This window comes from Tursiops truncatus, chromosome 16, assembly GCF_011762595.2.
Source record: "Tursiops truncatus isolate mTurTru1 chromosome 16, mTurTru1.mat.Y, whole genome shotgun sequence".
Lineage (NCBI taxonomy): Eukaryota > Metazoa > Chordata > Mammalia > Artiodactyla > Delphinidae > Tursiops > Tursiops truncatus.
Window position 1 is genome coordinate 19,707,932 of NC_047049.1, and position 71,147 is coordinate 19,779,078.

Consider the following 71,147-nt stretch of genomic DNA (forward strand, 5'->3'; position numbering starts at 1 on the left):
CATTCTTTTTTTTTTGGCTCCATAAATTTGGGGAAATGAAGCAGACGGTCTGCTGCTTTACAAGGCGCCACATCTTTTAGTTCTTTTATACTTTTTCTACAGGGTCTAATTTAGCTTGTCTAAATGCTGACTGAATAACAACTAGAACTCTAAGCTCTTGCAGGCAGCATAACTTACTTGTGATACAGGTGTATCAGGGGTTCACCAAGGTCAAAGCAAGAGGTGCAGATCGCTTTTAAAAATGTGGTCACTTTCGGGGCTTCCCTGGTGGCGTAGTGGTTGAGAGTCTGCCTGCCGATGCAGGGGACACGGGTTCGTGCCCCGGTCCGGGAGGATCCCACATGCCGCGGAGCAGCTGGGCCCGTGAGCCATGGCCGCTGAGCCTGCGCGTCCGGAGCCTGCGCGTCCGGAGCCTGTGCTCCGCAACCGGAGAGGCCACAACAGTGAGAGGCCTGCGTACCGCAAAAAATAAATAAATAAAAATGTGGTCACTTTCATTTAGCAAATATTTCTGAAGTGCTGACTGTTCTGGGAGCTGTTCTAAGCACCAGGTCATAACAATGAACAAGAGAGCGACCATCCCTACCCTTGAGTACTGCACATTCTGGGGACATTCACTGATGCAGAAAATATGTAATGAGAACTTACTGCATGTCAGGTATTGTTCATCATTAAACAACACAGATACCATTCCTGCACTGATGGCTATGGTGTGTGTGTGTGTGTGTGTGTGTGTGTGTGTGTGTGTGTAAAGTAGGGGGCAGAATACAATACATATAAATACATTTTTTAAATCATGTTAAATGATAATAAGTGCTACAGAAAAAAACTGAGCAGGTTAAGGGGGATTAGGAATGTTGGGGGTGGTTTACAATTTTAAATAGGGTGGTCAGGGTAGGTCTGTTGAGAAGGTGATACTTGAGCAAAGATTAGAAGGCAAGAGGAGGGAAAGGTGAGGAAGGGACCCTGGATTTGGGGGGAAGAGCAAGTCCAAGGGCCCTGGGGCATGAGTGTGCCTGGCTTTTTCAAGGAAAGCAAGGAGGTCAGATTCACTGGAGCAGAGCGATCAGTGTGAGAACAGCAGGAAATGGTTAGGGGCAAATCAAGCAGAGATTTTAGCCTGAGTGAAATGAGGAACCATCAGAAAGTGCTAAGCAGAGCAGGGACAAGATCTCAGACTTCAAAGGACTGAGCTGGCTGCTGTGTTTAGACTAGACTGTGCAGGTGCCCCTGGCATTAGGGAAGCCTGAGTAATCAATCCCAAGGGTGAGAAGGTAGTGACGCAGACCTAGAGGGGGAACAGGTGTGGGTAGTGAGGAGCGGTTGGATTAGGGATCTGTTTTGAAGACATGGCCGACACGATTTTCTGACAGACTGGACGTGGGGTGTAAAAGAGGCAGGGATGACTCCAGGATCTAGCCACTGATTGTTTGGTGGAGCACAGTTTTGTTTTGGTGCATTGGGCCAGGAGTGCCGTTCGGACATTGTAAGTCTGAGGAGCCTATTGGCTATCCAAGTGGAGTGTGCAGCGGGATTTCGCCTGTATAAGTGATCTGGGGGATATAGTAAAGCTTCAGGAAGTGAGGTCGTGCTGAGGTACTTCCAGAACCGGCCACGTCCTCCTAAAAGCTAGAACATCCCTGAAGGGCAGCTCATCGCGCCGCAGCCCCTTCAGCCGACAAAGCCCTTCTTTTTCCTCCTTGGGGAATGGCGAGAAGAATGAACAGAACTGACGCGCCGCGGCACAGCCTCCACCCTCTCGCTCGCCGCAAGGAAAGACGCGATGCGGGTTGGGATGGGAACGCAGACGGGTCCCGGGGGGTGGGGCGGTCTGGAGGGCGGGTGGGCGGGTGCCTGAGGGTGGGCGGGGCCGCGGCACGGGCGTACGTCACAGAGGCGGGCGAAGCCGGCCTCCTTTCCTCTCGCAGGTCCACGGGAGATCAGCTGGTCTGCGCTGCTGTGACGTGGGCCGGGGTACGTCACCACCGAATGGCAGCCTCCAGAAAGGCACCGCGAGTAAGGTGAGGGCACTCTGCCGCGGAGCCGGTGTCCGGGCAGCGCGCGCCACCCCCGGCCCCGAGCGCGCATGTTGCACTCTGGAGGGCAGGGACGAGCGGGTGAGGAGCGGTGGGCTGCCCACCGCAGTCGGGCGCCGGCCGGGGCTGACCGGAGCCCCGCGAGCGAGGCCACGGGGAGGGAGCCATGCAGCCGGGCAAGTTCCGGTTCGTTTCCGGCGGGGTCGCGGGCATCCCCGGGCAGCCCGAGCCGGGTCCCCGGACAAGTGTGTGTGCGGAGCTGCGGCGCTCGGCCTGAGGGGGCGGTGGCCATGGCAGCCCCCTCCCCGGCCCGGCCAGAGGCCCCGCTGTGGCAGGAAGTTGACCCCTCCTGGCCCCTCCCGGGGTTCGGGGAGGCGGGCGAGCCCGTGCCCTCGCCCCTCTACCCTGGGAATCTAATTCTCAAATTACAGTATGACAGTATGACACCTTCAGTTCGTCTTCCTGATCTGTCACCGCCACTAGGATCGGCAGCCGCGGCCCTTCCCACCTAGATGGTTTCAGAGGCTGTGTACGGGAATACTTGGGCATAATCTCCAGGAAAATCCCACCAGTAACCTGCCCTGGGTTCTCCCTGGATTCAGGGAGGTGAGAAGGATAATCCTCTGGTTTCACATTAAACGGCTTTCAGCCTGTGCTTCCGCCACAACCAGGGTATACTTAACCAGAGCAGCTGACAAAATGGGAGACTGAGAGATACGTTGAGATGTCACAAAGGCCAGAAGCCAAACTCCCTGGCAATCCACACGGGATCAGCTGTCCTCTGAACAGTTGCAACTTGAATGAAGAGGCTGGACAGCATGACCAGACTCACTTGCTGAACACAGACCATGGCTTGTGCTTGTGTTTGTGAGTGGACAGATCCCAAGCTGACCTTAACTTGGACTTGGCCTTGCCACAGCGTGTTGGGGATGAGTAGAGGACCTGCCCGCTCGGTGGAAGGGTGTCTGATGTGCGGCTAACCTGCATGGGGAAGGAGCTGCCTATGTGTTAAGTGCTGGAAGTGGGGTCAGGCAAGTGGATAATGAGTTCTCTTTCTAGAAACTTAGAGGCCGAGAAGTAGCCTTTGAGGACCAAGTTGGTCTTTGCTGGATTCATAGAATCACAACATTTTAAGGGTAGAAGGGTCTTTCAGTATCAGCTGAGAGAGCCTCCTTACCTCACACAAGAGGCAATTGAGAGGCTGAGAGAAGGGAGGCCATTTGCCCCAGGCACCTCCCCTAATGGCAGAATTTGAGTGCCATTCAGTGTAAACATGACTTAGTTTAGGTGATGGAAACTAAACTCAAATGGACTTAGGTAAGGGGGTGAGCTGGCTTCTAGTGCAGCTGAGTCCACGAGACCACACTGGCATCAGACTTGGCTTCTCTCTTACACCTCTTGGCTCTGATTTCTTCAGTGTTGGCTTCATTCTCAGGCAGACTTTCTCCTTTGGCAGGTTATGACAGTTCTAGTCTGACAACCCCCGCAGAAATAGAGCCCTTTTACCCAATGGTTGGAGCAGAAATTCCAGATCTGATCCTCGCTGGACTGATTTGATCCTAATGTCCATCCCAGAACCGATCATTGTGATTTGGAGGGGTGGATTGAGCAGGTCTGGGTCCCAGTACTTGGTGGGTAAATGGGTGAGGCTCATTCCAGCTCTGTGGACTGAAAGTGGAGAAGAGACGTTCTCAGAAAGAAAACCTAGGTGCTCTGATCAAAAGAAGGAGGGTTGGATTCTGGGTAGGCAAAATAACATTGCCCACTTCTTCATCCTAGAACTTGTTCCATTCTCCCCTTGTCTCACCTCACAGGGCATGATTGAGCATTTTGGTCCTTGTTTTGCCCCATCCTGAATGATATACATGTATAATTCTCATCATGGACTGGGGGAAGGGTGAGGGTAACAACACTGCAGGGAGTTCTTTAAAAAGAGAGAGGGAGAAAAATGTGCCATAACCATCTTATAAAAAGATTGAACAGGAAGTTCTCTGCATGCTTCTTTCTTCTTACCCATCTCATGACACATCATGACACTGAGAAGGTGTAGACTGAAGAAGTCCTGGGCAGGAGAAGAGCACTGAGCTGGTGGTTGGCAGGCCTGGACTCCAGTTCTAGCTGTGTCATCCTATAGCCCCGAGGCCTTGAGCAAATTGTGTGATCTCTGTTTCTCAGTTTCTTTCTAGAGGGGGGAGCTGAGCTGGATCATCCCTGAGGTATATTCTAGCTCTAACATTTAATGATAGCCTTGCTTTGACTGAGAGTCTGAGAATGTGTCTGTCCAAGTAAGTGAAGGGTAGATGGATCTTGGACTCTACAGAGACCAGGGTATGACAGGAGCATGACCATTTTAATGTTTAGCTGCTTTGTGGCTCCTTTGATCCTTACAGGCAGGTTGAGGTGGTGATGCTGACAGAGAGAGCTTAAACTCAAGTTCTCTGTGAGCATCAGCTGTCAGACCTGATTTCTGGTCTTGGCTTTGCAGCTCCTGATGTGTATGGCCTGTGGCAAGTTATCTTTGTTTCTTCTCTTGTGAAGTGAATGAATAGGGCTACTTCTGAATAACCTCCCTCCAGCTCTCTTGTCCTGTGTCTGAACCAGTCACTGGCACCAGTTAAATTTGAATAGAGAAATTGACTTCCTTGTTTCACCATCTTGTAAATGTGCCTATGAAGTCAAGGGAGATCAGGTGAGAATGTGACTTGTATCGCTGTCCGAGAAAAGGTTTCTTACTTTGTAAAATATAACAGCTTTATTGAGATATAATTCATGTACCACACAATTCACCTATTAAAAAGTACAATTAAGTGGTTTTGAGAATATTCCCAGAGTTGTACAACCATTACCACGGTCAATTTTTAGAACATTTTAATCCTCCACAGAAGAAACCCTGTACACATTGCAGTCACTCCTCATTTCCCCAGCTCCACCGCTGCCCTAGGCAACCATTAATCTACTTTCTGTCTCTATGGATTTGCCCATTCTGGACACTGAATATGGAATCAAACAATATATGGTCTAATTTGACTGGCTTTTTTCACTTAGCATAAAATGTTTTCCAGGTTTACTGTGATGTAACATGTATCAGTAATTATTCCTTTTTATTGCCAAATAATATTCCATTGTGTGTTGAGACCACTTTTATTTATCCGTCAATTGATGGATGTTTGGGTTGTTTCTACTTTTTGGCCATTATGAATAATGCTGCTATGAACATTTGTGTGTAAGCTTTTTTTTTTTTCCATTTTGGGCATTTTAACATGGAGACAAAAGTGGTAACAATAGCAAAGCAAAAAAAAATAATAAAAAAGACCAATATTTAACTTTCCCATCACCCAAGTCTCACACTGAAGTTCTATTCCCGTGTCCCCCATAAGCACCACTGAACTAAAAAATCTATTTTAAAGCACCCAAACCAGTCCAGACCCTCTCGAAACCAAGAGCCCCAGCCAGAGCTGTCATCTCTCTTGGGTCCAAGCGAGAGGAGGGTTCCGGGAAAGGCACCTCATAACTCACGCAGCGCAACGCCGGGGACGGGTTTGGGCACAGGGCACTTGGTGGGGAACCGGGGTGGCAGTCACAGCCTCTGTGCTGACACGCAGGGAAGAGGACTTCTTCTGTGATCCCAACTATTTGGTTACACAGCCAAGCAAAGGTGACTAGAGAGTTGGGTTAGCGGAACAGGAACCCGGGCCTCAGAAACAGACCAGGCCGCTTCCAGCAGGATCCAGTGGGGGGAAGGGGGTTGGAATACAGACAGAAGCACAAAGGTGATAAAGGCTGATTGTGTGTAAGCTTTTATGTGGACTTAGTTTTCTTCGGTATGCACTTAGGAGTGGAATTGCTGGGTCATAGGCTAACTCTGTATTTAATCTTTTCAGGAATGCTAGACAATTTTCCAAAGCTATTATACCATTTTACATTCCCACCAGCAATGTCTGGGTGTTCCAATTTTTCCACATCCTTGCCCATACTTGTTACTGTCTGTTTTTTGTTTGTTTGTTTGTTTGTTTTTAATTATAATCTTCCTAGTGGATGTGAAGTGGTATCTCATTGTGGTTTTGATTTGTATTTCCCTAATGAATGATATGTTGAAAATCTTTTCATGTGATTATTGGCCATTTGTATATCTTCTTAGGAGAAATATCTATTAAAGCCTTTGACCATTTAAAAATTGTAGTATTTGTCTTTTTATTTTTGAGTTGTAATAGTTATATACTCTGGATACTAGAATCTTATCATATATATGAGTTGCAAATATTTTCTTATTTTATGGGTTGTCTTTTCACTTTCTTTATGGTATCCTTTGAAGCATAAAAGTCTTTAATTTAGTGAAGTCCAGTCTATTTATTTTTGTTTTGGGGCATGTGCTTTTGGTGTCATATCTAAGAAATCATTGCCTAATTCAAGGTCAGGCAGATTTATGCTTGTGTTTTCTTCTAAAAAAACATTTATGTCTGTGTGATCCATTTTGAGTTAAGTTTTGTATATAGTGTGAGGGTAGATGGTCAGCTTGGTTCTTTTACATGTGAATATCCAGGTGTCCCATCATCATTTGTTGAAGAGACTATAGTTTTCTCCATTGAATGGTACCCTTGTAAAAAATTGGCAGTAAATGTGACGGTTTATTTCTGAATTCCATTTCATTGATCTATAAGTCTATCCTTTGGCCAGTACCACACTGTCTTGATTACTGTAGGTTTATTAGTTTTGAAATCAGGAAGGGTGAATCCTTCAACTTTGTTCTTTTTCATGATTGTTTTGGTTATTCTGGATTCCTTGCATTTCCGTATGAATTTAGGATCTGCTTGTAAATTTCTACATAGAAGCCAGCCAGAATTGGATAGGAATTGCATTGAATCTGTAAATTATTTGGGGGAGTATTGCCATTTTAACAATATTGTCTTCCAACCCATGAACATGGAAAGTCTTTCCATTTATTTAGTTCTTCTTTAATTTCTTTCAAAATGCTTTGTAGTTTTCAGAGTATAGGTTTTTTACCTCTTTTGTTAAATTTATTCCTAGGTATTTATTGGTTTGATGCTGTCATAAATGAACTCTTCTTAATTTCATTTTTGCATTGTCCATTGCAAGTATGTAGAAATACAACAGATTTTTGTATATTGATTTAATATACTGCATTCTTCTTCTTCTTCTTCTTTTTTTGGCCACGTTACATGACATGCAGGATCTTAGTTCCCCAACCAGGGATCGAACCCGTGCCCCTGCAGTGGAAGCGTGGAGTCCTAACCACTGGACCACCAGGGAATGCCCTGTATCCTGCATTCTTGATGAGCTTGTTTGCTAGTTCTGATTTTTTGTGTGGATTCTTTAGGATTTTCTATATTGAAGATAATGCCATTTGCAGTAGAGATAGTTTTACTTCTTTTTTGCTAATCTGGATGGCTTTTGTTTTAGTTTCTTGCCTTATTGCCCTGGATAGGACCTCCAGCACAATCTTGACTAGAGGTAGCAAGAGTGGACATCCCTATTTTGTTCCTGATCTTAGGGAGAAAGCATTCAGCCTTTTGACATTAAGGTTGATGTTAGCCATGGCTTTTGTAGTATTCTTGATCAGACTGAGGAACTTCTCCTTTTCTAGTTTGTTGAGTACTTTCATCATGAAGGGGTGTTGGATTTTGTCAAATGCTTTTTCTGTGTTTATTGAGATGATGATGTAGTTTTTGTTCTTTATTCTATTGACATTGTGTATTACATTAATTTTTATATGTTGAACCAATCTTGAATACCTGGGATAAATTCCACTTGGTGATGGTGTGTGATCCTTTTATATCTTACTGGATTCAGTTTGCTAGTATTTTGTTGAGGATATTTGCATTTATATTTATAAGAAATATTTAGGTACCTTACTTTTTAATGAAAGAATATACGGTTCCCCCAGTAAAGGATACCTCATTCTGTCCAAGGAAATTAAAGTAGCAGCCATCTAAGAGCAGGCCTGGAGTGACTGGTGAAAATGTCTGGCTGTGTGGTGGTCTAAGCACATACAAGTGTGGTAAAATTAAAACTATTTTTAAGTTCATAGCTGAATAAAATCTAAAACCCTTTCTATAGCCAACAACAGGCTCCTTGTTGCCTCTGATCTTGTCTCCTAACCACTTACCTCCCTGTCCTCCAACACACACATCAATACCACACTGGCCTCCTTGCTTTCCTTCAGGTATACCATGCGTTAGGGCCCTTGCACTTGCTGTTCCCCTTTTCTGGAGTGTTCTTCCCCTAGACATCCACATGGCTTCATCCCTCACTTTTTTTTAGGTCTCTGCTAAAATGTCATCTGTTAGTAAAGAGGCCTTGCCTGGCAACCCCATCTAAAATAACCTTTCCTCTTACCTCTCTGACAGTCTTCCCCTTGCCCTGCTTGACTTTTTTTCATAGAACACATACTCACTGCCTGTTAGACTGTTTTCTTGTGTCTGTTGCCTTTCCTCCTATATCCTCCCCTTCTAGGATCCTCCTGCTTTCCCCTGTCCCACCATGTAAACCTCTTGAGGTCAGAGATGTTCTCTGTTTTGTTCACTGTTGTGTCTAGAATAGGGCCTGGATTATAGAAGATTTTCAGTAATTCGGTAAATATTTGTTGACTGAATGGGCTTGAAAGAAAGAGAAATCCTCAGGTGCCAGAAATGTAGGGGAGCTTAAAGCCTGCATGGCATCTGGTAAACAGAGCCTTGAGGGATTATACATGCTGTAGGCCTTCATAGTTGGGGTCCACGGCACCAGACTATCCTTGTATGAGGATAGGATACTTGTATGTAAATCTCCTTGCTGAGAAGTTAAAGTGAAAATTAATCTCAGAAGCAAACAGTAGTGACAGCAGTGCTTGTACAATCCAGGATATATACATATCCTGAGGGATTATACACGCTGTAGGCCTTTGTAGTTGGGGTCCATGGCACCAGACTATCCTTGTATGAGGACAGGGTACTTGTATGTAAATCTCCTTGCTAAGAAGTTAAAGTGAAAATTAATCTCAGAAGCAAACAACAGTGACAGTAGTGCTTGTACAATCCAGGATACGTCTCATTCTCATAGATAAAATAGTCTGTGAGTCTATAAGAAAAAGAATGACCCACCAAGAGGGAGCCAGCAGACCGAGCAAACCTGAGAATTACTATTCCAAGACCTTCTAGTGGAGGGTCTGAAATGAATTTTAAAATAAGGGCCCCAAATAATTAAAGCTAAGAGAAGGAATAGAAACCATAGTGAAGGAATATGACACCATGAAGAAAGGACAGGCAAATTTGAAAAATAACCAAATAGAGCTGTACATGTGAAAAATATAGTCATTGCAAATAAAATATTTTTAGACTAGTTAAACAGGAGATTAGACATAGCTGAAGAGAAATCATGAATTAGAGATTGAGACTGAGAAGGTTTACCTGCCAATGGTCTTGTTGTATCTGCAAGTTTTATCTGAAACTTATTTCATCACTGATACTGGGGTGAGAGTTCTTCTGACTCACGAAGGAAAACGGCTAAGTCAAGTTGATGTTCCTCTCTGACTAAGCCTTGCCACGTTTACTAAGGTCAAAGTCTGCAATATCCTGTTCTTTCTCTTCCTTAGGGCAAACTACCAGGATTTTCAGCTGAAAAATCTAAGAATAATTGAACCTAACGAGGCGACACACTCAGGAGACCCAGGTGTAGAAACAGGTAATAATTTTATCTGTTACTGAGATGGAACATCTCAAAAGGATTTTGGGTTCCCTCACCCCAACACCAAGTTGGGAGAGAAGAGAGGGTAAGGGATTAATAATTGATCATGCGTGGGGATGAAGGGATATATATCTGGAAATTAAAAACCATTTTGTCTTTTGGTTTCCCGGGTTGTTGGTTATTGTTTTTATGTGTGTGTGTGCGTATAGCTATTTTTCAGTAGAAAGTTAGAGTTATGGTTTTTGCATTTCCTGTTCTTGGGATGGTGGTGATGGTGGTGGTAGTGGTAGAGACAGGTTGTTATTGAAAAAGTCCTATTCTGATTTTTCTAATTTCTAATGTAATCCTTTATTGACCACCTTAGAGATTAGCTTTCAGTTTTCATCATAAGACTATGAAATAAGAAAAGTTTATGGTGTATTATTGTGCTTTATAAATTGAATGGGCATTCAGGAAAATCTTTTTGGGAAAATTTTCTGGAACCGTATCCTCTTCCCAGGACTGGTTAGTTATATTATTGGGTTGCCAGAAACCTGAATTCTGAAAAGTGGTGTATTTCTATATTTCTGGCCCATGTAAACTGGTGCTTTTCTGTGGGCTACCCAGGAGAACTATAGTGTTTCCTTCTAGTTGACTGAAAAAATCAATCCCGTGAAGCACATTAGAAACCATAACGGATCTTTCTTTGGAAGGTCAATGCTGCAGCTACATCCAATTTTAGGTCCTTTTTCTTTAAAAATGTAGATGTACCCAACACATTTGGGGCCGTGTTAGGAGGGAGGAGAGGAAGGAATGGGAAAAAGAGGAAGCAGGAAAGGGAAAAGTGATAGAATAATTGAATTTAGAGTTTGAAGAGAACTTACCTTTCTTTTTATTACATATGAAGAAATAGAGGTTCAGGGAGCTTCAGTTGTCTGAGGTTGTAAATCCCAGCTGGAAACTGGAAAGCTTCAGTTGTGTGAGGTTGTAAATCCCAGCTGGAAACTGGAGCCCACTTGTTTCGATTCCTTTGGTCTTAGAATGCTTTAAGAGAGCCTCTGTTATGTCCCCTAGATAATATGATCTAATAGAGCGTGGGCTTGGTGATTGGCTAGAGCTGGGGTCCTGGTCCTGATGACCCAGCTGATTTGGGCAAGGATTTAACTCCTGTTTATTTATCTGTAAAATGGGAATAGTGAAATCTCCCTGGGGGGGATTATTGTGAGAATTAACCACTAATGTATGTAAAGCCCTTGGCCCTTGCTCAGCAGTGGGACAGAGAAACAAACCACCATCTCTAAAGCTATGGATGCTGGAAAAGCAGCTTGGCATCTGTACAAATGTTAAGATGCTGAAATTGGAGTAAACTAGTCCCTTCTCTTCTTATAACAAGGCATGGAGGAATCCCAGCTGGTGCTTCAGATTCAGATTCAAATAATATTTCTTGAGCTTCTACAATGTATCAGATGCTGTGCATGGAGCTTTCACACATGCTGTCATGTTAAATTCTCCTAGCCACCCAGTGAGGTAAATAGGGTGTGCTCTTCATGTACTTCCAAGCAGTGAAAAGTCTTTTGTTTGTGATAAAGGCTGAAGGTTTAGGAGCTTATGTCTAAAAGCAGACCCACATATGCAAGAGACTTTCAAATGAGTCATTCTTTTTAAAGCATGATTTAAAAATGCCTGGCAATGTATGGGCTAATTTTACATCATGGCCTAGGTTTGTTGTTCTTGGCTCCCCGCTTCCCTGCACACCCTGATTAGCTCTTGGCTGCTTCTAACATTTCTGAAAAGTAATGGGATATGGAATGAGCAGATGCTATTATACAGCATCTTCTAGGATCCTAGCTTTCTTTCACTGAAGATTCATTACTGTTATGCTGAGTCTGAAAAGATCATAGACACAAAGTTGTGATATTCATTCAGCCATCTTTGAGTGAGTGTATGCATATGTTAGGTGCTTGGCTAGATACGTGGATTCAGAGATGAAGATGACATGGTCTCTGCCTTAAGGAGAAGCAATATATACACCTAATGCACCATTTATCACGTTGCTTTCACAGTTAGTTAATTGTGTATCTACCTCTAGTAATTGCAAACACAACATTTACTATATGCCAGGCCCTGTTTCTAAGTGCTTTGTATATAGTAGCCCATTTAATCCTCATAAAAATTACCCTATGAGGATCACCAGCCATAATTTTCACCTCCGCCATCTTGACTCATTTCAACTGCTGCCACCTCAGTGGCTGGGTCTTATAATTATACCTGCTCTGTCTCCTCCTCAGCTCTAGCTGCTCACCCATTCAGTCACTTTTAAGGCCTGTTGGCCTGTGGCCACCTCTCCCTCAGCCACCTTTGCCCATTGTATCCTCCTCCTTGATAGGTGCTTCCACTGCCACAGCCCATTCGTTGCCTCAGCCACTGCCCCTTATCACATCGTTTTTTTTTTAACATCTTTATTGGGGTATAATTGCTTTACGATGGTGTGTTAGTTTCTGCTTTATAACAAAGTGAATCAGTTATACATATACATATGTTCCCATATCTCTTCCTTCTTGCATCTCCCTCCCTCCCACCCTCCCTATCCCACCCCTCCAGGTGGTCAGAAAGCACTGAGCTGATATCCCTGTGCTATGCGGCTGCTTCCCACCCCTTATCACATCTTATCTGTTAGTTGTGGTATTGGGAGTTCTTTCATTGGGTCTGATATAGGTGACAAGTGGCTGCATCAGACTCAGGACACCGACCAAATATGAAGGGCATGAAGGATGAGGAAGGAAGGCGCAGGGGAGATGTTAATAGTGGTGAGGGGGGCAGGTGGCATTGTGGAGGGAAGTGTGAAGATGCCACTGTAGTGGAGTGAAACTGAGGATGCTGGTGATTCTGGGGAGGCCAGTCAAGAGGAGGAATGTAATGATGAGGCAAGAGATGGTGATGAAGTTCAGAATGTGGTGTTGAGGAGGACGGTTGTGGTGACCAGGAAGCAGAGGATGTCTTTGACCGGCTCCATTTTGCCTTTGATGGTTTTCAGTTTGTAATTGAGGATTTTGTGCTTGCCGTTAGTTCTGTTGACTTCACTGATGAAGTCAGTAACAAAATATCGATCCATACTACAGTCAGTGCTATAAACACCCAGTCAGTGCCATCAAAATCTGTTAAGTCAGGATGTGCCCAAATAGAAGCCCAATTCTATGAGGAAATTAATGATCTTGAAAGAAAATATACTGGCTGCTGTCATATAGTTGCTTTTTAAAATTCCAGATGCTCAGGCTGTACTCCAGACTAATTAAATAAGTTCCCCAGGTAGTTCTTATGTGCAGCCAAGGTTGGAATACTGCTCCAAAGGATGTCTACGTTTTTGCTTGACTTTTAAAAATGTTAAACTGCTCAGAAATATGGTTCGGAAACACAGATTTATTCTGAAGCTCCTGAAAGACGTCATAATAAAGTTTTCAGATGCTGGCAAGCTTATGAGGTCATAATAGGCTTCATTTTGAACCCAATGGAGGTATTGACATATAAATTTAGGTCAGATTAGATACTTCTGATCCCTCTTTTTCAAGTACATGAGAAATTATAGGCTCAGTAGGTCAGACAAAAGGAAAGGATGTCCCTCTGAAAAGTATTCAGAAGCATCTGTAATGCAGGGATCATGGACATGTTTGAGTCATGAATAGGACCATTTCCATTGTCTCTCTCTTTGAGTACTTCTGTCTTTTGGAGACTTCTGAGTGGGAGCCCTGAGGCCAGCAGCTGAAGCTGCCCTTGCAGATTATGAATAAAATGGGGCACTTTTTCAGTGAGTCCCAAGAGTAGTAGTATGGTACCTCGTAGGGGAATCTGTTGGAGATAACCATAAAGACTGAGGCTTTTATAGCCTAAGGTGCTGGTGATGATGGAGAAGCAGCAGATAAAAATGCTAAAGAAAAAAACCAAAAAAAGGATCTATACCTAGCAGAGTACAAGCCACAGTGAGCCAGGGTGTAAATTCTTGAGGATAACCTGTAGTACAATAGCCTCAACGTAAATTACTTACAGCATTGTACATTAGGATGTTTTTGGTTAAGTCAGGTATTTTTTATTTGTTTAAAAAATGGGTTGGCAAAATCCAAAAGTCTGACAACACCAAATGGTGGCTAGGATGTGGACCAGCAGGAACTTGCATTCATTAATGGTGGGAATGCAAAATGGTACAACCACTTTAGAAGACATTTTGGTAGTTTCTTACAAAACCAAATATACTCTTACCATGTGATCCAGCAATCATGTGTCTTGGTATTTATCCAAAGGAATTGAAAACTTATGTCTACAGAAAAACCTGCAACATGGATGTTTTATTTTTATTCATAATCACCAAAACTTGGGAGCAACCAAGGTGTCCTTCAGTTTGTGAGTGAATAAACAAACTGTGGTACATCCAGACAATGGAATATTATTCAGCAATGAAAAGAGATGAACTATCAATCCATGAAGAGACATGGAGGAATCTTAAATGCATATTGCTAAGTGAAAGAAGCCTATCTGAAAAGGCTATATACTGTAAGATTACAACAATATGACTTTCTGGAAAAGGCAAAACTATGGAGACAGTAAAAAGATTAGTCATTCCAATGGATTGAGGGGAGGGGAAAGAAGGATGAATAGACTGAGCACAGAGGAGTTTTAGGGCAATGAAAACTATTAAACTATTAAATCATAATGATGGATACGTGTCATTATACATTTGTCAAAACCCATAGAGTATACAGCACCAACAGTGAACCCTAATGTAAACTGTGGACTTCGGGGGATCGTGATGTGTCAATATAGATCATCAGTTATAACAGATGTACCACTCTGGTACTTAACTAGTCATTGAGTGGCGTGGAGCAGTCTGGTTTTGGTACAAACTCTCCTGTTGTTGCAGACAGCAGAATGGCTCCAAAGGTAACTTCGGAGCTGCTTCGGCAGCTGAGACAAGCCATGAGGAACCTGGAGTATGTGACAGAACCAATCCAGGCCTACATCATCCCGTCGGGAGATGCCCACCAGGTACTGAGTGGAGATGGGCTGGTGATGGAACTCGTCAGCCCCTCGTTTCTTTTTATTCCTTTCCCTCAGCCCCAATGTGTTTGTAGGATTCAAGTTGTCAACTCACATCTAAGCATGTTCTCCAGGGCTAGGCACAGGGACCTGTGTCCAGTAGAGTCTCACTGAATGCTTATTGATGTGGCCCTGGCTTCCTTATTTCCAGTGTATATAGCTAGCTTTCAATAAATTGTGGAAGAATTAGGAGATAAACGAAGGGGCAGAAGTCTGGACCTCTCTGTTGCTGATGCACTTTACCCCATCTCCTTTGCCACACCATGTCCCCAGCAGAATTGTCTGTCCTGCCTCCCTTCTCCCCATCCAGACTGTCCTGTCCCACTGGCACAGCCAGAAGGGCAGCCAGAAATTCATCTTGGATCTCCACTCTAGCAGGTTTTAGGGATGATTCTGTGTATTACCCCCGTCATCCCCCCAGCCACTGCCTTTGGTGGAAGCATTTCAATAAGTGCCCTCTATATCTGAGAACACGAGTGATTTAATTATGGGAGAGTCGGGTTTAGAGAGGTGGAGACTGCATGTGATGGGGCTGAAAAGCAGAGGACGAAAGGATTCTAGGATTTACTTTTTTAGCTCATTGAGTCAGCAGGTGTTTGTATGCCTACACCATGGTCATGGTACTGCAGGGTTACAAAGACGAATTTAAGTTTGAATTCCTTCCCTCCCGTGTTTACGGTTTAGTAGAGACCTGAGATGGTATACAAAGTGCTATTCTTCCATAGAGTCATCTACACATATACTTTTTATAGCCTTTGTTTATGTGCACTGCCTTAGGTATGGTACATGACACAAAGATGAGAATGGTCCTGGTCTCAAGAAGCAGACAGTTTAGTGATGGAGTTAAGATACGCATACACGTGTCTATATTGCAAGGTGGAATGTGGATGTTCCATCAAGAAAATCTGGGCAGAGGGCTGTGGATGTTTGAGGGTAAGAGGGGAGGATGATGGAAGGCTTCATGGGCACGGGAGGCATGTGAACGTGGCCTTGAAGGACGCATAGAGTTGGGTAAATAGAGAAGGGGGAAGGGATTCTAGATAGAAGGATTAGTAGGAGCAAAGGCAGAGAAGCAGGGAAGCTTAGGGTGCTTTTCAGAAACAAGGTGGTAAGTTCCTCTGGCAAAAGCCTAAGGAAGTAAAAAGCAATAGTCAGAAATACTGGTGTTCTAGAATTCTTTAGTTGCAGGCAATAGAAACCACCTTGAAGTACTCTGAGCAATAAAAATGCTGCTTTATAAGGACTTAGGGGCAGGGCCACTGCACTGGCACAACTCCAGGTTGTGAATGGTACTCTCTGGAGTTGTGCCTCAGGTAGGATGTCCCGTGGAACCTGAGGGCAGGGTGCAGCTGGCCCCCTAGGAGGACTGGAATGGGAGGGGTTTCAGCTCTTGCTGCAGATAAGTTTCTTTCTGTCTCAGGCAACAAGGTAGATAGTGAATAGATGGCCACCCCACAATTTCTGCATATATATCTCTTTATCTGTTACTTTCAAGATACCAGATTGAACCAGAACCTTAATTCCAAATCCGGAGTCCTGGGTGAGAATTTGATCAGTGTAGTAGCTTGGTGTTTACCCTTGGTCACTGTGAGTGTGTAAGTACGTGTGTGTGCGTGTGTGTGTGTGTGTGTGCGCTCACATGTGAGATCACATGTGGCACTGACATGACTGATGAGGGTCTGCCATGATGGAGGGGGTGGCAGATAAGGGTATTACTGTTAGCTGAAGCTAAGTTCCCCAAAGAGGTCCACCCTAGCTGACCTCCTTTCTGCCCCTTCTCCAACGGTGGCAAACCATATGGTCGTGACAATATCAGGCCAGTGTTAACCTGGGGACAGCATCAAGATTGGACCCCTGCTTGGAGGCACAGGAGACTTCCTGGCCTCAGAAGCAAATGAAGGGCTGAAATGAATAACCAAAGGGATTGGATGATTTGAGGCGACAGCATGACATTCAGGATATTTTGATGTTTAGAACAGAGTTTCCCAAACCGTATTCTACAGCATTCCTGTTGTGTTTTGTAAGGTGTTCTGCAAAAAATGTAGTCAGGGGTCAAGAACATAGTGAAATGAGCGGAACAGTTCCTTTTTTTTTTATTGTGGTAAAAAAACTTAACATTTAACCATTTTTCACACCACTGTACAATGCATCAGTGTTAACTGTGTGCACATAATTGTACAGCAGATCTCTAGAACTTTTTCGTCTTACAAACCTGAAACTACAGCCACTGAACACCTCTCCCTGTCCCCGCCGACTTCCATCCTACTTTCTAAGAATTTGACCACCTTAGGTGCCTCATCTAAGTGGAATCATGCAGTATTGTCTTTTGGTAACTGGCTTAATTTCACTTAGTGTAATGTCCTCAAGGTTCATCCATGTTGTAGCTTATGACGGGATTTCCTCTTTTATAAGGCTAAATAATAATCCATTGTATGCACATACTACATTTTCTTTATTCATTTGTGTATGAACATTCAGGTTGCTTCCACCTCTTGGCTCTTGTGAATAATGCTGCACTGAACATGGATCTGTAAATGTCTCTTTGAGATCTTGTTCAATTCTTTTGGATATATACCTGAAGTGGGATTGCTGGATCCTATAGTAATTCTATTTTTAATTTTTTCAGGAACCTCCATACTGTTGCCCATGGTGGCCATGCCATTTTACATTTACCCCAACAGCGCGCAAGAATTCCAATTTCTTTACATCCTTGCCGGCACTTGTTATTTCTTTTTTTTGGTGGTGGTGTCCTAGTGGATATGAGGTAATATGTCGTGGTTTTGACTCATATTTCCCTGGTGATTAGTGATGTTGAGCATCCTTTCATGTGCTTGTTGGCCATTTGTGTATCTTCTTTGGAGAAGTGTCTATTCAAGTCCTTTGCCCATTTGAACAGTTTCTTAACTGTAGGATTCCTCAGGGCCTTTAATATATGAGTGTGTACTGTACAACTCTAAGGAACAGATGAAGTATTCAGCACTTTTCAGATTTAAATGTCCATGGAATTTCCATAGTCATCTCAGGAGTGGGGTAGGGACTCTGTTCCATGGAATTTCTTAGTCTGTTGACCTTCAGTAGCACTTTTTGTACCACAGTGGGTTTGAACTTGCTCCTTGAAGACGTGAGAGGAAGCGGAGGTGTAAAGAGGAGAGGCCCCTGAAGATGAGGGTTTGGCAAGTAGAAGTGGTTGAAGGGGTGAAGGGGGAGGTGGGAGAACAATGTGTAAGTGTAGGAGAAGCAGCAGATCAGGCCAGAAGGGGGCTGTTGGCACGTGAGAAAGCCGAGGTGGCCCTGTACTGTAGACGGGGGGAGGTAAGGAGAGACTGGTGGGGTTTAGGGTGGGGCTTTGGTAACAGAATTCTTCCATTCACCTCTGTTCTCTAGATGAACAAGATTCACCAGCTTCATAGGAACCAAAGTTTCATCTTGACTAAGGGCTGGATGAGTAGGTAGGGTAGCCAACATAGCTTGGGCCTGAGGAGGTGTAAGTAGCAGAGGAACTGGGCATCCCACCATTTAAGAAGGGCAGACCTTGTCCTTGTCCTCAAGGAGCTCCTTTTTTCTTCTCCTGCCTGGGTGCCTCTGATGGGCTCTTCCTTGCCTCCTGTCAGGCCCAGGCTTCAGCCTTTGGACTTGGGCCTCCTGTCACATGGATTCTCTGCTGGATTCAGCAGTGGTGTTTTTCATTCTCTGCCTTTCAGCTGATTGGATGCAGCCCATGTGTATCTGTGAGGGCGATCTTTATTGGGTCTACCAATTCAAATGTTAATCTTTTCCAGAAACAACCTCGCAGACACACCGAGAAATAATGTTTTACCAGCTGGCTATCTGGGAATCCCTTAGCAAGTCAAGTTGACACATAACCTTAACCCTCATAGCACTAGCACACTGTTTTCCGAAACTGGGTCTCTCCTTTGAAAGGGTCTCACAGGCTGTTGTGGAGCAGCAGCCAAACTCCTACTAGTTCTGCTTTATTTATGAACCTTCACCTCTAGGTGAGGCCTCATCGTATGGAAAGATTTGACCTGTGAGTATTACTTGCAGTAACCTTTGAAGGTTTCCAGTTAAGGGTGTGCTGGAAGCTTTGTAGTGTTGGTATTTAGGTTTCAGTTTTCTTTTGCCTGGAGTTAGGATAAAATCTGTGTTTACTGGTAGGGGACGTTCTTGTAGCCAAGCCAAGTTTATCTTGATGTTCTTGGTCCTGGGTGCTGTTCCTGAGCCAACTTTTTTTGGTATCATAATGCTGGTTTTTGGTCTAATACCCTGATTGATGTTTTAAAATTCTGTCTTTGACATTAGGTGTGACCTAATAGACCCAAAGCAATTTCCTATTCAGCTTTGGGAATGGCAGCGACTCTGGCCAAACCCCAGTGATGTTCCAGGCTTTCCCTCAGTGTTTCACCTCCTGCTAATGGATCTGGAATATCAGAATTGGATGGCTCCTCCCTAAATGAGGAAGTTGAAGCTCTAATCCTGGAAAAATGTGTTTTCCAGCAACATCCTGAAAACACAAAAAATTAAGCTTGCTTGATATGAGCTGGCGGCACTTTTATTGCAGAAGTGTCTATTTGTTTAGGCTTCACAAACATATTTTTGTACTCTTGCTGTCCTCTTCTCTCTCACTTCCCTCCCCACTACCCCCCCCCCCCCATTTTTCTTTTATAATCTTTGGTTATCATTTCTATTGCTGTAGCTTAGCCATCTGCCTTACAAGGCAGGGGAAGTTGTGTTTTGCTTGTCTGGTACATATTTCCTGACTACCATATCAGGGCTAAGTATTGGGACAAATGTAAAAGGCAAGCAGTTAGCATACAGGTAAGCGTATGGGCTCTAGAAACTGTCTGGGTTCAGGTGGCAGATTTGCCACTTAACTAGCTGCTTGACCTCAAGTAAGTTACCTCAAACTCCTAAGTGTCAGGTAAACTCTGCGTCTCAGTTTCCCCACCAGCAAAAATGGGACAGTGACATATCTATCTCTTAGGGCTGTTGTTAGGATCAAATGAGTTAATAGATATAAATGCTTAAAGCATGTCTGTCACCTAATAAGTCTCATTATATTAGCTGCTATTTCTGTTGTTGTTATTATTACTATTATAGAAATGAATGAGGGAAAATATTCCCTTAAAGAGGTTAAAGAGTAGATAGCCCCAGTCACAAATCTAACACAAAATGTGACTAGTAAATGTCATAGGAAAGAACTTAATCAGCACTGTCCAGTAGAAGTATATGAGGCACATATGTAGTTTTAACTATTCTAATAGCCATAGTAAAAAAAAAGTAAAAAGAAACAGTGAAATTATTTTTAATAATACATTTTATTTACCCCGGTATGTCCAAAATATTATCATTTCATCACATCATCAGTATAAAAAATCATTAGTGAGATAGTTTACATTTCTTTTTTTATACTGAGTCTTCAATTCCGGTATGTATTTCATTACAAAACATCTCAACTTGAATGTGGAATGTTTGTTGGAAATATTTGATCTGTATTTAGATTTCATAAAATTTACAGTTGAAAAAGTGGCCTTACATACCAAAGTTGTTCTAAACATACTTAAAAAGTTTTGTAATATCTGAGCCTTGAGCATCAGTTTTAAAATTTATATTTAAATTAGTTGAAATAAAATCAGACATTTAGTTTCTCAGTCACATTAGCCACATTTCAAGTGCTTGGTAGCTACATGTGTCTGGTGGCTACTCTAATGCTAAGCACAGATTTAAAGTGTGGACTGAACTCATAGGTGAGAGGGAATATTTTAAGCTGGCAGGGTCAAGGAAGGCTTCATGATGGAAATACATTTAAATTGGAATGTGAACAGATAGAATTTGGGTGCTTGTAGGTAGAGAGGTGCAAGAAATACCATGGGCAAATCCATGGAAGTAGGAGAACATGAATAATGATAACCCTAAAGAAGAAAGAATAATAGGGTCTGGTCAAGGCCACTCAGGAGCCACCAGAGTCAGGAGTTTAGGTTTCTGTTACACAGTAGGGACCCACTGAAGGTCTTTGAATAAGAGAGTGACACGATCAATCAACGGGAGCAGTGTTCAGTGTGGATTGGAGAAGGGAGACACTGGGAACTGAGAAGCCTGTTCCGAGGCCAGTGCAGGATCCCAGCGTCGGGGTACAGAGGGCCTGGACTTGGGTGCTGGTCTTAGGAGCAGAGAAGAAGGGAAGGATTTGGAGGAGAAGCGGTAGATAGATTGAGCGAGGACCTTGCAGGCAGATGACCGAGGGAACTGGGAAGTTTGGAAGCTGAGAGGGTTTGTGTTGCCATCCAAAGAAAGAAATGAGAAGCCCCACGTTCCTTGTTTCAGGTCCTGTGGAGAGGAGGGCCCTCGTTGGGATGACTGTTAAGTGGGACTCTGGGTCCTTGCCAGGACTGTGAGGACAGGAAGTGCTGGCTTTGTGTGTGACCTGCCGCAGGAGCCTCCTCAGTAATAGAGAGGCTGCTGTGCTCTGGGGCTCTTGTTCCTGTTTCATTTCAGGCTAGATTCAGTGTTGATGGAATTTCTCCTACGGTTGGGGAGGGGGAGGGTGTTAGAGAAATGAAGAGGAGTCTTGAATCTGTCCTTTGTGTACTTTCCAAAGCACAAATACACACACCCACACACTGTTGCATGTTGGAGACAACACGCACCCTGAATATGTAATTGTGCAAGGACTTGGCACTCCAGGGGTCTGCTCCTCTCTGCCCTTTTCGACTCTAAGGTTTTTTTCTTTTAAACTCAGAACAATGGTTGTAGTATTAATGAGTTTGGGCCCGGGGGGACTTTTGCAGCGAAGAAGTGTCCATTCTCTCTTGTAATCTGGGTGTTTTCTTGTACCTTCTAAGGCAAATGTTGGGATTTGCGGGCACGACTGGCTCCAAACCAGGGGAATCATTGGCTGGGGCCAGAACTGCGCTGGCCCCACCTTTGAGAATTCCGAACTCTTCATCCTCCCCTTCTGTGAGGCCCCTCGTCTGCTTTTGGGCTCGGCTTAGTCCACAGATCCCATCCTTGTGGGGGTGGCTTTGCTACCTTGAGCTTTTGGCTGTGTTTATGGTTCCTCCTTCTGGAAGACATGACTCCGATTTTCCGAAACTCTTTTTGATTCTACTCCCATTCCTCCAGGAGCTGGCTTCCTGTTTGTATTTCTTAAATAGGCTTTCTCCTGGGGTGGAGGTAGTGATTTTTATCCCGGAGTGATTTTATTCACCGTATTAATTAGAGTAACACTAGCTGTGGTAACACATCTCAAAGTTTCAGTGACTCTGTATTGCAGAGCCTTATTTCTTGTTCATGTAGCAGTCCAGAGTGGGTGTTCCTGGTTGGTGGGTGACTTTCTTCCACTAGGAAGAAGAGTGATTCAGGGATCCAGGCACTTTCCATCATGTGATGCCACCATTCCAGCTGGAGGAAGGGAAGGAGTATGGAGAGGGTGCGTCCATCTTTAACTGCCCTGACTCAGATATCACTTCCCACCCTCTTTCCGTTGGTGAGAACTAGTCATGTGATCCTGCCTAGATGCAAGGGGGCCTGGGAAATGAAGTCCTGGATGGGAAACCAACCGCTCTTCAGTGACTTTACAGTAAGGAAAGGGCGTGAATCTTTGGGCAGCTATCCATTTTTCCCACGTACCTTGACTTGGTTTCATTTAAGAGACAAGAAAGCCAGTAAGTGGGGGAGCCAGGCTTGAACATAGGTTTGATTCCTGCATGTAGGAGACATCTGTTATGTGGTTGATGAAGGTAGAGGTGAATGGGGGGCAGTTGCTTGGCAGTGTGGCAAAGGCATGGGCTTTTGAAAGTCAGACCTGAGATCAGATCTCGGCTCTGCCACTTAGAGCAGTGGTGTCTTGGTTCGGGCGGGGTGGGGGGGGGGTGGTAAGTAAGTAATTTACTTCTCTGAGCTGCTGATTCTTCTTCTTCTTTTTTTTCTTTAAATCTGTAAATGGGAAGGATGCTACCTTCCAGAGCTGCTGTTGGGGTTAGAATTAGGGGAAATGAAGATAGTTATTGGCAAGTAGTCAGGCTTAGCCAGTATTATTTGTTATCATCACCCAAGGTGGGGAGCATGGATGAATGCCATTGTGGATGGTTTGGTAAAATCCAGAGGTGTGGGAGATCTCTGAAAGCCGGCTGGGTCAGAAAGCGTTGTGGAAGAGGGCATGTTTGAGCTGGATTGTGAGACATGGCTGAGGCTTTTTTTTTTTTTTCTGTGGTTTACTGATATGCTTTATTTGGCTGTGTGTTATTTAAATTGTTTGAATTAGGTGCCAACGTTTAAAAATTGAGTGATCTCTCATGAACATACATATATTTAGCTTTTCCTGAAATACTGAAGGTTGGCAACACTTGGTTCATATTCCAGCATGACAGGAATCAGAGCTGAGTGGGAACTGCTCTCTCTAGAAGAGACAGCCTCTTGTCCTGCTTTACTCATTTCGTTTACCTGCCTGTACCCTAGGGCTTTTGAGTTTGAAACCCCAGTTGTAATCCCTTCTGGCCTTTCTCCTGTTGGATAAAGCATTAGTTTCCTGTTGCTGCTGTGACGAACTTAGTGGCTTACAACAACACAAATTTATTATCTTACAGTTCTGGAGGGCTGGAGTCTGCAGTGGTCAGCAGGGCTAAAGTGACTTCTGGAGGCTCTGGGGAGAATCCATTTCCTTGTCTTTTCCGGTTTCTAGAGGGCACCTGCATTTCTTGGCTTGTAGCCCTTTCTCTGTCTTCAAAGAGGTGGCTAAGGTCTTAACTATGGAGAAAGGTTCATCTCTCCTCCTGCTCTTCCTTTATTCTGCAAGTATTGGTTGCGGGCCTAGTGTGTGTCACCTGTGCCCTGTACAGGGACAGTGACAAACAAGACAGACAAACACCCTGATCTCATGGGACTTACATTCTGGGGGGCAGGACAATAACAGTGTAAAAGAGTCATTAAGAAGAGAAACATCTAGAAAAATGTACTGTACAGAGAGGTAGAAGAGGCTGAGTGGCTACTGTAGCTGGATAGTCTAGGCAAGCCTTTCTGGGGAGGTGACATCTGACCTGAAATATAATGATGGGAAGGAGCCTGCCATACCTTGACCAGAGGGAGACTTTTATAGGCACAGGAAAGCATGTGCAAAGGCCTTTAAGCAGGAATGAGATTGGCAAGCGCAAGGAGCAGAAAGCAGGCGGTGTGGCTGGAGCACTGTGAGTGGGAGGACTGTGGGCGGAGAGCAGGGCCGGACCAAGCTATGCCTTGGGGACTGGCCTGGGGTTTGGATTTTATCCTAAGTGTGATGGGAAGTCATTGGAGGATTTTAAGCGGGATGCTAACATGACACATACACATTTTGAAAAGCTCCCTCTGAGTGTGTGTGAAGAGTGGATTGTAGGGACAGTGGTCCAGGTAGAGATGAGGGAGGCTTGGACAGGGACATATTAGAGATGGAGATAAATGGACAGTTTTGGAGAAAAAAGCCAACGGCTGTGTTTCTTTGCGGCTTTTTCCTAGTATGCTAAGGCTTTGGCTTATTTTAGGCCTTTTGCTGTTCTCTAGGGAGAATGTTCCCGGGCTTTGCCAGCTTCATGGCTGGGGGAAGAGTGGGAGGCCCGGGCCCAGTGCTTGTCTGGGCTCTGCTTGGCCTGTTGGTGTGGAGGTGACAGCTTTGGTCAGTGATGTCTTTCTGGCGTGTTGACCACTTAGGTCATGTCTAGACATTCTTGCTCCACCCTCATCTCGATCCCAAACCAAACACATCCACCTGCTGTTAATTCCTTCTCCCTTTGGAGAAACTCTTCTCCTGCCTTTGCTGAGAGGCAGCTCCAGGTAACCCCTGGGGGGACGTGAGCCTCCGCCCGGGCTTCCCCAGGTAGGGGTGGGGCACTCCTCGAGAGCTGTGTCCCTGTGTGCCAGAGCCCAGCCAGGCCGAGCCCCTCACCTGCCTCCTCACTGTGCGTCGGGTGGGAGAGCACCCAGCCAGGCGGACCTCCTTGTTGGTCGAGAGTGCCCCCTCTGTATTTTCCTTGTTGTGTACTCTGAGTTTTAGCACAAGGTTTTTTTTGTTAACTGAGTTTTCCCAGCCTCTTAGCTGCTTTTTCACCCCTCAGGAGGAAGAGATTAATATTGTCTCTTCTGTTGCATATACGCAGCACTCCCAGGTTTCTGGTGAGTTGTTTTGAACATTCACTTACTGTTCCTCACAACAGAACTAGGAGAAGGGTAGGAACAGACTCTCCCATTTTGGCCTTTTTTTTTTCAGTCTTGCACTCACTAATTCCTGGGTCAGTAAACAAAGGAGGGCTCTGCAGTTCACAAATGATGCCGGAGGCCACTTCCTTTTATGTCCTTAGTGCTGTCTGGTCAATGTTCCCTTGTGTTTTCGGGATCAAACATTTGCTTGCCATTGCATTCAGCAATCTGAAATGACCCGTTGTAGAAATGAGGAACTGAGGCTGAAAGAGGTGAGGAGACTCGTTGCAGACCACATAGCTGGGCCTGCTAGAGGGCAGGTGCGACCCAGAGCTCTCAGAGCCCCTTCATCCTGCCATCATGATTCTTTCTGCTGACCCTTCCAGCACCTCTGTGGGTCATGGTCTTGTGACTGGTCTGAGGCTGCGATTGTGGCTGCCTTGGTGAAAGGGGCAGCTCTCATCCACGCGGCAGGACTAGAACCTGGGAGCCGTTTTCCCCTACATCATGTTGACTGTCCCAAAATGCCTTGGGGTCCAGCCAGCAGCCCCCTTCTCTATCCTAAGCATTCTTAACCCTGCCAAGTCCTTTAGCTCAGGAAAAACCTGCTAACAGGAGAAGGAGCAGTGGCTCTGGTCTCGAGTAGACCAGATCCTGGCCCTGCTATTGACGTGTTGGTTACTTAAAGATTCTGTGTTTGAACCTCAGTTTTCTCATTTGCTATTGGTCTTATCCTGGAGAGTTATTTTGAGGATGGGATGCGATGTGTTTTATGGGGGCAGCGTGGCATAGGGCTTCAGAGTTGAGGCTCTGAAACCGCCCAGGTTCAAGTCCTGCCTCTGCTACTTATTAGCTATGTGACTTTGGACAAGTTACTTGACTCTCTGTGCCTCACTGGCTATTACCAGAAGTTACACAATGTGGCCTCGTACCCTTTCCCCAGGAATGGGAACCTCTTACCTTCTTAGCCCTAATCCCATTCCATTCAGAGGCAAGGGATTATCGGCTGGGAAGGACCTGGATTTGAACATGATGTTTTATTTTGCTGAAGCCTCCTGGGTTAGAGGAAGCATTTCCCTTTGTTCCCTAACAGGAAGGGACAGGGTCTGCGTGGGAGAGATTGGTGACACTGCCTTGGATGGAGGATACAAACAGGAAGTTCAGAAATAAGCTGATATCTAAAGAGACTTAAGTTAGAGAATTATTGGCACATAAAACAGAAATTCGGGCTTTTGAGAAAAATAACAGATACCTAAATGTCAGTGGCAAGGAAGGGAGAAGGCTATTGGTTTGTTTTTTGAGTAAGATCTCAGTGAGGAAAGAGCAGTTTTGATCTGTTTCTCTTGACTTGCTTTGTTCTCCAGATGAAAAAATTGAGGTTAAAGGGAACAGCCCTTTAGCCCGTAATTAATTAGGGTCTTCTGTAGTGTGCACTAATTAAAAAAAAAATGTTCAGCTTGCCTTTTCAGCTAGATTGGCAGTTCCTTGAAGGCAGGTGCCCAGCTTTTGCCAGCTTTGCAGCCCTGCTGGGCTGAGCAGGAGTCGCATGTGACTGATCAAGGTCCAATTCCTTGTCCTTTTTGTTTTCCAGAGTGAGTACATTGCTCCCTGTGACTGTCGGCGGGCCTTTGTCTCTGGATTTGATGGCTCTGCAGGTGAGTTTCTAAATTCTCTTTGTTCTTTTGGTACTTTTGTTTACCTCTCAAAAATAACTAGAACCGGTTTCAGCCTGTGATACAGAACCAAAAAACAAACAAAAAAAAAAGCAAACCAGACGTCCCCATTGAGCCTCTGCAGAGGGGATGTGGTCCCAGCATCCCCAGCTCCTAAGCTTACATTTTAGTGTCTCTTTTCTCTATGCCTTTGCTTTTCAAATCTTAAAAAATGTTACTTAAAAAATATTTTTGAACTTTTTATTAACTGTAACATACATACAGAAAAGTGTATCAATTAACCTGAATACCCCGTGTAACTAGCACTAAAAATAAAAAGTGGGACACTAATAGCATCCCTTAAAACCCCCTCCTTAGCCTATTGGTCCTGTGTAATTGTCTAAGCGCTTCACTTTTGGTTTCTCTGTTTTCAGTTTCAGCTTAAATAACAAAGATGAATGTTGAGCTACATTGTTGCCCTGCCCTAACTTTCCCAAAGCTGTTGTGCCCTTGAGATTTAGGATGGGTTCCCCCCTTCAGACTCCCATCCTTCAAAGCTGCTAGACTCGGTGCAAACCCCTCTCCTCGCAGTTAGCGCACTGCTTCCGTTGATGTAAAAGGCACTTTAGAATTGGTTTTGGCTGACACCTCTGCTGAAAGCCCTGAGTTCTGTTGGGCCTGTGGGAACTGAGGGCAGATAGAGGTGGGAGGCATAAACTCCTGGCTGGTGACCAACTGCTGCATCACAATGAACACTGACAGCATCCAGGTGGTCTCTCTTGGGAAAGGTGAAACACCTCCTTTAGGGTGTCTGGTGGAGCAGATGGCTGTGATCACTGAGCAGATTCACTGCTGTCTTGTTAATTACGAGACCCTTGTGGCCACAGGTCCACAGACCTCTTTCTACTGACCTTGACTCATGCTGTACAAGTGGGGTCCTTTCTGTGCAGGGACCAATACCCAGGCTGACTCAGGACTATTTCTTTCGGAGCTTGGCCCACAGCTGTTTTTCAGTGGTATCATCTTCTCTTGCCTGGAGGTTCTCTTGGAGTTAAAGGCCCCGCTGCCCCACCAGAGGCCCCACCGGAGCGGTGGTGAGGCCACACGGGATCTGGTGCCCCTCACCGTGCTTGCCTGCCTGCTGCCGTTTTGTGCAGCTTCTAGGTGGTGGTCAGAAACTTTTCTCATCTCCTTGCTCCCCTGCTGTAGGCACAGCCATCGTCACAGAAGAACATGCGGCCATGTGGACTGATGGGCGCTACTTCCTCCAGGCTGCCAAGCAGATGGACAGCAACTGGACGCTCATGAAGATGGGTGCGTAGAGGCACAGCCATCTCAACTTCAGTTGGCCAGCTCTGGCAGGGGACCCTAGGGCTCCTCAGGGCTTCTGGATCTTACCCCTTTTATGGGGCCACGGGCCCCTTTTAGAATCCAAGGTGTCTTAGTCTGCTCAGGCTACCAAAACAAAATACCACAGACTGGGTGGCTTAAACAACAGAAATTTACTTTTTCATTTCTGCTGGCTGGAGGTCTGAAATCAGGGTGCTATTGTGGTCAGGTTCTGGTGAGAGCTCTCTTCCTGGCGTGCAGACAGCCTCCTTCTCACTGTATCCTTACATGGCTATCTCTCTCTGTTCCTCTGCTTAGAAGGCCACCAGTCCTCCTGGATTAGAATTCTACCTTATGACTTCATTTAACCTTAATTTCCTCCTAAACCTCCTGTCTCCAAATATAGTTACATTCAACGTATGAATTTTGAGGGGACACAGTCCAGTTCATGGCACAAGGAAAAGCAAGAAAATGACATGCTGATATACACATACCATTACGCGTTTAATTTTGGAAGATCCTGGTTCAGGATACTCATTTCAGTGAGGAGAAACTGAGGGCCAGAGAGGACAGTTGCTTTGCTGCAGCTCACATAGCTTGCTGTGCGTTTGATTCATGCACTGGGGCCTTTCCATTGCTCTTTGCTGCCTCACGATTCAAAGTGAGATAAAGGTAAGGGGCCATTGGCAACTGAAGCTAGGAAGCTCTCCCTCTGAGGATCCTGACTTGCTTCTGGCAGCTCAGCCATAGGGCAAGAGCATGGGTCTGGAACTTTCTTGGGCAAGTTGCTTCACCTTCCGTGCTTCAGCTTCCTCATATGTAAGGTGGAATAGTAATAGAAAGTACCACATAAAATGGTGAGGGTTAAAGAAATAGTATATGGGAAGCACAGAGCTCAGTGTTTATTGGATAATGATTGTGTGTGTGTGTGTGTGTGTGTGTACTCTTGTTTTTTCATTTAATTTTATGCTGTATTTTTCCTTGTCACTATAATAGTCTTTTGAAACATGATTTTAGTGGTTGTACAAAGGCCTCTGCCTTCTGAATTTTGAACTTGGACAATAGAAGGAGGGAAAAGGGGCTACCAGGGCTGAGTGAGGAAGAGAAGATGAGGCCAAATCCCTGGTATTTCTTGTTTGTAGTTGGAAGTAATGAGGAAATCAGGTTGTTACCAGACTCACGGTTCACGGAACAGAGGGCTGTTGACACTGAGTTGAGTTGAGTTGACTCCAAGATCCAAGCAGTTAGCCTACTGAGGTAGTGTGTGTGTGTGTGTGTGTGTGTGTGTGTGTGTGTGTGTGTGTGTGTGTGTGTGTGTGTGTGTGTGTGTGTGTGTGTGTGTGTGTTTCACACACTCTCCACATATATAAGTGTTGTTTGTCTTAGGGAAGGAGGAATTAGGAACGTTTTTATCCTGGCAGTGGATTTATTTTAAATTTCCGTTTCTCAAAAGTCTTTTTAAAAATATAGAAACATCAAAGCTACAGGTGGTTGTTGCCCCAGTTGTTCTCCCTCTTCTCTCTCTCTCTCTCTCTCTCTCTCTCTCTCTCTCTCTCTGTCACACACACACACACACACACACACACACAGGCACTTGGGGTTGTAGGGCTGTTATAAATGGATAGGCCACTAGACCTTTAAACTTTTTGATTACATGCCTCTGTTGATGGTATATGCGCCCAGTCCATCTGTATTTCAAATACAAGCAAAGATTTATATCTTATTTTTTAAGAAAAATTACCAGTGGAAGTCCTAATACTTTCTGCTTGTACCCCAGTGGATCATTCAGTGTGCCTCTGGGGTGTGGTCATCTCTCTTTGGGGCCTAAACTCCAGCTGTTAGATAAGTCAGCGCTTTGGGGGTCAGAGTGTCAGAGGAGCGAATACTGTCTGCCTGTCCTCTAAAACAGCCCCAGCGGATGAGTCCTTCTCCCTTCCAAGCCCCTCTCTAGTTTCTGCCCTAAGCCCACCTCCTTACTGTCTCTCCTGTGTAGGGAGATTCTGGTGGGTGTAGTTGGGGAGTGGTTCATCCCTGGGGTTTTGCCAAACATCTGTCTTCTAGGAGATGATATGACTTCATCCTGTGAAAGTTATACTAGGGGCATTAAAGAAACTTTGTTAGTAAGTGGCTTGTTTAGCGGTTTGAAAAAAATAGGAAAGAATCAAATAACAAAATAACAACTCAGTGCCAGCTTCTAGGCAGTTTTTTAGAACAGATTCATGAGCTCATTTCTTTTTTTTTTTTAATATTTATTTATTTGTTTGCTTTTTTTGGCTGCATTGGGTCTTAGTTGCAGCACGCGGGGTCTTAGTTGCGGCATGCGGGCTCTTTGTTGTGGCGTGCGGGCTTCTCTAGTTGTGCCGCTCAGGCTCCAAAGCATGTGGGCTCTGTAGTTTGTGGCACACAGTTTCTCTAGTTGAGGCATGTGGGCTTGGTGGTTGTGGCGCTTGGGCTTAGTTGGCTTGGTGGTTGAGGCACGTGGGATCTTAGTTCCCCGACCAGGGATCGAACCCACGTCCCCTGCGTTGGAAGGCGGATTCTTAACCACTGGACCACCAGGGAAGTCCCATGAGCTCATTTCTTTACAAACCTTTGAACTTCCCTTCTGTGGTTATGTGGTTATCAGTACTCTCTAGGGAGAATGGTAAAACAGTACTATTTCAGAATATGTGAACTCTTGCTCTTAATATTTTCTCAAAATGTTAGTTGTTTAGCAAAAATTTGATGAAAAAAGTATACATCTGAAACATACAAGATACTGGGTCGAATTAAAGAAAAACGGGGATATAAAAATAGCTTTAGTTCCTTTTTTGAAGCTTATTTGGTGTCCTGTGACTGTTTGCTCTTGGTAGTTGGGAAGCCCAGGGAGCCAGTTAAAGACACGATGTTGGGTTCCTCTGTGTCCCTCTTACAGTCTTTGGATACGTTTCTCTGCTGCCAGTCAGGCCTGGTTGTCTGGCGGGGGCCTTCACTCTGCAATGCTGCCCTACAGATATGGGGAGGGCACTGTGGTGTGTGTTCCCCTTACCTGGTGTGCGATGTAAGGGAGGCTTCCAGCTCTAGCCTTCACCATATCACCACCCACCCTCTCATCACCAGTAGTGGTAAAGTGACCGAAGGCTGATACAAGAGGATCTTCACGATGACACCATGTACCTGTATTGCAGCGATTCCTGGGATGCCTTTTTACCAGGGGTCTAATGAAAATCCTGTTTCCTTTTTTCTTCTGTCTCACCCATTCCTTATATACCATCTTACTTTATGTTTTCCTTTTATAGCATCTTACGCTTTTCATAGCCTTCCAGGATTAAGGGAAGTTCAGATTTTCCAAGTGCTGTCAATTCTCTTTGAAGAAGGTGCTTAATAAAGACCCTGCTATCATGATGTTGGTGAATTTCCTCCTTCTGGATAGGACAATGAGCTCGGGTCCCCTGGGAATTGTTTCTCATCAGTTCTTCCCTCTGTAGGTCTGAAGGACACACCAACTCAGGAAGACTGGCTGGTGAGCGTACTTCCTGAAGGATCCAGGGTTGGTGTGGACCCACTGATCATTCCTACAGGTGAGTAAGCATAGGCCCTTTCATCTTGGGTGAGGAAGTGAGTTCTAGAGGCCTCTCCATCCTCCCTGTTTGCTTGTGGGTTGTGGAACATTTTGGGGCTCAGCATGATTTGATGTCACAACAAAGGTCAAGGTGAGGAGAAGAGTTAGCACAGGGCCACGGGATAGCCTTTCAGAAGGTGCCAGGCTCTCAAAGCCCTGCTGCCTGGAAAGGGTGTTCAGTTCATAGCTAGACCACGTGTGTTTCTCCTCAGATTACTGGAAGAAGATGGCCAAGGTTCTGAGAAGTGCTGGCCACCACCTCATTCCCGTCAAGGAGAACCTTGTGGACAAGATCTGGACAGACCGGCCTGAGCGTCCGTGCAAGCCCCTCATCACACTGGGCCTGGATTACACAGGTCAGAACCACGGCTGTGCCCAGAAGGCCCCCGACCATCGGCCCCTTCACCTCAACGAAAGTCGTCTGAATCCAGGTCGAGCTTGAGCTGACTGGAGGATTTTGCCCCGCCCTGGCACGTGGGGCATTTGATGCAGCAGGAGTTCAGTTTGTTTCCACAGTTGCCACCTACTTGCCACCTACTTTGGCACAGTTTATTCTTGCAAAGCTCCTCTGGGCAGACCTGTGGGTGCTGCTGAGATGGCTTTTTTACCATTCAGTTGCTAACTGCCCCTCTAAAGTGTCTAATATTGGAAACAGACTACAGGTTTCTTTTCTTGTTTTGATTTAGTCACCTTGAGAGGTTTATTTCTTTATTTAAATTTTTTTCCTTCTCATATTTATTAATCCACAATCAGTGTCAATAGCTGATTGGGTTGTATACACACCCCAGCCTTAGCAGATTGTCTTTTGTTTTGTTTTGTTTTTTAAATTAATTTTTATTGGACTATAGTGAGCCTAGAGGTTTCTAGATTCCATTTCCTTTTCTTCTGTCAGCATTTGTATGTTTACCTTCCCAGGCGCCCTCCTTCTGTCTGTCCTCTGCTTTAGTAGCTTTGGGGTGTGGGTGGGTTTCTTTGGCTCGTGTGATAGTGGTGAGTGAGGAGCAAGTTCTGTGAACGTTTTGTGGGAGACGAAAGTGTGATTTATGGAAGAGTGAGGAGTGCAGAGGGAAAGGCCTGGGAGGTGGGGCTGCAGGGGAGGGAGACTTGCTGTAGAAACGGCAGAGGAGAGGTGGATGGGGGATGTCTGGAATGTAGGCACATTGCCCAGAGGGGTCCTGGGAAGAAAGCATTACAGCCCAGACTCTCAGTCAAGTTTTAAACAGCATTCCCCAGCTGGTCTTCAAAGCAGCGTTTAGTTGTGGGGACAGCCCCCAGCTTGCTTTCCTTGTGACACCCTCACCTGAGGGTATTACAGATTAGGGGGATGGGTCCAGTGAGTGGCCCAGGGTCAGCTCAGCATTTTCCATCAGCGTGTTTTGAGTTTTGTTCAACTGAAGCAGAGGCTCTGACCTATTGCTTATAGAAGGGGGGAGAGCAGGTGTGGCTGGTAAAACTTCTGTTCAGCAGACACATGAGTGCCTGCTGGGTACAGGACACTGCTAGGTGCTGGGCGAATAAGACAGATGCCTGCTGTGTTCACAGGTGGCTGCGCCCTGCGTTACATGTGCTGTTTCATGCTGGGTGGTGGTGGTGGTGGTAGTGATGGGGTGAGCTCCTCTAGGACCGCAGTTTCATCCTGGGGAGAGCAGGGAGGCCGTGGCTGTGTCTGACAGTGCAAGTGTGATTTGGAAGTGGTTGTCACACTGAGCCAGACTGTAGAGAATTCCTCGGTCTTAGCACTGAAGGGCAAGTCTCGTATCTCCAGGAATGTAGAGTGGTAGGTGATAGTCCCCTGACCTCTAAGACTCGGTGAGTTCTCTCTGCTGGGTAGTGTGTAATCAAAGCTCCCTGTACAGAAGTGTAACTAATTGCTGGTTTTTTGGTGTTTTTTAAAAAAATTATTTATTTTATTTTTGGCTGTGTTGGGTCTTCATTGCCTTGTGCAGGCTTTCTCTAGTTGCGGCAAGCGGGGGCTACTCTTCATTGTGGTGCGCAGGCTTCTCATTGCGGTGGCTTCTCTTGTTGCAGAGCACGGGGTCTAGGTGTGCAGGCTTCATTAGTTGTGGCACACGGGCTCAGTAGTTGTGGCTTGTGGGCTTAGTTGCTCCAAGGCATGTGGCATCCTCCCAGACCAGGGATCGAACCCATGTCCCCTGCATTGGCAGGTGGATTCTTAACCACTGTGCCACCAGGGAAGTCCCACTAATTGCTGGTTTAATTGTCTGTCTTTCCTTCTAGATTGTAAGCCCCATGAGCTCAAGGACTGCATGTAGCTCAGAGCTGTAACCACAGTGACCAGCATGGTACCTGCAGATATCTATGCCTGGGAAGTGTAGATGCTTCATAGACATTTGTTGGATGAACAAATGAATTACTTTTTCTTTGAGGTAGTCGGGGCTCTTGACAGTCAACTAGCTTAGAGTCACTTCTCATGTATGGGGCTTGAATCTGGGCCTCCTGTCTGCTCAGATAACATGCTCCCTGGGATATGGTGCTGGTTAAAAATGTTTGGAATGGGTTCTTTCACTTGGCTTCCGCAGGTCCCTGGGACCAGACCAGGGCTGGAGTCGCAAGTATGTTTGTTTCTTGCAGGCATCTCCTGGAAGGACAAAGTTGTAGATCTTCGGTTGAAAATGGCCGAGAGGAACGTCGTGTGGTTTGTGGTCACTGCCCTGGATGAGATTGCATGTGAGTGCTCTGGTTTCACTGTTGGGGTGTGTTACCCAGTCTCTGCATTGGTTCTCTGGGAATCTGTGTGTTCATGCAATTCAGCTTTCTGAGTGGCCAGGGAATAAGCAAAAGACTGTCACCAGTGGGGTATATGATATGCCGAGTAGGATGGAGAAGTAATTATAGGGAGTCGGGGAGGGGAATGTAGCTTGGTCTGGAGCTGTATTACAGCCAGGGGCTGATGTTAAATCTGTGATGATGTCCCTCTCTGGCCAGTCTACTCAGGACTTCACATCTCTAAGGAGGGACATTTCCAACAAACTTTTGGTGCCTGTCAACATTCGTGTGTCTCTATGGGTATAGAAGTAAGATCACAGGAGATATTTTTTTCTTTATCCTTTTCCTGTATATCCCCAAGTTCTTCACAATGAGGATGTTCTAGAAATATTTCTACTTCAGAAAACTCAGGAACTGAAAGTTCTTCAACAAGCCTTTTGGTACAATAGCAGTTTTTTAATCTTTAGACCTTAAACTATCCCCATGGAATTGTTCAGTGCCTTCTAGAACCTGAAGGAATCTTCTTAATATGTCTGCTATTTTCTGACTGGATTTGACCCAGGGTACCTGAGACAAGGCACTGCCTTATTCTTTGATTTTTCTCACTAGAGAAAGAAAGTTTACTGCACAGTATCCTAGCTCTCTAATTCCCAGTTCCAAACTTTGTCAAGAGTGTCAGTGATTTATATCCCTAATTAACTAAATAACTTTAACGTCGGAGAAAATAACATATAAAGCTAATTTCTCTCCTTTATTATTAAAAAGACACACATTTCCATTGCGGAAAACCTGGAAAGCGCAGAGGAAGTAGAAAGAAGAAAAAAAATCACCTATAATTTCCTTACACACAGAAAATCACAGTTAACATTCTGCACATTTGTAATTTTGTAGCTAGATTTTTTCCAGTGTATCGGGATACTCTAAGCATACATAAGCATAATTTTAAGTGAATATTAAATGTCTCATCATATGGTTGTATCATAATTTACTTAACCATTCCCCTACATACGCCCTTTGAGTAATTTCCAATGTTCTCGTGCTTTTGTTAACATCCATCAGAGTCCTGGTGCATCACAATCCATGTCTTAGTTTCTGGTAATTTTCTTCCAACTTCTGGTTGGCTTTAGAGGTGGTGTTATGGATTAGAGGGGGTGTGCATGGCAGGGCTTTGACCATTTTGCCATGTACCTGCCGGAAAGGTTGCACAGGCGTGTGTGAATACACCCCTCTCGCCACACCCTTGCCAGCCCCAGGTGCTGTCATTTAAAAAGAGTGCTAGTTTGGTCTGATAGGTAAAACATGTTGCCTCATTGCTTTACTTTGCGAGGCCATGATGTTAAAATAGAGGCAGTGCTTTTTACGCCAGGGTCTTCTCTGCACTCTGATCCTCAGGAGAGCAAGCATTAGGCAGCTGGAAGTCCTCGGACGGGAGCTGTGCTCTCTGCTGGTCCCTCTAAGTTTCTCCAACACGCAGTGACCTCACTAGACTCCCTGACACTGGCCAAGGCAGGTCCTCCACCCAGCCGTGGTTCCGGGTGGGCCGCAGGCTCGGGTTTCATTCGTGGGCTGGAGCCCTGCTGACTCACTGCTTTTGTTCCTCTGCCGGGAAGCCCCGCCTTCCTGGGGCTCTTGACCCTCGCACAGAGGGCCTCATCTGGCCTCCCTCATGGGTGGGTCTCAGTTTTTCTACTCTAGGTCGTTCCCCTCAGAAGGGAGCGAGTGCTTGGCTCCGTCCCCTGTATTTGGGAGTGCCGGAGTGTTTTTCTGTGGCACGTCAGGCCTGCTAGGCCTGGCAGGTCACCGCCAGGTGGACCATTTCAACTCTTGTCTGGAGGGCATTTGTTGGGTTTTCTGACTAATAACTCTTCCATCCCCTTCTTGGGATGGTGATGCGGTAGCGTAAGAAACAGTTCTGGTGCCATCATTTGGCGGATATGAGCAACTGCAGCTCAGAGGTGGGACCAGGAAGTGAGGCTCCCAGCTTCTCTGAGAGATGCCGCCCAGTCCTTCCCTAGCGAGTGGAAGCTCTTCCCTTGCTCTACAACCTACCCCTTAAACTCTCACTCAGGCAGGTGACAGGAACTTTTTTTTTTTCAGGGCTGTTCAATCTCCGAGGATCAGATGTGGAGCACAATCCAGTATTTTTCTCCTATGCAATCATAGGACTAGAGACCATCATGTGAGTGTTGGCCCCGCACCTGAAAGTCCTTCCCCACGCTCCTCGGAGCCCCAGTCGCCCCCTTCTGGCCCGGGCCCACCAGCCTCGGCCTGACGTGTGCTAGAATGCTGCTTTTCTCCTGCCCTTTCCCTTTCCTGCCTCTCTTCCTTCCCCTTCTTGTCTTCCTTAACAGTAGATAATTATTTATATCCTGCCTCTCTTTTAATCCTGAAAATGATTTGAAATCTCTGAAAGTCTCTGTAGTACTAGGAGATAAAAAAAATAGGTGGTCAAGGACATCAGAACAAAACTGGAGAGAGTGAGGTTAGTTCACAAAATTCCTGCTGCAAAGTCTTGTTCAGGCCATACATTTGATTCCAGGTTTCCTAGCAGCCAATGCCAAGGGGAATGTGGGCTCCATTATACAATCCTGGGTCCACGATGCAAATAGACCCAGTCATTTTGGAAGGTCAGAAGTGACACAGAAAAACCCCCTGAGCTGTGCCTTGTCAGTTTATCTTTTAAACTGCTGCTTGTGGCCAACCTGCCATTGCTCTTCTTATTTGGATGGCTTTCTGCATTCAGACAACATATTTATTGAGTGCCTGTTATGTGCTGGGGTCTCTGTTAGATGTTGGGGTGAATGAGACAGACAGGGTCCTGGGTTAGAGTTGCAGAGATGAGAGGTTACCTGAGGGCATTTGGGCACATAGTGGGCACTAACTTGTCATTGGAGTGGGTACGGGTGTTATTGGAGGGGCCTGACCTGGTCAGAGGAGGCTCTTGGGGAAAGTAATATTGAGTCAGAGATTAAGGGTACGTGTGGGTTAGCTAGGTGAGTAGGGGGCGAGGAGGAAGAGGAACGGTGATCTAAGCAGGGGAAGCAGCATTTTCAGAGGCTCTGGGCAGGAGAGAGCACAGTATGCGTGGAGGACCCAGAGTGGTCCAGTGTGGTTGGAACCTGGAGTGGGAAGCCGGCAGGTGGGCAGGGCCCCCATAAGCAAGGCCTTGTGAGCCAGGTTCAGGAGCTTGGGGCTTTTGTCCTGAGGATGCTGTGGAGCTACTGAATGAGTTTTTCACACGGAACTACATGGTCAGGCTTGTAAATCATAAAGAATGTTATGACTGGAGTGAAATTACAGGGTGAATTATGATTGCTGCGAAAAATAGGGTGGATAGGGAAGACTGGAGGCAGGGAGACCAGTTAGGAGGCTGTGGTACTGATCCAAGTGAGAGACGGTAGTGACCTGTACCTGGGCAGCGACTGGGCCAGGCTACAGTAAAAGCTGGAGAGGTTTGAGGGGTGTTTAAGCTATAGGTTCAAAGATCTCAATGTAGGAGTGAAGGAGGAGCATCAAGGAGGAGAGGGCCCAGGTCCTGGCTTGGGGAGTGGGGTGGAAGGTGACGGCATACGCAGGGCAGGGAGCGCAGTTTGGGGAGCAGGATTTGGGAAAGGCGTGGAGGAAAGAGGAACTGCTTGGCTTGCATGCCGGGAGGTAGAGCCTGTCGCTTGTGTGTGGGTCTGTGTTCTCGTCCTCTCACTCCTGTGCCCGCCTTTTCTGTCACCTCACCTCTGGCCCCTCTGCAGGCTCTTCATTGATGGCGACCGCACAGATGCCCCCAGTGTGAAGGAGCACCTGCTGCTTGACTTGGGCCTGGAAGCTGAATACAGAATCCAGGTGCTTCCCTACAAGTCCATCCTGAGCGAGCTCAAGACCCTGTGCGCCAGCCTCTCCCCGAGGGAGAAGGTTTGGGTCAGCGACAAGGCCAGCTATGCCGTGAGCGAGGCCATCCCCAAGGTTGGTAGCCCCAGAGACCCACCTAAACCTGCCACTCCAGCTGCCAGGCCCCGTCCAGTCCTGGCATCGTGCGGCTTGTCTTTGAAGCAGAGGTTGTTCAGGCAGATTTCCAGGACTGGCTGTTGGGTCAGAGGTGTCATCTCCCTGGATGAGCCCTTTGGGCTGGAGTGTGAGGCTTTTAGAACCCATTGAGTTCTGTGTTTTCCAAAACGTGACATGAGAGATGATTTTAGGTGGTACACATTCATACTTAGGTTTATTTAAATGTCTCTGTTTTAAAAGCATTTTAACAGTTACAGAGAATGAACTAGTGGTTACCAGTGGGGAGACGGAAGGGGGGAGGGGCAAGATAGGGATATGGGATTAAGAGGTACAAACTATACTATGTATAACATAAATAAGCTACAAGGATATATTGTATAGCAGAGGGAATATAGCCAGTATTTTATAATAACTTTGAATGGAGTTTAACCTTTAAAAATTATGAATCACTATGTTGTATACCTCGCACTTATATAATATTGTATATCAACTATAAAAAAAGTGTTTTAGTGTGTACTAGAAAAAATATGATTAGCATATGAGACCATATATTATAAAAATTGTTTCTTAAGAGAGAGTTGAGTTCAGTAACCTATGTTGATTCAAAGATAGTCTAAAGAAAAGTCTTAGTAAACAAGGGTCCAGGGGGTAGCAGCTAGGGTAAGACCTGTGCAGGTGGTATGAGAGTATCTGAAGTTTGGGAGACACTACCCTACACCCACCTCTTCCACCACATTTCATAGTTAAGGAGACCTGAGGCCCAGGGAGGCTTTGGGAGTTGGGGATTTGTCAAAGGTCAAATGATACTGATAGCCCTGCCCTTGACTGAGCCCCTGCTGGGTGGTGCTAAGCAGCTGACACCTTCCCCCTCATTTTAACTGAGGCCTGGCACAGGAGTTCAAGGTACCTTAGTTGTAGCCTTTTTTTTTTTTTTTAACATCTTTATTGGAGTATAATTGCTTTACAATGGTGTGTTAGTTTCTGCTTGATAACAAAGTGAATCAGTTATACATATACATATGTTCCCATATCTCTTCCCTCTTACGTCTCCCTCCCTCCCACCGCCCTATCCCACCCCTCTAGGTGGTCACAAACCACCTAGCTGACCTCCCTGTGCTATGCGGCTGCTTCCCACTAGCTATCTGTTTTACGTTTGGTAGTATATGTATGTCCATGCCACTCTCTCACTTTGTCACAGCTTACCCTTCCTCCTCCCCGTATCCTCAAGTCCATTCTCTAGTAGGTCTGTGTCTTTATTCCCATCTTACCCCTAGGTTCTTCATTACTTTTTTTTTTTCTTCGATTCCATATATATGTGTTAGCATACGGTATTTGTTTTTCTCTTTCTGACTTACTTCACACTGTATGACAGACTCTGGGTCCATCCACCTCACTACAAGTAACTCAATTTCATTTCTTTTTACGTCTGAGTAATATTGCATTGTATATATGTGCCACATCTTCTTTATTCATTCATCTGTCAATGGACACTTAGGTTGCTTCCATGTCCTGGCTATTGTAAATAGAGCTGCAATGAACATTTTGGTACATGACTCTTTTTGAATTATGGTTTTCTCAGGGTATATGCCCAGTAGTGGGATTGCTGGGTCGTATGGTAATTTTATTTGTAGTTTTTTAAGGAACCTCCATACTGTTGTCCATAGTGGCTGTATCAATTTACATTCCCACCAACAGTGCAAGAATGTTCCCTTTTCTCCATCATTTCTCTAATGATTAATGATGTTGAGCATTCTTTCGTGTGTTTGTTGGCAATCTGTATATCTTCTTTGGAGAAATGTCTATTTCGGTCTTCTGCCCATTTTTGGATTGGGTTGTTTGTTTGTTATTGAGCTGCATGAGCTGCTTGTAAATTTTGGAGATTAATCCTTTGTCAGTTGTTTCATTTGCAAATATTTTCTCCCATTCTGAGGGTTGTCTTTTGGTCTTGTTTATGGTTTCCTTTGCTGTGCAAAAGCTTTTAAGTTTCATTAGGTCCCATTTGTTTATTTTTATTTCCATTTCTCTAGGAGGTGGGTCAAAAAGGATCTTGCTGTGATTTATGCCATAGAGCGTTCTGCCTGTGTTTTCCTCTAAGAGTTTGATAGTGTCTGGCCTTACATTTGGGTCTTTAATCCATTTTGAGTTTATTTCTGTGTTTGGTGTTAGGGAGTGTTCTAATTTCATACTTCTACATGTACCTGTCCAGTTTTCCCAGCACCACTTATTGAAGAGGCTGTCTTTTCTCCACTGTATATTCTTGCCTCCTTTATCAAAGATAAGGTGACTGGGCTTCCCTGGTGGCGCAGTGGTTGAGAGTCCGCCTGCTGATGCAGGGGACACAGGTTCGTGCCCCGGTCCGGGAGGATCCCACATGCTGCGGAGCGGCTGGGCCCGTGAGCCATGGCTGCTGAGCCTGCGTGTCCGGAGCCTGCGTTCCGCAACAGGAGAGGCCACAACAGTGAGAGGCCCACGTACCGCAAAAAAAAAAAAAAAAAAAAAGATAAGGTGACCATATGTGCATGTGTTTATCTCTGGGCTTTCTATCCTGTTCATTGATCTGTATTTCTGTTTTTGTGCCAGTACCATACTGTCTTGATTACTGTAGCTTTGTATTATAGTCTGAAGTCAGGGAGCCTGATTCCTCCAGCTCCATTTTTCGTTTTCAAGATTGCTTTGGCTATTTGGGGTCTTTTGTATTTTCATACAAATTGTGAAATTTTTTGTTCTAGTTCTGTGAAAAATGCCATTGGTAGTTTGATAGGGATTGCATTGAATCTGTAGATTGCTTTGGGTAGTAGAGTCATTTTCACAATGTTGATTCTTCCAATCCAAGAACATGGTATATCTCTCCATCTATTTGTATCATCTTTAATTTCTTTCATCAGTGTCTTATAATTTTCTGCATACAGGTCGATGACATGATAATATACATAGAGAATCCTAAAGATGCTACCAGAAAACTACTAGAGCTAATCAATGAATTTGGTAAAGTAGCAGCATACAAAATTAATGCACAGAAATCTCTGGCATCCTTATACACTAATGATGAAAAATCTGACAGTGAAATTAAGAAAACACTCCCATTTACCATTGCAACAAAAAGAATAAAATATCTAGGAATAAATCTACCTAAGGAGTTGTAGCCTTTTTGACTGTCCTGCCCTGGGCCTCTCTCCTCCACTTAGCAGTGGGCCATCCTGGGAGGAGCCCAGGCTTGGCCCTCTAGACCTGGCCTGCCATTGCACCCCTGTCACTGTCACACTGCATGACATAGTTACTCAGAGCTTTACCTCCTTGGGGATCATGCCTGCCTTTGTCTCATGACAGGTAGGTATCTCAGAGAGAGAGAGAGCAAGGAGAGTGGAGAGAAGGAAAGCCCTTTGAGAAGCTCTGTGCTAGTGCTTGTGCAAGGTGGTGCAAAATCCCTCCCCCCTCCCTGTAACACAGGGCTGGATTCTAACTTGTTTTCAAATTGGGAAGGCTCTTCCCCGGCCCTTTAAGGCCCTTTAAGATCAGACCTTTAACAGTAGCTGATCCCTGAGCAGGAGCCTCCCCTCCCCCCTCATCCATCATGTGCGTCCCTAGACAGTGGGAAAAAGCCTCCTTTGTGCAGCCAGAAAGGGGTTGTTTCGGTCAAGCTTTGATCTGTTAGTGAACTCTGACCATGACCTTGGAGGTTTGAAAAGCAGTATCTCTCTGATGGCTGGCAGCCAGCAGTCTCAAAAAGCTACGGGGTGGGGGATAGACAAGAAATAACTTGTTTTATGCTTTTACTTTATCTTTTTGGATGAGCTCAAGCACCTTTCGCCATGCTCAGAGTCACCAACCAAAAAGGGCAGGTGTTCGGGCCCCAGGGGACAGCTGGGTGGGTCCTGAGTGGGAGCTCTTCCAATGATTTGTCTTAAGTGTGCTGTGCTGGGTGGAGAGGTGATAGCCTTGGTCTTGGGTGAGTGAGCCAGACTCGATTTCCCATATGACTGCCTTTCGCCCCAGGATCATCGCTGCTGTATGCCTTACACCCCCATCTGCATCGCCAAAGCTGTGAAGAATTCTGCTGAATCAGAAGGCATGAGGAGAGCTCACGTGAGTAAAGCAGCCTGTGCAGAAGAGGGGATGCATGGTGGTCAGAAGGCCCAGCTCCCTCACCTGCTGTGTGGCCTTGAGCCTGGCACAAGGTGGGAACTTCTCTGAGCTTTCCAGAGTTAATGAGAGAATGAAATAAAATACTGGATGGGCTAGATCTCTACATAATATAAAACACAAAAGGAGGTTGATGATGTTAGTGTAGGTGATGGTAATGATGAAGGTGAAGCCTCTGAAGAGGCCTAGATTTGTGTTTCAAGGCCAGCAGTGGATCTAGAAAGATTTGGGGCCCAGAGATGGCTTTTGACAGTGGCCTGTCTTTCCTGCTCCAGTAGTACAGGAATGACCCCTCTGAGGGTGCTCCTGTGTGCTCTGAGGTGGGCCCCTTCCTGATTGTGCCTGAACTACTCAACAGCAGGGGAGCCCTTTCCCCCATAGTGGAAATCGCTGCACACTTGTTCACAGGAAATGCCTGCATGTAGAGCCCTGATTGCTGATGGTTTGTAGCCCTATAAGTGCAGCCCTCTCAGTATCACATTAGGGCTGGGCTTTGAATCTGCCCATCTGATTTTCAGTAATAACTTTAAAAAATGTCTCTGTTATTTGCACAGATTAAAGATGCTGTTGCCCTCTGTGAACTCTTTAACTGGCTGGAGAAAGAGGTCGGTTCTTAGTCTTTGTTTAACACATGGATATAGATTATTCAGAAATTATCTACATGTGATTCGAACTGTGGCTCTGGTTGACCACGAGGTCTAAGATCTTGATCTAATTTTAGTACTCTCTTTTAATAGTTCTTTGTGGGAATTTGGTGTGTGTGTAAAAATTCTTTAATTATGGACAGTAGTAACAAAGATGAAGAAAGAAATTCCTTAACAGAATGGATCCTTTGTGGTTAAGGAATTGTCTTATAACTAAGTGGAGTTTCATTATAAGAAAAAATGACTCTTACGATATTACAGGCAAGCTGACTGTGTTAAGAGAAAAAAGATCTTTGTGTATGTTTTGAACTTTAAGCCATAAAACTTTTTATATTAAATTGATTCCTGGGCATTAGTTTCTTGCCCTTTCACTCCTTGTAGTTGACAGGAAGGTGATTTCTTTGTGCTCTTATTAAACAATATCATATTTCCTTTAAATATTATATAAACAAGTCTTTTAAAGTAGCTTAAATTGGAAGAAGAAAATATCGCCCTGATTCCCACTGGTGTAGCAGTTTTTTCCTCTTCGGCAATTGTTCATCTGTGTACATTGTTTTTTCAACATAAATCATTTTTACATGTGTCTCACTGTACAGCTATGATTTTGTATTTTATTTTATTTACTTATCATAGTGTGAGCATTTTCCATGTGCTTTGAGGTCTTTAAAAAAATGATTCAAATAGAGACTGTGTTTAGTAGCTAGACTGATTTATTTACCCATTCCTTCTATTTTCAAATGTTTTAGATTGTTTAAAATTTTTTTTGCACTTACCTTGTAATAATATCTTTGCATTTATCTTTTTTATTTATTTAGGATCACTTTCTTAGGATGATATCCTAGGTGGGGATGCTTTTTAATTTTTAAATTTAGGTGTATTAAGTTTTGGGAGTTTTCAGGATATAACACTGAGGGAAATAGTTGAGTGAAAAATTAAATGTATAGAAACGCTTCTACTTTTAGATGGCCTTGGTAAGAGCCTTTGGAAATTCCCTCCTTGTAAAGATGAGACATATGCTGTGTCCTATAGATTGGACAGTTGGGACATGGGGATTGAGGAAAAAGTAAGCTTTTAATGCACCTCCTATAATATGTAGGAGACGGATGAATTTATCACACCCCAGTGGTTTATAAGCAACTTCCTTATAGGTGCCCAAAGGTGGCGTGACGGAGATCTCAGCTGCTGACAAAGCTGAGGAATTCCGCAGGTAAGGATCACTTTGGGGGCCCATGAACCTTGTGCTCATTTCCTTGGCAAGTTAAATGAAGCCGGGAGGGCCCTGATTCTTGGCACAGTAAAAACCTTTAAGCCACTCTGCTCTTGTGTATCTTTCTGTTCCAGGCAGCAGGCTGACTTTGTGGACCTGAGCTTCCCAACAATTTCCAGTACGGGACCCAACGGCGCCATCATTCACTACGCGTAAGGCATGCGGAGGAGCACGCTGCCCGGCTTTGCTGCTGCTTCTGCACAGGAGCCTGAGCAGGGGAGAGACATTATTCTACCAGAGGCCCTGGCGCCCACCTCCGTGTGTCTGTTCAGATTGTTCTTATATGGGAAATAGGACCTTGGAGGTCTTATTTTCTCTTCTTTGCTCTAAATCCCCGAGCCTATGCCTGTTGGGAGCCAACTCTGAGGCACAGAGGTTTCGCATTGACATTCTCGCGATGTCAAACGGGTTGTCCCTCTTTCCTTTGAGGCTGCAGTATCTGTATTCATAATCCCTGAATCTTAGTAGTTAGAATTTTTAGTGTTTTTCTTTTCTGACAGTGGCAGCCTTCTTGATGCACTAGTCCAAACGTCCTGTGAGCTCCATCACCTCCATACCAAAAAAGCTTATCACTAGGTTGTGGAGCACCCTGCTACGGTTGAAGAGATAATCTGTAACCTCTCTTTCCTCCCCACCCTATGGGGATTTGTACCACATGACCTACAAGAGCCCATGGACCCACAGAGCCATGCATCCCTGCACTGTGAGACAAAGGGGGCGCTGATGTATTTTAGAACTGCTAGACCTGCCTGTAGAGGTGGTGGGAAGTGGGGCTCCAGCTTCAGCTTCACCTGGCTTACACGGTTCTGCCTCGTGCGGGCATCTTGAGTCCTTTGCTCCCCACCCGTGATGTGCATAGTGAAGGAACACTTGGCTGTCTCACTGTGCTGCAGTGCTGTACGTGGGCACAAATTCCTGCCCCCCGCCTTTTTAATCACTTTCAGAGTTTTTAGTCTTGGGACAAATTTTGAAGCTGTTGTGTGGGAGACAGTCACAGATATGTGACTGTACAGTTCTCTCACATTAATGCCTCTGTTCCAACATTAAAATAGCAAAAGGACTTTAGTTTTATCTTATATTTAATGCAGGTGATGAATTTCCTGGCTGGATACTACTCTAGAATTTTGCATATAATTAACACAATAAATAATTTCAGACCAAGGGGGGAGAATTTTGCTTCTCCTTTGGTGTCTCTTCGTTGTGGCTGTTGGAAGCCCGTTGACAGAGAGGGTGCTGAAACTGGGCCCATGTCTGGTTGTCTGTTCTGCCAGTTGGGCTCGAGTGCCCACTTTCACCCTTATTGCCTGGAAGTGAAGGAGAACCTCTCTCGGCTGCAGGGCGGAGACTTGGAATGCTCGCGTCCCTTTTAGCTTTTCCCAGTGCAGCATATTGTCTGGAAAAAGGCATGGAGAAATCAGATCACTTTAAAAAATACCAGATGTTCATTTGAAAAAAGAGCTCTAGCATAAGAGCATCATGGTCCATTCCTTTCCCCAGCAAAAATCCTGTTAGGTTTTCTCCCAGACTGAGACACTGACCTTCTGCCTGTCTGGTGGTCTAGGAAGCAAGTGGGGAGGCACCTGGTGGGATTAGGACTGAGGGAGGGAAGTGGAGGCTGAGGCAGGGGCCTGGACCGCCCCCCCCCCCCCCCCCCGCAAAAAAAAAAAAAGACAAATGACTGCGGCTGCTCTCCTCCCACTTCCCAGCTTGGTCCTATTGCTTCTGTTGATTATTATTTTCTGTAGCTTTTACAATTATCTGATGAACACTTGTTTTCTTCCCAGTCACAAATGGAGGAAGATACAAAGAAATATGTTATTTCCTTCTCCTGAGCTCTTTATCTGTTGGGGAGATAGGTTGACTGGGTCTTTGAATAGTAGAAGGTTAATATTAGTTGAAATAATTAACCTATTGGGTAACTTTAGTGTGATATAATTTAAGGCTTACATAAATTGTTCGCACAGTACAAAGAACTCTTGTATTCCTTCCTCCCAGATTCAGGAAGCATTTACATTTGTGGAATAATTAATTTCTAATTAACTTTCTTAGGCCGGTCCCTGAGACGAATAGGACCTTGTCTCTGGATGAGGTGTACCTCATTGACTCGGGTGCTCAATACAAGTAAGTGAATCGGGGCTGCGTAGAGCTTGACTCCACTGAATCAAGGCAGATGAGTAGGTGGACAAGCCAGGCTCCAGCCGAGAGTGCTCAGCTGGTCATCTCATTCTGCGCCAGCCACTGATGGAATTGTTTCCACGTCTTGTCCTTTTTTTCACCCCTTGTTGAAATAGCCCAGTTGTGATCCTGTTCCCACAAAAGACTGTTTGATAGAAATGTTTAGTCCTTGGCTGGAAGCTGTTAAACACTAAATAAATAACTGAAAGTAAGCTTTCAGAACCATTGGGAAGTCTTCTGCTCCAGCCCATACATCACCTGGCAGCTCCCCAGACTTTTAGTGGCCCCAGGGCCTTGTGAAGTGATGGCATAATTTTGAATGAATGAATGAGAAACGAGGGCTGTCCCTGAATTTCTGAATTTCCTTCTTCATGCCTTGCTGCTTTCACAGTCATCATCTAGAATAGTTTCTCAGAGAAACCAAGATTTGGTTGGGTCTTGATGTGGAACCCACGAGGAGGAGAGGAATAGGTGTTGTCTGCATTGAGAGCACACGAGCAAGGCCTTTTACTACTCCTTTCTCCACTTAAGTTGGGACTTTGGCTGGTGGAGATGGAAGCCACAACCTAGCCTTGGGACGTGTGGGTTGGAGTTAATAAAAGCCTAGAGCTAAGGGTATTTGGATTTCTTGGGTAATGGTGTAACTTTGGTTCACTTCTAAATTTTAGCAGTATTCTAGAAGTTACTCTTTCTGTGTCAAGGGGTGGATTAGGGTGTTCTAAAAGATGCATTTGGGTATTTTTAGGGTCCAATAAACCGCTTGCCATCCTGACAGGAGGAATTAGTGTTTGACCTTCTTTTGCTAGAAACAGGTTCCTGTTTACTTTGTCCACCTCCCTTTCATTCATAATCCCAGGGATGGTGTCTTCCGTGAAACAGTCCTCACATTGTAGACCAAGAGTGTGTGTGTCAGGGCCTGACTGAGTTCACTCCCACTACACTGGGCCATCCTTGCATTCACACTTTGTCTCATTTTTTTTTTTTTTAACAATTTCACTGAAATATAATACAGCGTACTCATTTGAAGCGTACAATTAATGGTTTTTAGTTTATTCACGGAATTGTACAACTGTCACCACAGTCAATTTTAGAATATTTTCATCACCTCAAAAAAGAAACACCATTCCTGTTAGCAGTCGCTTCCCACTCTCCCCTACCCAGGGAACCACTAGTGTACTTTCTGTCTGTATGGAGTTGCCTATTCTGGACATTTCATATACATGGGATTATATGGCCTCAGTGGCTGACTTCCGTCACTTAGTGTAATGTCTTCCAGGTTCATCCAGGTTATAGTGTGTATCAGTACTTCATTCCTTTTTATTGCTGAATAATATTTGTATGTGTATACTACATTTTGTTTACTCATCAGTTGATGGACATTTAGGTTGTTTCTACGTTTTGGGTATTATGAGTGATGCTGCTATGAACATTCATGTATAAGTTTTTGTGTGGACATATGTTTTCGGTTCTCTTGGGGGTTTACCTAGGAGTGGAATTGCTGGGTCCTAGGGTAACTCCGTGTTTAACCTTTTAAGGAACTGTAAACTGCTTTCCAGAGTGGCTCTACTATTTTATATGTCCACCAGCAGTGCATGAGGGTTCCAATTTCTCCACATCCTCATCTGTCTCACATTTGAGCAAAAGCTTATTCTGAGTGAAAACTAATTTGTCCTTCCTTTTGGAAAGGGATGGAACCACAGATGTGACTCGTACCATGCATTTTGGAACCCCTACAGCCTATGAGAAGGTAAGAGAAAACTCGAGAGGCCCTCTCTGCTCTTTGACAAGTTCTCTCTTGTTTAAAGGATTGTATACATAAGTAAAAATTATATGTGGGGCAATAAAATAGCTCATGACTGTGGAATCAGGCTATCTGCTTTATGACATCCATTTAATTATTGGAGAGATTTTAAAAGCATTCTGTCTGCTAAGGTCAGAGTGGCTCAGATTCAAGTTTTAATAGCTTTGGCCTTCTCTTCAGTCAGGAAGTTTCTTTGGGGAAGGGAGTGGGGTAGTGAAAATATGCCTTTTTACGAACAGTGGCTAGATTTCATTCTGAAAGCTACCTCCGTTCTTTTTTCAAGTTCAGCATTCCTATTTGTAGGCTCAACTCGCTAGGAACCCTCTGAAATGACATGCACTGCTCAGTTTCTGGTCTGTCTGGCATGGAAAAGAGGAAACAGCTGTAAGGTAGAGAGATGTGTACCATGAGTCTGGAGACCGGGCTTCAGATCTTCTCTGCTGTTTACAGACTCCATGACCTTGAACTCAACACTTAGACCATCCATAAAAGCGGTGAGAAGAGTACTCACCTCCAAGGCTGGCTGTGAAGGTTCTGTGAGCCCAGCAGGTTGATAGTCACTGCTTGGCAAATACTGGTTGAATCTCTGAGTGTATCTTTTTCCAGGGAGCTCCTTCAGGAAGCTTGTCCAGGGAAGAGGGCTTTATTGGATAGAGCAGGGCACATTTCCCAGAGTTGGTCCCTTGTGTCATTCATTTGCAGGCACCAGCAGATGAAGAAGGGTGTGACCTTGGCTCCAGATACCTACCTTTGGTGTGACTCTTCTTGTACTGTGTTCAATCCAGACCAGATTGAACAGTGTGGGGTTTAGTCCTGACTCTGCACCTTACTGGCAAGCCACTACCCTTCCAAACAGCACTTTTCTTGTCCAGGCAGTAGGGACTAAACCCTGAGTATAGATGGTGGTGAGGTGCGCAGAGGCTGAAGCAGGGCTGCCTGGCTCCAAGGCCACATGCTGCCACTTATGAACTGCGTGACCTGGCATTCATCTATGAAGTGGGGATGGCAAGAGTGCCTCCAGTAAGAAGTGTGGGATTAAACGCACAGTGCTGTGCGCATCATGCCTGGCAGAGGAGTAGCTCAGTAAGTGTTAGCTAGTGTCATCAGTACTTCTTAGTACTTTTCCCCAGTCTTTCCGAGGCTCAGATGGCCGAGAGTATGGCAGAATGTTCATTACTAGGGAAAGACTTGTGGGGTCATCTCCCAGTCAGTTCTCTTTTATTAAATGGAATTTCAAGATTTTCTGGAAAATTGGTACCAAGGCCAAGGTTTTTCTCCACCACCAGATTTTTTTCCTTTTTCCTCTGATTTTCTCTGTGGTATTGCTACAAAACCTTCAGAGGCAAGGTTTTCAGAGCTACCCGAAAACGACAGGATTAAAACGTCTTTGCCAGTCCTGAACATGCCCTCTGGGTTTTCTTTGGCAGGAGTGCTTCACATGTGTCCTCAAGGGCCACATAGCTGTGAGTGCAGCTGTTTTCCCGACTGGAACCAAAGGTAGGTGATTCCTTCAATCATATGGCAGGCATCAGACGTGTCTAAGTTTGGGTGGAAGAACATGTCCTTCCCTTGCCGTACCAGCCCCCAGCCTACTTCAGGCCCATCCTGGGCAAATGGGGGTGCTGCATGGACTGAGCTGAGAGGACCTCCAGGGAGCCAGGCTTCGGACTGGGCCCAGGGTCAGGTGTGAGCCTCCCTCCTGACCTATTATGGTGTCGGGTGACCCATGTGGGTGGCTCCCAGGAGAGGGCAGCAGGGCATGACGGCCTCAGGGCCCCAGTGGAAGTTGGCGCAGCCTCCTGTCTGCCCTTCAGTGCTGGGCCAGTGCCTCCTTTCAGGACCCTCATTGGGATTTACTTTACTGAGAACCTGACTTGAGACATACACCTTTTTGCATGAGGATGGGTGGGTGGGCCATTGCATGGGGAGTTGACAAGACCTGGGCCTTGAGTCTGCTTAGGCTGGGCCGGCACTCATCTCCCTGGGCACCACTTTCCCCACGCTTGCAGTCTGGTTAGAATCTCATCTTGTAATTCTGAAACTGTAGGGTCCCAGCGCTGGGAAGGGAACGTCCATGTCATCTACTGCAGCCCTTACCTGCTACAGGCGACCATTCCTCACCAGCATCCTCCAGCTTCAGACTGAGCTCTGACTGGTGGGGGAGCTGCCCTCCTCAGGAGCTCTGACTGTGAGAAAGTTCTTCTTTGTGTTGGGCTGAAACCTGAATCCTCCAGTAACTTTTACCCGCTGGTTTCTGTTTCACGTTCTGCAGCCAAACATAACAAATGTAATCTCCAAAGTGCTTTGCAAGTTGAAAAGTACTGTACAGAATCACCGAGTGCTTCCTACTGTGTCTTTCAGGCCACCTTCTTGACTCCTTTGCCCGCTCAGCTTTATGGGATTCTGGCCTGGATTACCTGCACGGGACGGGACACGGTGTTGGGTCTTTTCTGAATGTTCACGAGGGTCCTTGTGGCATCAGTTATAAAACATTCTCTGATGAGCCCTTGGAGGCCGGCATGATTGTCACTGATGGTAGGTGTCCCTTACCTAGAGGGTGTGCATGGGTCCTCTGGCCTTTCTGAAAGCTCTTTGTTGTTTCTTATATTTTCATTATTATAAAGTAAATTGGAAATAATTTCCCCCTCCTGAATTAAACAACAAACAACAACCTTTTTTGATTATAAAAGTGATAAATATTCATTGTAGAAGAAGTGAGACTATGGAACAGTATAAAGAAGAAAATGATAATCATTTGTAATCCAGACACCCAGGGGAAACATGGCGTAATAATTTGCTATGTTAGCTTCTTGTCTTTTCCCATGTCGTTACCACATCTTTGTGAATGTATTTTACTGCCTGCATCATTGTGTCTTATGGATATGCCCCATCATTTATTTGGCGGATCCTCTGTTATTGTACTCCCTACCCTGCAGCCAGTTCTCAGGAACTTCTGAGCCTTTCTCTGTCTGGACCTCAAGTGCCTATTAAAAGTGCCCTGCGGGAGGAGGCGTCTCTGGGCTCTTACACCCAGATTGAGTGGCCCTTCATCTGTTTCTTGGGAAGCGCTGTCATCCCAGGAGTGCAGGCTTCTCTGTGCTTATCTTCGTGGTGGGCTGTTTCTCATTTTGGGGTTTGGTTTGTTTTAGAGCCAGGGTATTATGAAGACGGGGCTTTCGGAATTCGCATTGAGAATGTTGTCCTGGTGGTGCCTGTGAAGACCAAGGTGAGTAATTAGGTTTTTGTTTTTTAAATTCCCTTATTCCTTAATGGGGGAGGATGAGGACTTTTGTCCTTGGAACCAAGAGCATGTCATTCTGGGGCCAGAATGGAGCCTCCTTCCCCTGATAGTGGTGCCTCTCCTGGAATTCATTCTCCTCTGCAGAGCCAGAAGGAGGATCCTTAGTGAACTGGGACCCTGAACTGGACCTCGTGGAGCCCCAGGCAGCCCCCTGCTGCTGTTAGTTGGGGCTCCGAGCTTACTGGAGGCAGCTTCTTGTTGTCAAGCCGCCTCTGCTGTGGGGGAGGGGTGCTCGCTTAAAGGCCCCTTCCAGACACTGAAGCAGAATCTCCAGGGCTGGGGCCCGGGAACTATTTTCAACAAATGCCCCAGATGATTTTTATCAGGTAAAGCTGAGGAGGCCCGAGTTACCCCCTGGGTCGGGCCCCACAGGTGTGGTGCCCTCTGGAAGAAAGGTGTGTCACCCTCTCCCCATCATGTTACCAAGAGGTCGCAGGCTTTAGGTGCTGGGCTTGACCTAGAAGACGTGTTTGCTTCTCCTCCATGGGTGATTTTGGAAATGGAACCGTTGGAGGGAGGTGGCTTCCTAAGTCTTCAGGGAAGCGACTGCAGGAGTCTGCTCTCTGCTTGCACACTCATGTCACTCTTCTTGAGAGTGCCCTCTCCCCTCACTCCCACAGGCCCCGCCAGGAACAGAGACCCAGCGTGCCCTGTGTACCCTGGCCATTCCATGCCACGTGCACCGGACAGACCTGTCACCTGTCACCTGATGGGCCTGGCTGGGTCAAGGCAGGCTGCACGGTTGATGTCAAAAAAAAAAGGGATCTGCTGGGGAACTTATGCCTTAGCAGAGGCTCGAGAACCAAAACCAGAGCTCCCCCTGCTTCCAGACACCCCCTGTGCCTCTCCTCCATCACAGCAGGCAGGAGCCTTGTGGACCTGCTGCCGGGAGCCCCTCAGCACTCTTGGGCTTTTCCTGGTGGCACAGGCTGTGGTTTGCACAGTGGAGCAGCTCTTGGAAAGTGGCATCCGCTGTGTTCATCGTGTCTCCCGTGTCTGTTAAAAATGGTGACCAGCTAACCACGTCTCGATTCCTAGTTACACCTGGCTCTGAGGGACGGTCCTGTCGGGTGGGAGTGACCTCGTGGCGGGTCATTGTGGTAAAGAGGAGTAAAAGCTTCTGTTTTCTTCCTTCTCCCACAGTATAACTTCAGTAACCGGGGAAGCCTGACCTTTGACCCTCTAACTTTGGTTCCGATACAGACCAAAATGATAGATGTGGATTCTCTTACAGACAAAGAGGTAACAAGGAAGCCTTGGGGGAGGGCAGAAGTGTGTGGGGTGGAGAGCTGCCCTACGTTCTCTCCTCCGCTGTCACTTTTAAGTTAGAGCCTAGGCCAGCTGAGTTGGAAAATCCTAGGTCTCCTGAGGACTGGAGGTGCTTTTCCTGTATTTTTGGGTCTCGAGGTAGATACAGCCCTGCTCTCCTCACTGTTGGGGATGGTAGGGCTTCACAGGTGGGAATGAATAGTGTGCTGTTGTTTTCCAGGAGGGCCAGAGCCATAGCTGCCCTGAGGCGTGTTTAGCAAACATGGGCATGTGTCTTCCCTGCATTTTTGTGGGTGGGTGGGGCCATTGCACACGCCAGATTGTTTTCTTGTGTTGCGTGAAACTAAGGAACTGAGAAGCAAATGCTATTACCATATGCCGAGTTTTGTCACAGGCAGGGAGAGAGGTTGTTGCTCTGGGCTCTGAAACCCGTCACAGAGCAGACGCACAGCAGCGCTCACCTGTCAGGCTCAGAGGGTGACAGGTCTTGGAAGCCCTGCAAATCCCAGCACGGGTCCCCAGGCTCATGAGGCCAGGTGAGGCGGCAGGCCCAGGAACCTGGAGTAAGGCTTGAGGGATGGGGCAGGTGATCAGGGTCAGAGCAGGGACAAGGGTCAAAACAGGGTGGAAACAACACCACCCTGTCTGTCTGCTGTGAAGTGGTCAGGCCCAAGCCAGGAAGCCAGGAAGCCAGAAGCCAGAAGGACAGGAATTCCAGAGCAAGGCAGGCAGGCAGCAGTGCAGCAGAAGGCAAAGGCAGGCGCGTGGTGCAGCACTCGAGGGATGAGAAGTTCTTGTTACCAGAGGCAGCCACTGGCCTCACCCCAGGGGCTTCTGAGGCAGAAACGTACCCTCAATGGAGCCTGCGTGGGCCCTGTGCTTGGCACTAGAGGAAAGCGCCTCTGAGGGCTGAGGAGCTCCCTTCTGCAGGGCCGTGGAATGGGCTCCTCCCAGCCAGACGCTCCCCTCTGCCCCATCCAGCTCACAGATGGGTGACAGAGGAAGGTCATCCACTTGCTGCTTCGATTGCCTCTGTGCTTGGGCACCTCATCTTGACCGCCAGTGCCTCGATTCAGCCAAACGTTCCCGCTCACAGCACCCAAACGAGCCCTGCTGATGCTGGTTTATTCAGGCTGTAGATGGATACACAACAGGCAGCAGCCTGTCAGCAGCACAGTGTCAGGTGTGTCTTTTCAGCGGGAAGAGTCTCTCCTGCGGCCCTGGGCCTCTTCTCCGGTCCCACAGGGCTGGCTTAGGTGAGAGGGGATGACAGCACAGAAGTGAGCACGGCAGCCACCCTGCTTACAGCCCTCTGCCCAAGGAGCCAGTCTCTTCTTGTGGCCCTCGAGCACAGCTTCCAGGGTCTTAGCAAGGGATCCTCTACTAAGAAGTCACTTTACCCTCTTGGAAGCCCAAGGCTGTGGCATCTGCCAAGTGATTCCAGGTCACATAGGCCTTGCTGTCCGCGTGAAGTGTACCAGTCAGGACACATTTCTCCCGCGTGACCTTCCACTTTATCCAGGGAAATAGTGCCTGAGGAAGGTTAAGCGAGGCCATTTTTCCTTGGGGGAGAGTCTTTTTAACCTGTGACTCCCCCGTGACATTGAACAGAGACCAGTGCTGTCTGCCTGGTCCAGTGTTCATTACTGTACCTTACATGCCCCAATCACTGAACTATTCTTTTAGCCAGTTAGTTTTTATAAGACAGATAATATCTTCTTACCTTGGAATCATTAGCAAGTTTCCACAAATTACAAGTAGAGGACAGTATTTAATATTCCAAGCAGAGTGTATTTATTACCTCTTTTAGCAAAAGTGTTCATTTCCCATATACCACTCAGTAAATCTGGGGCTTCATTCTGTCTTAAGGCATCGTAATACCCCACAGCAAGATGCTGTCCATTGGGCTTTTAAAGTACCAGTCATTGCCCTTTACCGTCTCCCAGTCTTAGTAGAAACTTTAGGGAGTTTTGGGGTTAGTGCTGCATTCCCATCGATTTGTCACCAGGTGGCAGCAGAGGACCTTGGTTGGACATGAATGTGTGTGCTGTAGGCTGCCAAGGCTTTTGTGACGTTGCTCCAGCCCCCTGCGGTGGCGGGTGCCCCAGCTTGCCCCAACCAAAAGGGTCTTGGGAGTGTCTCTGTGGCCCCAGGCTTGCTCCTGTCTGTACTGTTGAGCTGCTTTGGACGGCAGGCTGCCTTACAGCCCTGCCTGGCCTTGCTGCTGATATGCAGCCGTTTGCTTGTGTTTGATATCCGACCCCTCTTCCCCACGTCTTATCCGTGGGCCTAGGAGCACCAGTTGGGTCAAAGTCATCGGCGACACCAACCCGTCTGTCTGATGTGATGTGGTCAGGCCCCCTTCAGGGCAGTGGGGAGCATGGGTTGTCGTCGTCTTGGCAGAACGGGCTTTCCTCCAGCCCTCATCCTCCCTCACTCCTCACCCAGAGGAGATTGGCAGAACCCTTGTCATCAGGTTCAGCGCATCAGTACCCCCCGCCCCGTCCCAACAGACAGACACACACACACACACCCCCCCCAAGTCCGGTCAGGTTCCATACTTTACCTCTTTTCTATCTCCTGGTGTGGTGGCTCCATTCATTTGAGTCTCTGAAGGTCAAGCTTACTCCCAGCCTCACCCTGCAGCAGCGCAGGCCTTGACCTCCAAAGGCTTTGGGCGCATCCAGACGGCCACACTCACAAGACCCTCACCGGCTTGACTGATCCTAGTTTATTCAGCTTTGTAGGCGGACACGGGATAGGAAACTCAGCGCGTTGGCAGGACAGCCTCAGGTGTGTCTTCACAGCAGCTGAGGCAACCAGGGTGGGTGCAGGAGCTGTGAGACCCCTGCCCCCACTCTCTCGTCATGGCTTCCAGGGGTGTTGTCGAGGGGGACACCCGGTTACAGGTTACTCTGCATCCAGAGCCACGGCTTACCGTCAGGCATTCGTGGTTCCCTCACCGTCACTCCAGTCCACATGCAGGTGGTTCCAGGAGCATTTTCACCACTGGCCATGTGGCCTCGTCCCATCTGTTTCCAGGGAGGTAGAACACAAGGAGGTCGCTTGTCCATGAGCAGGGAGAAAGGGTTTTGTGCTCCTTTACTCATCCTGTGATCTCAGCACATGGTGCCTCACTGCTCGCTGCGCAGCCTCTGGTGAAGGTGTGATGGTGAGACCACATCTGTATTCCTTCCCTCTTGCAGTGCGACTGGCTCAACAACTACCACCTGACCTGCAGGGACGTGATCGGGAAGGAACTGCAAAAACAGGGCCGCCAGGAAGCCCTCCAGTGGCTCATCAGAGAGACGCAGCCCATCTCCAAACAGCATTAATACCTGTTTGTTTTTGTTTTTTTAAACGCTCTGGGGAAAGGAAGAAGCCTGGCCCACCCCTGACATCTTTTCCCTTTCTCTCCTTCTTCCTTACCTTCCCGTTTTACTTTTAGACTCTGAGAAGAACTGAAAATCTTCTTATCCTCTTTGATATTTTCTTGCAAACACTCTATCTTTTATGAATTTTTTTAAAATTGTTGAGAATGAGCCAAGAATAAATTGCTGTCCCAGAAGGAGGATCGCCACAAAGCCAAAAGCCTGATCCGGGGGATGCCCCGAGCAGCTGCAGGGAGTCCTCTGGCCAGTGATGGTGAAGCAGTGAGTGCTCTGCGACAGTCACGTTCCAGGTGCTAGTCCCTTGTTCATGATCCCCTTCATGCGCACGAGACTGTATTTATGACCAGTGAATAAAATGTCAGAACGTGCTTCATCTCCGCCGTCTCTCTTCTTCCGGCACCATCCACCCTGTGTGTGGGGTGGGCTCACGTCCAGGGCACGTTTTCTAGGTGGAAGGACCCCTTTGAGGAGAGATTCCCTGGCCTCCCTGCATATTTTCTGACTTACTTTCAAGCCTCTTAAGTCTTTTCTCTAGAAAACCTAATATTTTGTTGAGTATTCTAAGTTTTTCTTTCCAGATTTTAAAATACGTCATTGATATTAAAAAACAACAACAACAACAAAAAATCATGTCGAAAGTGGCAGTCTACTGTGGTCTACCCTACAGTGGACAGTGCAGGCGTCTCATTGTCTCACTACTTATAGACAGTGGTCTTTGGCAGGTGCCTGCTACTCCCTATCTGGCTTTCTCTGGACTTGCGCATGAGGGGCAGCCTGAAGGGCCGGCAGAGCTAAAGCCCCTGAGGCCTCAGACCATGATGGTTGGGCATGGGAAAACGGACTCCTCTTCCCTTGGCTGGGATGTCCGAGGCGTGGTCTACACTGCCTCCTGGGGTTTCTCAGTGGGACTGAGCCCTCCTTGCCCACTGTGGGAACTTGTTCAATAACACACCCTTTATTTTCTTCCTTCCCTTCTGCGTCTGACTTTCCCTTTCTCCCACCAGTGTTTCCTGGAGCCGTCTCCCATTAAACCACTTACATGCAAATCCTTGTCTTTGGGTCTGCTGCTTTAGGAACCCAAGTCATACCCCATAGGTATAACCACTATTTGCTATGTATTTTTGCCAATTTCTTTCTTTATATTTAGCATTCATTAATATATAGAAAAAGTATGTGTGCATGGATAAAAGAATATTTATGCACACATACACATCATATGCACAGACATTGGGCCATTCTGTACATATGCAATTTCTTTTTTTTTTTTTTTTTTTTGCGGTATGCGGGGTACGCGGGCCTCTCACTGTTGTGGCCTCTCTCCCATTGCGGAGCACAGGCTCCGGACACGCAGGCTCAGCGGCCATGGCTCACGGGCCCAGCCGCTCCGCGGCATGTGGGATCTTCCCGTACCGGGGCACGAAGCCGTGCCCCCTGCATCGGCAGGCGGACTCTCAATCACTGCGCCACCAGGGAAGCCCTATTGATTGATTTTTAAATGTTAACCCAAACTTGCATTCCTGTGACACCTCCCACTTGGTCATAATTTTTTGGCTTTTTAAATATATTGCTGGATTCACTTTCTTAATTTTTAAAAAATAATTCTAAAACATCCATGTTCACAAGGGATGTCAGCCTGTAGTTGTCTTTTCTTATAATATCTTTGTCGTACACTGATTTTTGTATGTTTATCATTTTTTTTAAATGTAAGCAAAGTTATAACTTTTCCTACAGACACTTCTTTTTATTTTATTATTTAAATTGAGGTATAGTTGAGATACAATATTATATAAGTTTCAGGTATACAACATAGTGATTCACAATTTTTAAAGGTTGTATTCCATTTATAGTTATTATAAAATATTGGCTATGTTCCCTGTGCTGTACATGGATATATTGCAGACGCTTCTTTAATTGCATCATATGTATTTTGATATGCTGTTTTAATTTTCATGAATTCAACATTTTTTCTCATTTCTTTTGTGATTTCTTCTTTGACACGTAGGCTATTTAGAAATATGTTAATTTTTAAATGTTTGGAGATCTTTAAGACATCATTTTGTTATTAATATCTAATTTAGTTGTAGTTTGGTCAGAGAACATACTTTCTTTGATTTCAGTTTTTAAAAACGTATTGATTCTTGTTTCATTGCTTAGCATCTGGTCTGTTATGGCGAGTGTTAGATGTGAAATTGAAAACAATGTGCATTCAGCAGTTTGGGGTAGAATGTTCTATAGATATCCATTAGGTCAAGTTGGCTATAGAACAAAAGATAGGATGTTATAGCTGTTCTATGGCCAGGAGCAAAATCCCCTTCATTACATTTGAATGTACATCCTACAATTAAACCAGATTGAAACAGGTTCCCAAATCCATCTTGAATCAAATGTAACACTAATCCATATTTAGAGATTGTTCCTGATCCACTGCTTTCAGCTGGTTCCTTTCTAAAAAGCTATCAACATAATTTTTGGTATCAACGTAATTTTTTTCCCACTGAAAGCAAGTAAAACGAGAGGTCCAAATTATTAACTCTGGCTCCATCACCACGTAGAACTGTGTATTTAAAAAATGACCAAAGATAAGTTTACAACTTCTAGATAATATTACATTTTGTAGATAGAGAAGTTAATTTTATTAATGGCTATAATTCAGAAATTATTTACTATGATAAATAAAGGAATTGAAAATTATGGTTAAGATAAGGAGTTTCTTACCTCCACCTATATCCAGAATCCCATTAAAAATAACTCTGTCGGGACTTCCCTGGTGGCGCACCAAGGTAGGGGACACAGGTTCAAGCCCTGGTCTGGGAGGATCCCACGTGCTGCGGAGCAGCTAGGCCCGTGTGCCACAACTACTGAGCCTGTGTTCTGGAGCCCATGAGCCAACTACTGAGCCCATGTGCCACAACTGCTGAAGCTCGCGCACCTAGAGCCCGTGCTCCACAACAAGAGAAGCCACCGCAATGAGAAGCCTGCGCACCACAATGAAGAGTGGCCCGTACTCGCTGCAACTAGAGAAAGCCTGCGCATAGCAACGAAGATAGCAACGAAGACCGAACGCAGCCAAAAATAAATAAATATGTTAAAATAAATTAAAAAAAATAACTGTCAATTAAATTTTAAGAACCTGTCAATTAAATCTGACCTGTGATCAATTTGACCTGTGACTAAGTAAAATATATTCTGCAATAAATGATATGGTGGTAATGGTGGCTGAGAAAAAGGAAGGAAGAAGAGAAATAGGAGATAGGGGATAAAAAACTATTCAGTTTTTTTAAAGTAAAACATGTACTTATGTTTAACTGCTCTAAATGACACATGCTTGTTTAAAGCAAAAATAGTAACAATGTTTTGTGTGTTTATAGCATACATAAGATTAAAATACATGACAATGACAGCACAAAGGACAGGAAGGAGTAATTGAAGGTACACAGTAAAAAGGTCCTTAACAAGTATAGTTCAACTATATTTCCACTCACTACTTTTATTATGAATACTGTTATGTGTATTTTACCACAATAAAAAATTGGAAAAAAATAGGCTATTTCGAAAATTATATGTGGATAAATATAAATCCTACAAAATCTTATATCATCTTAGAATGTTTGGAGGGGGCACAGAATTTTTACTGTTGTTTGCACTGACATTCTTATGCCTTTCTTCAGTTTTTCCAAAGGGCAGTACTTCTCAATGTTCAGTCTTTAAGGGGGAGCAGAAAGCTGAGTACATAGTTGGTTATCAAAAATCAGTCTAAAAGATTCTTAATGTATTATTGAAGTAGTGTGGAGTAGTCGAAAAAAATCATTTGACTTCAAGTCAAGAAATTTGATCGGTATATAGTTTGTCACCCTTTTCCAAAACACTGTGGATCTTAATTCATAAAGAAAAGTGTGCTGGACTAGAAATTCAATGGGTTCTTTTCAGCCCTAAAAGAATCTATAACTCTGATTGATCTATGTTGCTGTGGAGATCAACGTGGGAAACTAGACTTCTGAGTTTGCCAGTGGTGTAATATCAGTTAGTACAGTTCCTGTTGCAAGTAACAGAAAACAAAAACCAATGCCCACCCCAATCACCTTAAGCCAAACAGATGAGCTCTGTGAACACGGATGCTTACTTCACCAGCTTAGCCAGATGGGAACAGCGTCCCACCACCTTTGCCATATTCTATTAATTAGAAGCAGATGTCAGGTCCTGCCTACCTTCAGGGGTAGTGGTGAGTCTTGTTAAAATCTTTTTTGCGGTCTGCCTTCAGTAGGGCATTAATTCCATGTTCACAAGTTTTCTTCCTTTACTCTTTGCCATCCTTAAGGTCAAGTTTTTGCAGTTTTTGATGGTCCTTGGAAATGGCAGAGAACCAGTCAGCTGCAGAAGACAGAAAGTTCCTGCTCAAGGCATTGTGTGGGTTTACCTTGCTTGATCTTCCAATTAAACCTAATCAGCAGTAAGTTATTGTTACTCCAACACACTGCTTTCTCAATGCCCAGGGGAAGACCCCTAGGTACCCTGGGGGTGTAAGGAGGCCAGGAAAAGAGGGTCTGCAAAGAGAACAGGCAGAATGAATCTCATTTTCAGGGATCAGGTGAATTCCTTCAACCCAAAGACACAAAGTTCAAATTAATTTGCATCCTTGTTTCCCCATGAATGAAAAATGCTTGAAAGTAGATAAGCAGCTACTTTCATCTGGGTCACTGATTAAAACACCTTGTTTATTATGTCCTATTTGAGGGTGTAGGTTTTTGGTCTGACATATATAGACGTTGCATTCAGCATCTAAAACTTATCACCTGCATGTTTCTAGGGTGAGGCTGCCCCAAACCCCTGAGAAGGGCAAGGTGGTAGAATGGGAAGAATCTAGGGCTTTGGAGACAGATCGGGGATTGTGTTCCAGCCTGCCCTTGCTATCTCTCTGTCATTCAATGAGCAGATTATTTCCCCCTTTTTGAGCTTCAGATCTTTCATTTGTATACTGGACTTAATAATACCCAAATTGAAGATCAAAAGAGTGGATACTAGTGAAAGAGTTTATAAAGTACAAGTGCTCTATGTATGAGGTACTATCTGATTATTAAATCATGGTAGATTTTTCACTGAAGTCTTGGGTCAAGTAAAGGGATATGTTTATCTGACGATGCCAAGATGGAAAACCATAGCATCTTTGCTTGGACACTAGAGTGCTAGGTGGGAAGGACACTGATCTGCCCCAATATAGTAATGACTATATTTCATATATTTTGAGTTTGAAAAGGCTTCTGCAATGCTCTGCAAGGCTGTACAAAAAAATAAATGGACTTCAGAGAAATGGCCAGAAACATGTAGTGGGAAAACGTGTTGTTCAGAGAATAAAATTTTACTTGTTGATGGACAAAAATTATATGCAGATCCTGCAGGAAGCTATGTATAACATAGTAGTTTTTACCATGAAATGTTAGCAGAACTTACCCTCCTGTTTCCAGAGAATTTTTCCTTTGATCACAGAATCAAGAACAGGCCAAGAATGAGAGTTCTACACTGATTTTCTCCCATGGGACCAGAGAGTTTCTTGATAGTTGAAAAAGCGATTCTTTAATACCTCCTTTCCCTGCTTTTGTTCTAGTTTCTGATGAATTTGGCCACAGGAAAGTAGTGAATCTTGCTGTCTTTGGATATAACTGATTTCAGCATGAGTTAAAGGATTCAGCCTAGAGAAAAAGTAAAATGAGGAGAGAAAAATCCTATTAGGATCATTTTCTTCATTCCAATATAGCTGAGACTGGGGCCTTCCTGCCAGCACACCCTTGGTTTCTTTGTCCAGCTGATTTTTAAATAACTCAGGTGATTGGCCTCATTATTTTCCTTGGGAACTCAATCTACCATGTAACAGAGCTGACTCTGAGGAAGTTCTTCTTGACATAATATTGTGTGTACAGTTTCTTCATACATCTTCCCTTTACTCAATTCCATTCTGTAAGGAAATCAATAAGCATAAAAAAAAAGAAAAGAAAGTAGTTAGGAGATAGACAGGGTAGGGGAACAGGAGTGGTTGGCTGGTAGGATGAGGGAGAGGAAGCAGGCTGTGCCCAGAGTCACCAAAAGAAAGGATGAGTGGAGGGAAAACGGCCCTCAGGGTGGACTGGAAAAGGCAGCAGGGGCCCAGGAGCAACAGCAAATATCCTTCCTAATTTTGAGCTCTCCCTAAACTGAGGTGTGCCTCAAGACGCTGATTTCAGTAATCTCTATGGATTTGGTCAATTTTTCGGTTGCTACTTCAAACTGATATTTAATTATTTTCAAAACTCAAAAGCTATTCATGTTAGCTGGCATAAGCCAAGATTTGAACACCTGTCCCAGGAGGGCTGGGGAGTGAGGTTGAGGAAGATCCAGTTACCCTCCTCCACGTGGTAACTTAGCCGCTGGTTTTCCCACAGACCTGACCCACGCCCTGCTCCCTAGTTCACCTCCCTCATTACTCCATGGTTGAGCTCTGGCTCACAAAGGCGTGGATTTCTGAAGGAAACACAGGAGGGCAGATGCGCGGCACACAAGAGGGCTCTGTATCCAGAGCCAAAGGAAAACTGGGCTCCCCCCATCTGGGCAGAGTCAAGAGCAGAGATTCCCCACAGATGCTGAGAGGACAAAAGCCTCACATGACATTCTTCAGGTTCCCTTGTAAAAAGACATACACAAGTTTGAGAGATATTCAAGAACTGCTTCATATCAGTCAGAGGCAAGCATGCTTTCAACAGTCAAGCCTTGTTCTACTCTTCGTTACTGGACCACAGATCCAACCATTTAACACACCCCAGTGACTTGCCATTGTTCTTGGAATGAAATTCAAGATTGTCCATGTGAGCACAAGACCCTGCCTGAGCTGGTCCTTGTTTGGCTCTCTGGCCCCATGTCTGGCCAGTCTTGTCTATATTCTAGCCACCCTGATCACCGTCTGGTTTCCTCAAATGTGTCACCCTCTCTGTGCTAATGGACCTCCAGATGCTGCTTCCCCTCCCCCAGTTAATCCCCACCCACCTCTATATCATTGCTTAATCACCCCATCTTCAGGGAAACCTCTGTCTCTCACCTGAACTCTCACAGAGCTCTGCCTCCAGAGTAGCTATGATTAGACAATCACACAGGTACACGTGTAAGTGTGTCCATTGCGCTGGACTGTAAACTCCATGAGGACAGAGACCTCGTCTGCTTTGCTCACTACTATATCCCCTGGACTTCCAATGCCTTGTCCTTACTGGAAACTTACTCATTTCTGTAGGAAAAATGACTGTGTAGGTTACAGCCCATGCTCAGAGACAACCCCATTTAGAGTAAGGTGTGACCCATCTGGAAATGGCCAGAGATCAACCACCAGGATCCAGAGACCTGTGGGGTGGTTGGTCAAAGTGATTAGAACAATGAACACCGACTGTCTAAACTAAGTAAAGGAAACCTTTTCCATTTGGAAACTAGTTGGCTGCCGGTTTAAGTCATCAAAGCAACACTCCAAGCGTCTCACAGGCACCTTCCGGTGGGTTCGCAGGTTTATTAAACACATGTTCAGAAACACACACCCCTCCATGCATCTCAAACATTCTTACAAAGTAATTAACAATCTCTTAGTATTTTGTCTCCTTTCCCGTTGTGCTTTCCCTGACTTCTTAGATATTATATATATATATTTTTTCTTTCTTTCTTTCTCTAATTGGTAACTCACTGAAACTCACCTCTGTTTCTTCACAGCAACCAGTGCACTGTTAGATAACACTTACAATAATACTTAAGGATAACAACCACAGAGTATGTCTTGGGAAAAATAAGAGGCTTTTAGAGAACTTTTTATTTTTCTTATACTGTGGGTAGCTCACGGGGATATTTAAGTCCCAGTTAAATGTGTATTAGAAGAGTGAAGAGATTCACTGATGTTACATAGATGAGCACAGATCGTCAATTATCCAGAAGCTGCATCATTCAAAGATACAAGGAAAGGGAACTGGTGAATAGAAACCCCCTTGGCTGCAGGAGTCACCCAAGCACATGAATGAGCTAATAATTTCGGGAGAAAGGAGACTGTTCCAGAGGCGTTGTCGGGGAAAGGGACGATGAAGATTTGGAGAAATGGGGATGAAGAGCACTAAGGGCCCTGTGAAGAAGACATGGGGCTTGAAAAGTGTATTAGTGGGACCATGATACCATCACCACCATATAGTGTTTATTTATTTATTTTTATTTTTTATTTTTTTGTGGTACGCGGGCCTCTCACTGTTGTGGCCTCTCCCGCTGCGGAGCACAGGCTCCGGACGCGCAGGCTCAGTGGTCATGGCTCACAGGCCCAGCCGCTCCGCGGCATGTGGGATCCTCCCGGACCGGGGCACGAACCCGCGTCCCCTGCATCGGCAGGCGGACTCTCAACCACTGCGCCACCAGGGAAGCCCCCATATTGTGTTAAGGCTGAGTTGGTGAAGAGCTTCCCATGCAGCCTTGGCCAGTGTTGGGAACACGAGGAGGTGGCACAGGAGCTGGAGCTCATGTTTCCAACTTTCGTATCAGTCCTGAGTAGGAACACAGGAGGGCAATAATGGATGACAATATGATGGCCCCAAATGAACCAACAAGGTTAAGACCCACAGGCCCAAGAGGAGGTGGTCAGCAAAGGGGAGAGAGTCAGGACCTCCTCTCTAAGTCCTCCTTCACCTCCACCCCTAGGGGTCTTTCCTCAGCTGGACTCTTGCTGTTCTCACTGCTGTTTCACCCACTGGCACTGAGGTTTGATGTTGCTGGCAGTCAGTATCATTAGTGGGGAGCTTCCATGTCTCTCCGGTTAGATCAAGGAGACCATGGTCCATCTCCTGCCACTGTGTTGGTCACCTCAGGGCATGCTACTGAGACGGATGCTACATAGCTCTAACAGCTGAAAAAACAGTCTTGCATCCAAGTCACACATGTAGAAATCCCTGGGTCCATCCTACTGATGTTTCCTGATATCTTTTAGTCTTAATGCTGACCTCCCAACAGAAGAGCTCTGTATTTTCAAGCCCGGCTGCTTGTCGCAGATCTCCTCTGATAGAACATCAAAGAAACTGTAGCATGTCTCTCTTTGAATCAACTACAATAGTGGAATTTTCTTTTTTTTCTTCTCTCAGTGCTACAGTTGTTCAAACAAACACTGGTTATTGACGATGCAGGTGCTCCAGCTTCATTCCCTTCTGTGTGCTTTAATTTGCCTCCTTTCTGAGGGTCATGTTGTTGGTCTCCTTCTGGGTGTCACTGGACACAGGACCATGTGGGTGGTCTTGTGTTTCCTTACTGGATTCTGCAAAGATTATTGTTTTTAGTTGTTTTGCTCTTGCTGCTCTCTGAATACATCCATAATCATGTCTACTCTATTATCCTCTGATTTAAGAACTTAGGTGCAGGATCTGGAGCCAAGATGAAGTGGGAAGAGAAACCAGATTTTTTTCCTATTTTTTTAGCTAAAAACTTTGCAGGAGAAAAGCATGGTGTCTTCAATTTCAGCTGTTAGGTAGGATAACAGAGTGGAAGATGGATTAGAATAGATTTTATTCTGTGCTTTGCTACCACCTCGCCAAATGACCTTGAACCAGTCATCTCAACTTTTGTGGACACTATTTTTTTCATCTAAAAAATAAAACGATTTCATAAAGTGGACCAATTCTAAGGCCCTTTCTGGCTCTAACATTCTGGAGAGACATGGTACACAAACCTCAAAGGCTTAAGGAATGTATCTGTTCTAGTCCAGTGGGGGATTTGAACATGACTAATATACGGATCATTAGAAACTGGAAAGTCACAAGGTGATGCCTTTCATTTTCCCCTCTGAAAATGACTCTCATCCATGGGGTTCCTATGTGCAATGATATTACATAAGGCAAGTAAAAGAGATAACAGCAGGAGAGACAAAAAGTACTTCCTAGAGTAAGCAAAAATCATTAAAATTTTCACAATGTTAGGTAGACATTATTATTTTTGGAGAACAACACTCGAATGACCTTTAGTGTGCTTAAAACGAATCACTTTACAAAAAGCACGAACACTTTTTAAAATGTAACTTTGGACAGAGTACACAAATTAAAATAACGGTATCAAAAACCACAGTCGCATGGTCCGATCCCCTAAAATGGACTTTAGGAATCTCTGAGCAATTTACTAGGATTCTAAATGTTCATCCAATGAGCCTAGCTATGTTTCTACAGATTCGAATGTTGCACTGAGAACAGCTGCTCAAAGATGAGTTCCCTCTGTCAGTCTCCACAGTTTTTCAAGGTCAAGTTACCTGTGAGGCCATTTGCATCCTCACTCCTTAAAAGTGTGCTATGAAATAAACCAGCAGGATGTACTGGGCGGAAACTGATTCCCAGAACACATATGGATAAGCAAGTCAAACATTAGACATTTTATTTGAAAGAGAAAAAAAGCAGAGAAAGATGTACCAATACACATCGTTCAAGGAATAGGAGTTTCTACTAAAAGACAAAAGTTGCGCAGCAGCAGTTATGACTCTTAATGGCATTTTGTCACATGGGAAGACATATCCTACCAGATATCTTGCAGGGAAAACTTTCAAGAGAGGTCATACCTAATCTATCCCATATACTTAAAAATGGCCAAATCTGAAACTCAACAAGTTGTTTTAGAGATGAGGGAACAGGGCCACAGAAGTTAGGTGCCATCGTTCATGGCCATCTGGAGTCAACATTTTATTCACTAAGCCCCTGGCTGAAGCACTCTATCCTTTACTGCAGAACTTCTTGCTAAAACCCCATGCCATCAAATGTCCCCCTGTTCTAATCACAAAGTGGTCTGCAATGTTAGCCACCTGCTCCATAGTTTTCCTTGAGGCCAGATTATCACCAGCCGGGACGTCCGTATAAGGACCTTCCCCACACTTGAAGTGGTGTATTAATTAAGTCAACCGCAGGCCAAGTTCTTTAACGTTTTCTCTCTTGGGATTACTTCTCTGCCCTGGATGAGCATCTGCTCTGCACCTCTCGGGCTAGGCAGTCCTGGATGTGCTATGGAGTCCTTCACCTCCATTCCTAACCCACCTGCTACCTGCCACCTAAACTACTGGAGGGAGCTGAGACAGAATACTGGTTGGTTGACTAGTCCTAAGTGTAGGATACAGCAATTTTACCCCACCTACTAGAAGTGGGGAACTTCTCTCATTGCTCACATGGCAAACCTTGTTTGCTTTTTTTTCATGTGTGCACATATCGTAATGGTACAGTCTGCTGGTTCTAGTTCAGTGTCTATTATAGATAGTTGATTCCACCTGCAAAGCCCACTTAAATCTACAAAGTAAATTACTCTTTTACTCACATTTATGCACCTAAACCAATGTGCTGGTTCTTTTTATTTTTTAAATTTATTTTATCAAAGTATAGTTGATTTACGATGTTGTGTTAATTTCTACCGTACAGCAAAGTGATTCAGTTTTATATATATATATATATATATATATATACACACACACACACACACACACACACACACACACACATATTCTTTTTCATTTTCTTTTCCATTATGGTTTATCACAGGATATTGAACATAGTTCCCTGTGCTATACCATAGGACCTTGTAAGACTCTGTCTTTTCTGTACTACATTTACTATTTTAGATCATAAAGAATGCTTCCCAGTTTTTTTCATTAAAGTAATATAACACTGATTTACAAACTGAAAAAGACAATAGTTATAGGGCAACTGATTTTCTTCACACAACTACGTACCCAGCCATGAGCAGAGGGCAATGTGCTGGTTCTGGACGGAGAAAGAAAGACTTAGTGAGCGCTTACTTATCACTTATCATCAGCTGGTAGAGTGTGCACACGGAGGTGGCTGTGCGCTGAGTTACACACTCGCTCTACGGTGGTTCCCTGTCACGGGCTCTACTTGTGGAAGTCATGGGTTCCTCACATCAGTGTGCTTATTCAGAAGCACCTTACATAGAACTTCAGAACCAGGAGAGAGCCAAGTGATAATCTGGTCCAGCATCAGACTGGCTGGGGCTGGGGCGCTGGACCATACGAGGATTGGTACATGACTTTGGTCTCAGGTACATCATGTTCTTCTGAATTAGTTGAGACTATTTGATTTCAAGTAACTGGAAACCACTTAAGCTAGTGTAAAGTAAAAATGGGAATTTATCATAAAGATAGGGGAAAGGGGACTCACAGAGGCAAAGGAAAACAGCTGAGCCTCAGGAACTGGAACTGGGAAAGTGCAAAGTGACAGGAACCCAGGAAACCCTTGGTGCCTCTCACACCTCTGCTTTGTTCTGTTCATTTGTCTACATCTGTAGACTGGCTCTCTTAGCAGATAATCACATGGCAGAAAGGATCTGGATTAGATCCACAGGGGTAACTTCTATTCTCCATCCCCATGAAAAGGATTCTCATTAATCCACCTTGCGTTATTGGCCCTAATTCTTTACTGCCCTTTCAAAGAATTATATTTCTACAATCACTGCATGGTCTCTTGGTGAACAGACGGCAGTGAGAAAACTCTTATAGGATGCTGGAAGAATGGCAACCCGTGTTATGTACTGGTAAATATTTTGTGAAACTATTGCCTGTGGCAGTCTGGAAAACAGAGTATTCTTGACTTGGGTTAGTCAGTTTTAAAGCAGAATTTGAAAACGTGAGCTGGTTGCTACTAGCCTTTTTTGATAAGGTAGTACAAGAAAGGGATGGGCTCAGGGAAGAAAGTTTGCCAACAGATTCAGATAGATATAGAGAGCCCAGGGATTCTGGGACTCTCAGGGTTGAAAATGAAACTGCTTCTAACCATTTCAAGGTGTGGCCATTAAAGCACAGCCTTAGGACCGAGACCAGATCCAGAGCACAGCCACTAAGACAAAATCTCAGAGCAAACAAATGTCGCAGTCTTTGTTAACTCTTCTGAAAAGGCAGTCTTTGTTAACTCTTCTGAAACTCTTCTATTACCGAGTAGATCCTTTTACCCAGACAAAAGTGTTGTTAGAAATACTAGGGATGTGGTCCCACCTAAGTCCAGGCGGCAGATGCTCCTGGTGCCCCACCCAGACTCCCTTCACCAGGTTGATGCCCTCATCCCCCAGCTGCCGCTAGTGACTCTCACCTGCCATCTCTTCCACATGATGACCCCTAGCTGACTAGAACTGTCCCAACCTCCCGCTGGCTTATGGCCTTTGTCTCTTCATTCAGTGGCCTTTTCACAAAGAATTTCCAATGACTGCAAACTTAAAACAAGAAGGCAGAGTTTAAAATGGAAACCTAGAGCAGCTCTAGAAGTTAACTCATCAGTGAGGGTGTGGAACAGTGACTCTGCTTTATATATTTACTTAATATGTGAGATCCCAGGAAGACAATCCCACAGCATTTAAGCAACTTTCCTCCATGTGATGTAGATAAAAATAATACCCGAGTCACAGGCAGCATCCTTTTTTTTCCACTTTCCCTGATAATTCTGCTGAAGTTTAAAAGAGAATAGGAAAATGCGGAATATTATATAGAACACATCACAAAGCCATCTCACAAAGCCTCAGTGACTGTAACAAAAGGCAACTGATATGAATAGTAAGAAAAGGGAATCATTACTACCCAGAATATCTTTTTTTTTAACATCTTCATTGGAGTATAATTGCTTTACAATGGTGTGTTAGTTTCTGCTTTATAACAAAGTGAATCAGTTATACATATACATATGTTCCCATATCTCTTCCCTCTTGCATCTCCCTCCCTCCCACCCTCCCTATCCCACCCCTCTAGGTGGTCACAAACCACCGAGCTGATATCCCTGTGCTATGCGGCTGCTTCCCACTACCTATCTATTTTACGTTTGGTAGTGTATATATGTCCATGCCTCTCTCTCACTTTGTCCCAGCTTACCCTTCCCCCTCCCCATATCCTCAAGTCCATTCTCTAGTAGGTCTGTGTCTTTATTCCTGTCTTACCCCTAGGTTCTTCATGACCTTTTTTTTTTTCTTAGATTCCATATATATGTGTTAGCATACGGTATTTGTTTTTCTCTTTCTGACTTACTTCACACTGTATGACAGACTCTAGGTCCATCCACCTCACTACAAATAACTCAATTTCGTTTTTTTTATGGCTGAGTAATATTCCATTGTATACATGTGCCACATCTTCTTTATCCATTCATCTGTCAATGGACACTTAGGTTGCTTCCATGTCCTGGCTATTGTAAATAGAGCTGCAATGAACATTTTGGTACATGACTCTTTGAATTATGGTTTTCTCAGGGTATATGCCCAGTCGTGGGATTGCTGGGTCGTATGGTAGTTCTATTTCATCTCACACTGGTCAGAATGGCCATCATCAAAAAATCTAGAAACAATAAATGCTGGAGAGGGTGTGGAGAAAAGAGAACCCTCTTGCACTGTTGGTGGGAATGTAAATTGATACAGCCACTATGGAGAACAGTATGGAGGTTCCTTAAAAAACTACCCAGAATATCTTGACAGGTGAATGTGGCTGACCTTCTGATGCAGAGTCCTGAAAACTGCAAAAGGGGAAACAGTCTCCCGAAAAAATGTGCTGCTCTGTTCAATGTAAAGCAGTGGTTCTCTTTAGCTCTGATTGTGTCAAAGGTTCTGTGGCTCTGTCACCACTCTTCTCCTAGTATCAACTGATGTGGAGAAAAGCCACTGCTCCCAGGAACCCACTGAGCAAGGACTGTCCAGGGCCTTCTCAATCTGGCCCCCTGTCTAAGCTCTCTAGCCTCCTTTCTCACGACACTTCCTCTCCCTAGGAACCACTTTCACTCCTATCTTGGTTCACTTCTAAATGGGCAATGAATGCATATGTCATGCCATTCATTCATCTCCTCTCTGGTTAAATCATTCTTTAGGTCCAAAGATACCTAATTTAGAGGAGGGAGGTGAGGGGATGAGTGAATAGCTGAGGGTAATTAAGA

General features: G+C 45.2%; 1 protein-coding gene across 5 annotated transcripts; it reads left to right on the forward strand.

Moving 5' to 3' along the window:
• Positions 1-1,909: 1,909 nt before the first annotated feature.
• Positions 1,910-56,606, forward strand: XPNPEP1 (X-prolyl aminopeptidase 1). Of its 5 annotated transcripts, none has more exons than XM_073793981.1 (21): positions 1,910-2,021; positions 9,625-9,713; positions 14,605-14,729; positions 26,533-26,596; positions 27,803-27,907; positions 31,390-31,482; positions 31,736-31,879; positions 34,116-34,211; positions 36,348-36,429; positions 37,997-38,207; positions 42,243-42,332; positions 42,944-42,994; positions 44,182-44,240; positions 44,375-44,452; positions 46,350-46,421; positions 48,162-48,222; positions 49,704-49,773; positions 50,638-50,811; positions 51,426-51,502; positions 52,721-52,819; positions 53,828-53,994. In XM_073793981.1, the coding sequence occupies exons 1-21, from the start codon at positions 1,990-1,992 to the stop codon at positions 53,840-53,842; spliced, it is 1,887 nt and encodes a 628-aa protein (XP_073650082.1). In that variant the 5' UTR covers positions 1,910-1,989; the 3' UTR covers positions 53,843-53,994. The 5 variants fall into 5 exon arrangements, with proteins under 5 accessions (XP_073650082.1, XP_019795521.2, XP_019795520.2 ...); XM_019939961.3 differs by lacking the exon at positions 53,828-53,994 and adding an exon at positions 56,053-56,606 and having other exon boundaries at positions 1,929-2,021; XM_073793982.1 differs by lacking the exons at positions 1,910-2,021; positions 53,828-53,994 and adding exons at positions 2,099-2,117; positions 56,053-56,606.
• Positions 56,607-71,147: the final 14,541 nt, after the last annotated feature.

Excerpts from the sequence above, each read along its gene's own strand:
- XPNPEP1 (XM_019939961.3), top strand. The coding sequence starts at position 1,990 with ATGGCAGCCTCCAGAAAGGCACCGCGAGTAAG. Across the intron at positions 38,208-42,242 it reads TGAGCGAGGCCATCCCCAAG|GATCATCGCTGCTGTATGCC; the intron begins GTTGGTAGCCCC and ends CTTTCGCCCCAG. Across the intron at positions 42,333-42,943 it reads AAGGCATGAGGAGAGCTCAC|ATTAAAGATGCTGTTGCCCT; the intron begins GTGAGTAAAGCA and ends TTATTTGCACAG.